General features: G+C 36.5%; 1 pseudogene; it reads right to left on the minus strand.

The window, feature by feature from the left end:
* Nucleotides 1-16399: 16399 nt before the first annotated feature.
* Nucleotides 16400-48234, minus strand: LOC149773017 (snake venom 5'-nucleotidase-like; annotated as a pseudogene).
* Between the last annotated feature and the right edge of the window lie 23855 nt (nt 48235-72089).

The raw sequence follows: 72089 nt of genomic DNA on the forward strand, positions 1-72089 counted from the left end.
GCCGCAATATCAGATAATTGATCCAAGGTTTTCATGCCTCTTATGGTCGCAATACTTTTTTGGGTAAATTTATTAATCACTTCAACTTTTTTTATTAGTTGCTTTGGTTCTGGTCCTAATTCAGCTTCTCGTATAGGATCCTTTCTATCACCTATTTCAGCACGAGCTTGGTCAATACCTTCAAGTATTTCTTTCATTGGTTGATTAGCAGCTATTTCACCTGGAATTCCTCTTAGAATCATTTCTGTCTGTTTAGTTCTTTTTGCTATTTTTCCAGTTTTGTTTCAGCGGTTCGCTCTAACGTGGGAAGAAGACCCACGGTAGCCTTTGAAACTCCTTCGAAAGCCTTTGTAACCAGTTTAAATAACTATTTTGTACCCTCTATAAATTCCACCTGAGACTTCTGACGCGCTTGTAGTTGTTGTTTGACAGAATCACATACGGTAAGATATTTCTTAATTGCCTCTAGTCGCTGTCGAGCTAGCTTAGCTGTGTGAGATTCCATAGTTAGCATTATTATTGATATAATACTGATTTTGTTAAGATACACACACATCAGGGAGGGTGACGACCAACAATAGGTGTCCGATGGATGAACAAACACACAAAAACACAAGCGTCAAAATTAACGTAACCCCAATTAGAAAAATCTCGGTCGGTTAGAAGCTTCGGTTTGGCGTTATTTACCTTGTATTTTCATTTTCGTAGGAAGCTTTTTTTGCGAAAGCACTCTTCAAAAATGTGGTCTGTTTACCCTCTCTTCTGCTCTTTTTCCTTGTATCTCTTTTGATACCACCGTTCCCCCTACAGCCTATACCGTTAGCTTTCCCTTTCACAACTATTACAAGACTTCCTAGACGGCGGTGGCTTAACGGTTTAATCAGGAGGTAATTTTACCGACTGAGTATATCTTACGGGATGAATCGAGAGTTGAATTTACCGACTGAGTAGAACATATGTGCATCCCTGGCACTTGAAAAGTGTCCTTTTGTCGGGATCCGTGGTAGACTGGGAGTACGGGTGCTGACTTTTAACCAAACTAACATGGAGAATTAGAAAACAATCAAATCAAACGAACTAAAACTTTATTGGACTCATATGACGAACCATTCAGTGTGGAATCATCTCCACACATCGTGGTGATACAATCAAAAGACCCTTTAAGACCGCTTGTGGCACTGTCTCCGTTTGTAATAGAAAATACCATTACGGAATCAATAGACACACCAAAAAAGTGTTAAAAATGTAGAAATCGGGATGCCTACTGGTTCAGTTTTGTGATTAAAAAAAATTTGTTTTATTTCAACACACTTTAACACCAATAATTAATCACTCTCTACTTGATTTTTCTTTTTCATGCCAATATATATTGGGCATGGTGACATGAATAGACTCATAAAAGAAACTTATTGGATTCATAAGTTAGATACTCTGTATCCTAATGGACTTAATGCCAATGCACTATATAAAATTGGATAATTTAAATTGATATACTGTATATCCTTTATAACAATATCATTATATGTATGACTGTTTGTCTCTATTTTATTTTATTATTTTACTGGTTCAATTTGACAGACGAGGACAATCAGAAAATATCTAGAAAGTGAAACCTTTCTTTGATATTCCAATAAACTCATTTGCTTAAGCAACACTCAATTTTGTTCAGCGGCACGATTCGCTGTCGTGACTTGGCTGGCATCAGCGACACAGAAATCATCGAAGGGACGAACAATAATTGAACCCCGTTCTTCCTCCAGTTAAACAGGTACATAGATTCCTGTCGCGTAATGTCTAACTTTATTATGTCATCCTTATTTTAAATTCATAATGAAGAACACGCTCATAGACTGGAACTGTCGAGGACTCAAAACCAACTACAATGATATTCATCTGCTTTCAAATGAACATGAACCTGCAGTACTATGCCTTCAGGAAACATTCTTAAAAGGCACGGACAATATCACACTTTAAAGCTACTCCCATTTCAACACTTACTCTAAAAGTGTTGACAGGGCATCTGGAAGAGTTGTGAACAATAGGACTCCTCATTTAAATGAGCATGATCCTGCAGTACTATGCATTCAGGAAACATTCTTAAAAGGCACGGACAATATCACACTTTAAAACTACCCCCTTTTCAACACTTACTCTAAAAGTGTTGACAGGGCATCTGGAAGAGTTGTGAACAATAGGACTCCTCATAACGTCATCACTCTAAACACAAAATTTGCAAACGATTGCTGTAAGCGTGACTACATCGAGTGATTACTTTTTGTTCTATTTATATACCACCAAACACCAAACTATTACCAAACGAATTAGATAATCTTGTTCAATAACTGCCTACGCCATTTGTTTTACTCGGCGGTTTTAATGCCCATAACATTTTATGGTGATCAAATCACATTAGTGACAGAGGCCAACGAGTAGAAGACTTTATTTCTTGAAACGATTTGTGTCTATGTAACACCAAATCTCCAATGTACTTACACCCAGGAATATTCAATATCTTTTCGACTAAATCTTCATTAACATGCATCATTTACATTCCCCGTTGATCGGAAGCTTTATATATTACCCTGAACATCTTATTGTTTTGCTTTAAACTGTTTGATATTTTATCGCTGGTCGATAAGAAACCTTTTAGCACTTTTAAATAATCCTACATATAACCTTTTGTATGGCGCTAAAAAGCCTAACATTGCTGATGCGAGGTAAAAATACAATCAATCAATCAATCAGTTTACGCCAACTTAAAAGAGAATTATGTGTCATTAATTAAATCATAACACAATATTATATGTTTTAATTATTTTATACACTCTTTCCACCGTTCATTTGCTTGTATCAATGAGATTATGTATAAGTCTTTATTCTAATGGTACGATTTGTTGTAATAAAAAGCCAAAGGACAACAGACTCGCCATAAATGCAGATGAAAAGGTTTGAAAAAAAGTATGCAAAATCCGCCATTCGTTAGGATTCAAAAGAGCTGCATGGCTCAAATGTGGCCTTCCGTTCAACTGAATATTTTTAAAATGTTTCTTTGAATTTTCCGATGCAAGTTGCTCTCCGGATCTACATATCGATCGATAACTATCTAGGAATCTGATTGCTATTTGTTACGAAACTTTATATTGTTTTTAAAACCTGTAGATTACAAATTACTACAAAGCAAAATAAAATTTTCATCATTATTTGGTAATAATTCAAGCTTTTGATACTCAAATGAGAATTGTAAACAAATAATGAAACAAATTGTGAACATATTTAGGGTCATTGTAATTTAATTTGCACCAAAAATGAGTCTGACCTCTGAAGGTTCTGGTTAAGTGACCAAAATGTGTCACTAACTTTTGTTGTCAATTTGTCCTTTGCTTAGATTTAGTTATCAATCGCTTTGTCACAAATATGATAATACTTCTTATTTTGATTAGTGAGGATCACTTTAGCAGTAATTCTGGGTCGAACTTCTTCGTAAATAGTATTTGTAAAATTATTTATGCAGCCTACTCCTCCGGAAACTGAAGTTTTGTTCATACCTCTCCTTGAATGAGTTAATATGAAGGCAAAATCAGCACGGCATGTGTCTTTTTATGGTGGTTAATGGTACAATAATACTTCCGAAATAACTGAATAGAGTAAACAGAACCTAAAGTTTGTGCCGTTGGCTATTAAATTTTAACGACAGAGAAGCTGTTTTGTGTATAATGAATACTTCATTGCAATCTTTGTTTTCAAATAATGAAATTTCAGGTTAAAAATAGAAAAACTTTTGCAAAAGTATTTTTGTGTTTTTGCTTCGATGAGATTACTTCACATAGTTTACAAATCCCTCATTCCACAATAATTAACTGTCTGCGTCAAAAAATAATATTGATATTTACGTGACTTTATCTTTCTCTTGTAATTGCTTGACTATTTTATTTACGATGTCTTACACAAAAACAAATCTTAAATTCAAGTTCAATTTGTATATATTATACTTGTTTTAGGAAATTAGTAGAAAAATGTTTATATTTGTCATTATTATATATTTTGGCTCTATCGATTAAATCTGGATGATGTCATCACATATTCTATTACACAAAAATAAATTTATTGTCCTTAATTTAAATATGGATGCAGGTATTTTTATTTCTATCCAGTTTGGTAAGTCAAAGTATGATTTTCCTTTACCGGTTGCAATATCATTACATGTAGCGCTAATGAATTTATTTTTATAAAATTAAACTTGAATCATGAATACATTCTGATTAATTTTTGTATCCAAGATGTCAACATCATTTGTACTTTTTATTTCACTTTGATTTATTATGTTTAGTACAAATGGTATGTGATTTGGATTATATATAATTATTTCTTCTATCACTACGAGTCTGATCGATAAATCTAGCTCGATATTTACTAGTCCTAAATCTCTAATCATTTTTACGCACATATTCCCACAAGCAAACAAAAACTAAAATTAAATCCTGGTTAATTTATATATCTCCTTTCTCATATCTAAACTCATTTAAACGCTAATAAAATGAGGTATGAAGTTTTCTAGTGATAATTCCATCGTTTTCATTAAAAAAATATATTTATTTCTCCTCTTGTTAGAAGGCGAGTTCTACAAGGCTGCCGTTTCAATTTTTGTGTATGTGCAGAGCAATTATTTTATTGATACAATACTTTCTTCTGTCTCCCACTAATCACATCCTTTCCATTTTCCAAGCACGTATATTTTATTTTTAAAATTTTTTGCTGTTCATTCTGTTTATCATTACAATTTTCTCAATAATGTACACATCATACTGTTTGTTGTATAAACACAAATCCACCTCAATAAATATCCCCTAAGTATGCTCTTCCCTAAAGTCTTCCAATTTATTCAGAATAAGGTTGCCTATAATTATTTTGATGATTTTTAAATCTTTTCCGCGACATCACAAAACAGACGTTTGAAAACATACACTTCTGTGTTGGGATTAAACTTTTTCAAGGTACTTTATTCTTAGGAATTACCTAGCTAATAATACCTTGATCAATACACTTTTAGAATCTGCTTTCGACCTTTCTGAATTCAACCGGAGTCGTATCCAATGACTGTTGATAGGTATTATTGTAACCATCAATAAGTGTTGACTATACACCAGCCAGCCTATGTTTATGCTTCATTTTCAGTAAAATACTTCCACAATCTGGTCTTGAGAGTTCAGTGAAAACTTTCCACTACTAAGTGACGAAGTATATATTCCAACTTTTCGTTTCCATTTCATTCCTAAACCATGCTTTTGTAACTTCGTTCTTTTCATCTGTTTATGGATTTTGCTCACTCTAGCTATCTCGAAAACTATCGTCTATGTCATCTCCCTTGTTTTGTTTTTGCATAGCCCATGAGTGTTTTGAGAAGACATTTAACACTGTAAAATGTATTAATATCCGTTTTTTATTTCAAATTCCTGCATGAAATCGATATGTGCATGAAACTGTTCATATACTTCACTAATATAAACGTATGAGAAGGGGAAATATGTTTGTTTCCGTATGCAAAGTTTATATTATTCCTTCAGTTAATCGCTCCTTTAATGCGGACCATTATCTACCAGGTCATGTGCAGGCATCGAGCGAAGAACATATTTCATCTCTTTGGTGAAAAGTATTTTCACTCGTGGCTTCCCATGGGTGAAAAGCGCTAGTATTTGAAAATACAGAATTTTCACCCACATTATTAAATATATATGTTATTCGCTCGAAATGTAAGAAGTGATTAAACGTACATACTAGATGTAGCGTATTTTAGTCACTATTGGTGAAACTTGAACGAAATATAATACTTATTCCCTTCGGTGAAGGCACTCAGCTGTCCTTTCCATGTGTGCCACTGACTATTGGACAGTCTGTGAAAGAGATCGCTGTTCACTTCTTAGATGAAGATATATATGGATGTAGCCGTGAATGACTGCATTTGTGAAAAGAAAACAGAATTCGTACCCAATAATTGATTACCGTTTTCTACCAGAAGAGCTAACGGTCGCTGGTGGCACTGTTTCATTTGTGGCAGAAAGAACGACGAATGATAATACGGTTTAAGTTGATGCAATTATTTAATAAGTAGCTGTTTTTATGTCCTGATATTTATACTACATTTTGGTGGAATTCCTTCATCATTTAGCTTCTGGATAAAGTGTTTCTAAATACATTAATATGTAAATGCTGGTGTAGCTTGCACTACAGTATTTTTTCTTTCTTACACAGTTTGATCTACGTACTTGCTGTGATACAGGTATACTGCATTGTTACTGTATTTTGTACCTTACTGGATTGCCTCATATCATGCCAATGTTTTGATGAGAATTTGAGGTTAGGTAATCTTTCTTGAATATTTTTAATTCAAGATGATTACTTCGATGAGATTGCTTCTGTTTAAATATTGTTAGAATTTGTGATCAATACGTATTTAGAATTTACATGTAAGGACATATACGCTTGTCATTGAGACCTGCATCAGTCATCGTGTCACTCATGATCCCATATAACTTTTTTATCCTCATGGGAGTATGTTTGAAGCACTACTGTTCTGGTTTTGGTGATTGCCACATTTATTGAGAAGATAAAAAGGGATCCCAGTGCCATTTATTCCTGTCAATCGCTAGTCTCTATAACGTTTGTTGAGACCTACAGACGGATTTCAAATGTGGCATATGATCTGTGTTTTGTTAGAGAAATAGAATAAGGGACTTTATCAAATTATATTTATTTGAAAATCAGAAGGATCAATCGTCCTAATGACAACTTGCAAACATTATTGATTTAAGTTTTTTAATTAAGACTGTGATGTAAAATTTTATTTTCAAATCTGTGTTCAACTTGTTTATCTTTTACAAGGATACGAAACTGAAACCTATGTATGCTAACTTAAGTTGTTGGTGTACTTTACTATTTGATTTAAAGTATACCATTAACTCAATAACCAGCTAAGTGCATCAGTTTCTGTGTTTTTACAATACTTTTTATACTGCAGAGACAGAAGAAAATGAAAGACGACTTTTTTCAAACTGGTGAACACTTTGCAAAACAAACTTACTTACTTTCTACATCAAATAAAAGTCCAGAAATGTATAACATTCTGTGTTACATCATGCACTTATTTACAATGGATCAGTGTTTTAAATATTACTACACTATTCAATGTGTTTGCAATGATTCAAAATATTCATTACCTTATGTTTCTTTCATTAACACGTTATTGTTTTGTCTTTATTTCAATATTATAAACAAGATACTCCTGGTTGTTTTCGTCTATTTGCAGGAAGATGTCAATCCACATCAGATTGTGTGTATCCTTTCCTGTCCGCATTCCACAGCGGGTTGTGTGTATCCTTTCCTATCCGCATTTAACAGCGGGTTGTGTGTATCCTTTCCTGTCGGCATTCCAAAGTACATGGTACAGATGATCCCCGTTGAATTACAAGAGCAACTGGATTGTCATCACCCAAAGTATTAGCTCCATAGATCCTGGTTAGGAATTGTGTCTGATGCCCTTGGTGTGTTGCCTTTTCCAGAATATTTTCCGATCCTTCAGCTTCATGTTTAGAACCGACCGACACTTATCAAATTTAATGTTATTTATTATTGAAACACTATATGGCCGTGCGTAAATAGCAATCGACTGATGAAATTATACCTCTTAGTAATGTTGGTTCCAATTCATCATCTCTCTTTTTCCTGACAGATAAAGATGAAATGGTCCATTCTTTGGTTTAGCCTTAATGGAGGAATAAACCATGGGAATCTTTGTTGCCCTGCACCCTAAAGAAAAACCATGCACAATTCCAAGTCGCCTTCAGCTTTTCTTTTTCTTCTTGATATTTGCCTGTTTTTCTAGTAAGGCATCGCCATCAGCAGAAATCACGTTCTAAAATATGTCACATTAAAATAATTGTTTAAGCTGGATCATTTAAAAATCAATTTCTTACAGGTTTTCATTATCATTTGTTAAATCTTACAGAGATATAGCTCTACTGCAATCTCATCAGTACTTAATTTTTCCATTTTAATTTTGGTTCCAGACGCCACATACATGACAGAGGCATGTAGACCATGAAGAAAAACAGACAATGAACGGGAATGTAAGTATATTCTGATATAAAAAGGAATTTCCACCCGTCAACAAATAGAAATGATAACTATAAAAATTATTTTTATCAGAAAATTCATTAATTCATCGTCTAACACAGAATAAATCTGAATATTCCCTTGCTTTGTTCTGATTCTTTTTCACGTTTACTTTGTTCCCACTACTGATATTGTGAAAACAACAGGTCTTTCGTGATCGCCAATAATATGTATTCTGTAGGGTTCCTTTCTGTTCACTACGAAGGTTTTGCCGTTATTTATTTTATGCTTCCGCACTTCTTATAAATTCTTGTAGCATTTAAATAATGGCAAAACCTTGTTGCATGAGCTAAATTATTTGCATTGATATTCGATAAATTGATGTGAATATTTTCCAACATTTTGTAACGCAAAAATGTAGGTTACTTGATTGTCTGAATTTTTTATGACTAGTGGTTTTTAATGCCGAAACTCGCAGTTCCACGTGTTAGGAAAGAATAGAACCAAGAGTTTGCAAGAGTCCAATGTATTAGCAAAGACTAAAACGAAGAGTATTTATGAATCCAATAAGAGAAGAGACTAGTACCAACAGTGTGTACAGGTAAAGTGCATAAGCTACTAATATCTTCAAAAGATCTCATGATCAGTAATATCTAATGACCTTTTAAATACATAAATCATGACGAGTGATTTTCTTTTGATATTATTCTGGAGCATTTCATCTATTTAGTCAAGGCAATTTAAAATGAGTAATTTGTTCTGAATCAAGCAGATCAATGTAGAATTTTTTATTCATTCGGATAGCCAAATAGGTGGTATGAGATCTGTTGCCCACCTTATTTTGGCAGGCAGGATTAACACAAATCGGCCTATATGTTGATGGTTCATCTTGTGTCCGCCATTATGCATCAAAAAATCTTTAGCTGCTTCAAGGCATGATGGAATGCAGCAGTTTCTAAGCAAATGTTTCAAGAGATCATCGAGAGAGTTAAATATAATATGAGAAGAAAGCCATATGGTTTCGTACTTATCCCATCGAGCCCACTAGCTCTTTTTGTATCAGTACGTAGAAACTTGGTCGTGTGTCTTGAAACAACATTTTATTTCATTCAGATCATTGCTGACAGATATGAAACACAAAGTCTTACTATTTAAGACTTTGTATTCGTTGTGTACATGTTCATAGCTGACTGTAGGTTCTTGGGGATAGAAAAAGAAATCGACGCGTTAATGTCTTTGAACTTCTTTCAAATGAGTTATACGTCTTTTTCCTACCAGAAATTAAATAAGAAAAAGACATTCCTTTAATTTCTCTGATTAAAGACGTTTCGACATTTTTAAAATTCCAATTATTGTTTGTATTCGTTGTTTACGTAACATAATTTACTAACCATTTTCATATGTCTTCTTTTTATTGGTGAGACTGTCGCTTATCCCTTCTGGATCTTAGTGGAGTTTGTTTATCAAGTAAGGATAAACAAAAACTATCAAACCAAACTTTAACTCAAAAACGAAAGAAACAAAAAAAAAATGTGTTATTGAAGGCTGAAGAAATTTCAGAAACTAAACAATCTGTGTTCAATTATTGAAAGATTTGTATGAGTGTTTTATACTTGCTATTCTTTCATAGATCCCTACAATAAGGACATTTAGGCGTCATTGATTAAATGAGAAACACAATGTATAAGTCTATTATTTTATATGCAAGCTTTACTGTGCGTTTGCTAATGTCAACGAGATTCCGTTTAAATCTATAAAGACGCATCTTTATTCTAACGGTAAGACTGTGGTAATAAAATAAAATCAACGACAACAAACTCAGGATAAATGCTAATGAGGAAGTTTTAAAAAATTATGTAAAATCCTCCTTTCATTAAAATTCAAAAGAGATCTTAGAAGTGATGAAAAGTTAGATCCGTACTCTCTAAAGCAGACTAAATACTGTACAGTTTTTTTCTAAACTGGAGGCGTGGCATTATTCGTCAAATACGACTGCAGTGACTTCGAGGTTTCGTTTAGCACAATTCATTGTTTTTCGTAACCACACATTAAAATGGGTGAAATGTATGAAAATTCTTGAAATAGTTGTACATCACTCTGGTCTCATACTTAAATGATGATGTGTCTTAGAAATAAACAAAACTACATACGTATTTTGTTCCGAGTGGGCAGAAAGAACGAGTGTGATAGGGCGTAGGAATATTCCGAGGCTGTCTGGCCGAGACTATGTTACTACCTTGTATCAAACGAGTTCTCTCCCCGACTCGAAACAAAGAACTTATATGTTTGGGGAAAAGAGCTCGTTTGATAAGGAGTAGGAATATTCGTATCGGTCAGACGCCCTGCACATATTTCTACGCCTTATCCAATTCGTTCTTTCCGCCCACTCCGAACAAAACATATGTAATTTTGTCTCTTGATATTTGTCTTATATCAGGCGTGTATGTGACCTTCAGAATAACAACAACCTTATTCTGGTTTAAATTGGTGAAGAATAAAAACACTAACAAAGCAATCCAACAGTATAAACCGGGAAAATAACACCGTTGACCTCAGCAAATGGAGAACCAGCAAGCTTAACTAATCCGTGTTGTTCTAGACGACATTAACCTGCAATCGGAACATGGTCACACCTTTCTCATATAATCGTATCTACGCCTTGGAAATAATTCAGTAGCGCCATTGCATATCTATGTACCCTGCTTACCAAACGAAATCAGATGCACATCACATAGCATGAAATTGATTATTACGGCAACCCGACAAAGATGTCTTTATTCATGGCAGAAAAAATCCCAATTTTTTTTTCAATCAAAAACTCACTTGAAATCTTTCTTTCTCTAAACATACCGAAAGATTCATAAGGAGTACTATAAGGCTGTTCTGTTTTGTCTAAAATAATTCAGCATACGAATGAATTATTCGGCATTTTCTGGGAATTCCTCTTTTATACACTGTTTCAATGTAGTATTTCCGATCTGAATTCTGTTATAAAATTACCAGGTGTTTTCATTGCATTACCCTACATTAATGAACTGACCAGTATTCAACCGTTTAATACAGTATTTGATTCGCTTGATATTGTTAATTACATGGTTGGTGATCCATGCAAATATCTACGTTATTCCCGGATAGAGGAAACAAAATAACCCCATAGTATAGACGCTCCTTCAAAAAGTGGCAAATTATAAATCTCAGCCACAGCTTGTAGGGATGTACATAAATAATTTCACAAATCGTGAGGTGGATTTTTTTATTCTTTCTTCATGATAACTTGTTCCAGTGAGCACGACAAATTTCTTTCAAGCTGAATAAGTTGATACAGGCAACACATGTTACACAGATAAGGGTAAATGTACTCGTAGTTTGGTGCACAGTTTTTGTTTTTCGGTCACACGCGTCTGATACACAAATAAATCAACGCGTGTATCAAACCCGTCAGGTTATTAGTGCAGTACAAATTAATCAGCTGATTACATTTCAACTCTTGGTCTGCATATTGCACTGCTGCCGAACAACTTGCAGCATTTCACTATCTATGGATTTGTCTGGTAGAATAATACCATTACTATCTTGAAGTGCGATCAAAAATTGATTTTCGTTAAGCAAATATATCCTGCGATACAGCATGCAAAGACACATTACTGAGAGTGAGAGAGATGGCTGCCGTTTTCACGAAAGAACGCTTTGGTTTTGGAAGTGGCAGAGTAGTGGTTGTTTCTATAGGATTACCCCTGAACTAAATCCCTTCACAAACTGTGTCTGACGCAGTCACAATACAGTCGTAAAAGGAAACTGACATTTAATGAACCAAGTTATTACAACGTTGAAAATACACATTAAAAGTTAATTTTAAAAGTAATTTGGATCTTTTGTGCTAAATAAATATTTACAAAACACTCGAAATTAAGTACAATTAAATTGTTAAATCCTTAGACAAGTGATTAAATATTTTACGCTTTGTAATTGCAATAATGTAATATATGTACTCGTATCAGTTAGAACTGATTACAATGTATAGTCTCTGCTGTGCTCGTTTGAAGTTATACGGCCAAAATACATACTGCAATAACTAAAAAGGTAAAATATGTCTTAAACAATGAGAAAAGAAAAAATATATATGTTGCTTTTGGATATTCAGGCCAAAATCAAGTTTCACCAAATATAAAAGTCACCTCAGTAACGTGTTAACTCTTTAGAATCTACAAATACTATTGCGTCCCTACCAATAGTCAATTCATTTGTTAATTCTGGTCCTTTGCACATATCTAAGTATACTCATGTTATGCATTCTCAATAACATTAAGTTAAGAAAGCAGCTAGAGCAGCTATTGTCAATATGATTATTTTGTTCCTTGCGAATGGCTAAAACTAATTCGCAATAAACATCAACAATTAGTTGCTTCATCTATCGCAATGTGTCATGTACACTTCCACATGGGTCTGCAAGGAACTACTTAGAAATGTTTTAAGAACTTTGACATAGAACGCACGATAGAATACAAGAAGGCGTAAAATAAGTCCCAAAAATACATAAATTGTCTATTAATTACATTTTCGTAAAGGGCATAATGCAAAATAGTTTGTATTGAAAAGATAAAATAATTTGAATGTTCCGGGCGTAAAATTTACCGACATTGTCACCACGTACATCGAATCAAACTGTTGGTGCATACATATTAGATCTAGGGACACTAGGAAAGAACCTGGAAGGACTGATGAGCGGCACGTGCAGCCTTGACAACTGGGCTGAACATTTTATATTTGTTTGTAATATCTTTACTAACATCTTTTAAAATATATCTGTAATTCAATATCTATAGAAAGAAGACTTCTTTCAGGTAATTAAATAGGTTTATAATTCTGATTTACAGGTAATCTCGTTTGTAGTCATGGATACATATGCTGGCTTGCTACATATTCAGACTCTCCTTGTGAAAATCACGAAAGCACAACATTTCTGTTCGGTTTACATACGACAGGTACAATTAGGTTAAATTTTTTATATCATCAAAGCAAACTGTCGTTAGTGCTCTTTACAAGTTTCGAACTACAACCAAGACCATATCCTTATATAATATCAGGTAATTAAATATGTTTTTATGTGATTCTGATTTAGAGGTAATATTGTCTGTTTTCAAGGCTAGCTTGTTTGCATTTTTCTTACTGTGAGTGTGTCTGCGTGACTTGATTTTTAACGCACAATCACGTAAGCACATTTCCATTCGGTTCAAATATGATGGGCAAAGTTAGATTAAATATTTCATATCATCGAAGCACTAAAGCGTTACCATACTGCACTTTACAATTACTACCTAGCACGTAACTTTTTATTTTATCAGGCACAGAAGGCCATTTCTTTTCAGCTTTCTTTGCAAAACGTTAATATAAGTCGTCAATAGCCCATTTATTAATTGTTCATTAAATTCAAATGACATTAGTATATATATATATATATATATATATATATATATATATATATATATAAACATCTTTAAACATGTTTTGTTTGAAACTGTAAGTGTGTGTGTTTCGGATTTTTACCATAGCTTTAACAATTTTCCAGTCATATCGCTACGATGTGTAAAGTGTGGCAGTTTACAGTGATGTTTAGCACTGGGGCATCATGTCGCAGACATCTAACATGATGTCCCACCCAGTCACATTATCCTGACACCAAGCCGACCAGTCCTAACAGTCTCTCGCATCCAAGGCAGACGCTCTAACCACTAGGCCACTAAAGCGGTCTAAAGTATTTGTTTTGCTTGAATCTTCTGATCATCTGTGAGCCGTGTGCTTATGAGGAGCATGTTAATATAAAGGTTCTGCTGAATTCTGTCCCGTCTGTCATACTACTGCCACTACTTGCCTGTCGTCTGTCAACCCCACCACCACTCTCCTACTGCTACTACAACCACAACTACCATGCTGATCTTCATCATTCTTGAAACTGATCCTTGTTAATGTTCTTCTTTTGGTTGCTAGCTGAAGAAACTACGCACACATTACCACCACAACTGTTCTTGTTCTACTGTTACTAGCCCAATTTGTTGTTTCACATGGCCTTGTTATTCGATACCTGTACGCATACTATCAGGTTAACTAGCCCCCAAGTACACAAATACTGATTATTACACAGCCACATGAACTGGAGATAAAGGGAGATATTTTATTCCTTCTCCTCCCCATCCCAAATCGATCTGAACTTGTTATAATAAGGTATATGCATTCCAACATTACTATAATTTTGCTTTGTCAAATTTTAGACAATGTTCACAATATATCACATCATTATCCACTTCTTCAAATCAACCTTCAACTGTATTTGTGTAGCCTAAGTCAAAGCAATCCGTATAGTACACAACTAATATCTTCTGTACACAACAAATATCTTCTGTACACAACGAATATCTTATGTACACAATGAATATCTTATGTACACAATGAATATCGTATGTACACAACGAATATATTATGTACACAATGAATATCTTATGTACACAATGAATATCTTCCGCACACAAAGAAAGTCTAGAAGTAGGATAAAATAAGCTTGAGTTGAATTACGCAATTAATTTGAATACAGATTTATTGTTCGTAGAATTAGCTTTGCAAAAGACATTATTTTTGATCTAGAGTGTGAAAGTTTTATTGTCTCTTATGTCAAGCAACACGAGAAAATTAGAACCGCCTCTATGACAAAAGTAAAATAGTTTATGTGTCTCAAGTAGAGTATCCTTTGTGTCCTACCTCAGCAATTTCCCTGTATGGTGATGCACTGTGTACATTACTTGCTATTAACCAATTTGAAATAATGTTTTTAAATGCCCTTAGTTTGCATAAACTGACTTCATGCCGCATATATTCTCATACTAAAAGTGAACAAGAGATCCTCACCGGAAATCTGTCCTATATATTTATGTTCCCTGTTTCATATGCATATGTAAAGTGTCGTTAGTAAAACAAAAGGAAATTCTGTTTGAATAACTTTAGCTTATATAGTACATTTAATCTCCAATTCACTTTGGGTATCATTGCACGATAGTCTAAATAAGATCATGTTTAACATGGTAAATAGATGGTTAACCAATGCATGGTCATTTAATGTTCCATTCATTTATTTGGTTTATCTATATGGAAACCTCCATATCCCCAGCAATGAGGACACTATCAGGCCTATGATGTGACCCAACCTCCACCCTAGTCTGAACGTTTAAAGGCTTGTATATCTATCTATTAGGAGAGAACTTTAAGTAAAAGTATTACGATTGAAATTTATTCTAAATTGTATTAAACGTAATTTTTCATTAATTTATATTAATAGTTTAGAAGTAGGTAAGCACGATGGGAAAGTGTAAGTTTATATGTATTTCTTGTATTTTAAATATAAGGCTTTATATATGTATCTTTAGAATTATATATATATATATATATATATATATATATATATATATATATATATATATATATATATATATATATATATATATATATAAAGCATGAGTTGCGCCAGTCAGAACAGCTGTCTTTTCCTTACAGCGATTCCGTACCTCATTCCCCAAAGATGTAGTCGTATCTTCACGGTTATTGGTGACACCCTTGTTAGAGAGTCTGAATTCCTTTTCTCCCCCCCCCCTCTCTCTGAACATGGGCAAAGACATTTCCTAACTTATGAGTATGATAAAACAAACGCATATCATAACATATCTATACGTGGTATCCAAACCCCATCCCCGGTTTGTACTACTTATGTTAGTATATTTTCAACAAGATAATATAATCTTGAAAAAAACTAATTCAAAGCTAGATTACAACTATTTTAGAAAGGGCGTATTAGTCTAGAACGTGTGTACTGATCCTGTTTCTGATCTCCATGTTTACCTTTTCCTTATCCCTCAAGCCTAAATTTTATTTAATCATGTTTCTTCTTCCCTCCACATGGTCTACTCTGGCTTACTGATTTCCGTACATTTTTAAACAAAGTATTCATTGACATAATTATATAAATAATCCTACCATTCCAGTGTGCAGTGATGTCTTAGTTCTACAGCCAACTTTTCAATAAATGAGTGAATATTTTCTTTCATTGTTCGGATCAACATAATTTCATATATATTCTATTACTCCATCCCCCGAAAACCTTTCATCTTTTGGACACATTGATTATTATTCAGTTACGAAGAAATAATAAAAATGAATACGTTACAGATTCCATTACAGTACAACGTTTGAAATTTGTTTATGAGTGTTGTCGTTAGGTAATAATACATAAATAAAAATATTTGACATATAGCTACGGAGAGTTGATAGCTACGGAGAGTTGATATTGATTCGAGTCTGAAGTCTATGTACTGGTGACAAACTTTATCCTTCCCTCGTTGGATGGGAAAACGGACCTAGAATGTCTCAGGTACTGCAAGATCACATCAATGTCCAGAGAATCTGAAAAAATGCGACGAACGAATATGAAAATTAAGAAGACAGGACATCAAACAGAGTATGAACATTTTCTCGAAGAAATAGTTGAAACTATGACACTTAGAGCTGACCACATCGAAAAGACAGTTACAAATGTAACACTTAGAGGTGGCCACATCAAAGGGACCGTTGAAACTATAACACTTAAGGCTGACCACTCAAAATGAACAGCTGAAATTATAACATTTATGGCTGACCACAACAGCTGGACAGTCCAAACTACGACATTTAGGGATGACCACATCCAATGGACAGCTGAAACTATGATAAGAAGGGCTGAAACATCAAAGTGATACTTTAAGACATAACACTTATGGATTACCACATCAAAAGGAACAGTTGAAACTATAACATTTAAGGTTGACCACATCAAAGGGACTCTTGGAAACATATTACCTAGGGTTGACAACATCACTGGGACAGTTGGAACTATTACTCTTAGGAATGACCATATCAAATGAACGAAACTATAATACATAGGGTTGACCACATTAAAACGGACAGTTGAAACTATGATGCTTAGGAATGACTACATCAGAGAGAAAAATAAAAACATAACACGCCGGGCTGACCACATCAAAGGGGCAGATGGAACTGTAAAACTTAGATTCACCATACCAAAGGGACACTTGAACTATAACACTTAGGGCTGACAGAAAGGTACAGTTGAACCAATAGCACTTAGGGTTGAACACATCACAGGGGCAGATGAAACTATACCACTTAGAGTTTGTAACATCAATGGGACAGTTTGGGCTGTCCCCATCAAAGGGGCACTTGAAACAATAACACTTTGGGCGGGCCACATTAATGATATAGTTGAAACAATGACACTTATGACTGAAAACAAACTGTAACTCACAGGGCTGACTAAATCAAAGCGATAGCTGAGACTATAACACTTAGGGTTGACCACACATATGGAACACTTCAACCTATAACACTTAAGGTTGACCACACATATGGAACACTTCAACCTATAACACTTAGGGTTGACCACACATATGGAACACTTCAACCTATAACACTTAGGGTTGACCACACATATGGAACACTTCAACCTATAACACTTAGGGTTTGATACACATATGGAACACTTCAACCTATAACACTTAGGGTTGACCACACATATGGAACACTTCAACCTATAACACTTAGGGTTGACCACACATATGGAACACTTCAACCTATAACACTTAGGGTTGACCACACATATGAAACACTTCAACCTATAACACTTAGGGTTGACCACACATATGGAACACTTCAACCTATAACACTTAGGGTTGACCACACATATGGAACACTTCAACCTATAACACTTAGGGTTGACCACACATATGGAACACTTCAACCTATAACACTTAGGGTTGACCACACATATGGAACACTTCAACCTATAACACTTAGGGTTTGATACACATATGAAACATTTCAACCTATAACACTTAGGGTTGACCACACATATGGTACACTTCAATAACACTTAGGGTTGACCACACATATGGAACACTTCAACCTATAACACTTAGTGTTGACCACACATATGGAACACTTCAACCTATAACACTTAGGGTTGACCACACATATGGTACACTTCAATAACACTTAGGGTTGACCACACATATGGAACACTTCAACCTATAACACTTAGGGTTGACCACACATATGGAACACTTCAACCTATAACACTTAGGGTTGACCACACATATGGAACACTTCAACCTATAACACTTAGGGTCGGATACATCAATGGGAAGATTGAAAGTAAAACATTTAGTCTAGACCACATCAGTGGGACATTTGATGTTGTAACAGTTAAATCTGACCAAATCATATTGACACTTAAAACTTAATACTTAATTTGACCACATTAATATGAAACTATAACTATAACGCATTGTTTGACAACATCAATGGGACACCTGAAAGTATAGCACTTGGGGCTGACCACGTCAATGAAACACTTTAAACTAAAACATTGCTGCTTACCAAATCAAGTGGACACTTGAAACTATAGCACATTGTGCTGACTAAATCACTGGGACACTTGAAACAATAAGACTTAGTATTGATATATTTACTGTACTTATGATAATGATCATATTTTCTATCTGGTTCATAAACCTAGTAGGACTGACAAGCAAATAAGTCTCAAAGTCTATTTATTTACATGTGACAATTAGCAAACTTTGAAAGGAGTTATTCCTTTATTACACGAGGATTGATTTTTTTAATGCGCTTACCAAAAGTGGGAATATGTATTTGTACATATATATCCCCACACATCTGATGTGGTGTGATACCCTTACGTTCTTTTATCTCCTAGTGCATCAGAGACAAAAAACACGACTCACTTAGAGGGATATGTTGAATCATTCTCTTCTTAATTATAGTGTATCCGTCGCCACCGTTGATCATGAAATCGGTCAGAAGTACGTTGTACACTGTGTTGTCATCCAGAAGACTGTACGTTGGCACTTTACAGACATGACACCTCACCTCTACAGACACCACTCTCTGACCTTTAGGAAATCCAAGATTGTAAGTAACCTTTAGACCTGGAAAGAATGGCATACTTTTAACAATATTTAACACCATTTACAGTTGCTTCCAAGAAGGATTAGCCCATACACATCTCAGAAACTAGAGGTATTGTTTTGAATTGTAATCATTCCGGTGAAATGCCTGGATAAAAATGAAACGGTTTGAATCAAAATATCAAACTCTGACTCCCTTCTATTAAATCTAGACTTCTTGACATAGAGGTTTTGGATGATATTTATATTCCTTCAACAACGAATGTGATCTCGTATATAAATTAATATATGGTTAAAAATGTGTATGAATGAAATTCTTCACTAAGATGACATGTGCACAAGTTTGTTTAAAAACATTTTCTTTGATATTCAACACCGAAATACTGTCACGCATTTCATTTACTAAATGTCGAAAGTGGCCTCATCAAAGACAATAGCAAATATGTTCAGGGGTACTTAATCAAGGAAAAATGTATTGCAGTCTTCGATACTAATAAACAGACCTTAAACTTTGAATGGGTCTGATTAGAGAATGACAGATTGCGTAAAACAGACAACAGTTTATATTCAACAGCTAATACAAACATTAGAGATCTCAAATCTTAACATCAAAGATGTTTATCAGATATATAAATATGAAATAGGTCTTGAAACTTACAATGATGATGTCATATGACAAATTAGGATTCCCTAGAAGTAAGTGTATTATAAGAAGACAAAAGAATACCTGACATCTGAAGAAAAGCTCCATGCCGGTTGTGTGGATCGTATTTTGCAACTGAATGCTCAAGCATTTTCAGCAGATGCATGCCCCGTATTTGGATCAAGTCGATGTTATTTCCAAAAGGAAATACCGTCAAGACATTACCCATGGTAATATTTCCTGCAAATTGGAGAACAGTCTAACATCCGTATTAAGGACACTGATTGGGTTACAAAAATCCCATCTGAATGGATGGTATCCTTCATGCAGAGGTTTATACTTATATGGCAGCATGAAAAGGACACAAATGTTTTCCTTTATGAATAAGTATTCTTTATATATCAATGTTTCTAGTGTCATTATTATATGCTCATTTTTGTCTCCGTTGACTTTACTTTGTCAGAATCGTGCAATATTTTACGATACTGAACACCTTCATATTGCGCGCACGCGCACGACACGTGTGCCTAAAGATAGTACAGTAAAAGTTAATGATGAGGACGAGTTCACTGAGTCAGAAACAAGACCTTCATTGAAGCAAACGAATGAATGTGATATTCGTAATGTCAACTACAAACGCGAAAGATGCAGTACTCGAAATACCGTTATGATCCCTGAAACAGTTATTTAGGAGAATATTCATTTCTTTTCGCACATAGTATGGTTAAGTCTATGACGCGTGCTCTATAGGATCTATAAAAAAAAATAGAAAAGCATATCGAGGCCAAGGAATATCGCATATCTATCAGAGACGTACCATTTTACAAGTCTGTCAAAATACTAGATTCGAGAAAAAAACAATTCAACTGGAGATTTTGGTAGGTAACAAAGTGACTCAGAGCCAATAATTCAAGGCCACTGAAATGTATTTTTTCCGCTGGATAAGTGGAGTGCAACATAACAGTTGCTTTTCAATTTTCCTCGTGTAACTATATGATACAATGTTAGGCTAGCGATATAAGACACACTGCATGATACAGGTCATACCTGGGGGCCTTGCAAAAGCGAAATGCAAGTGACAGAGCATAAGCATGTTTTCTTAAGCTAGTAATAAGAATGGCAATGAATATACTTAACATTTATGCATCTTAAATTTCCTCAGAATTATACTTCTTAGTTAGTTCTTCAAATCCGACTAACATGTCCTGCAACAACTTATACACACAGAAGCTGTACTGTAAATTTGAGTAGCCTACATTTCCAGCCGAAATCCGCTCACCATATTCCACTGAATTAAGCCAATTATGAGGGGTGAAACGATATGTCGACATATCGATATATCGATACTTTTGCTGTAACGAATCGATACAAGAGATGGAGAATTGATACAAAACGATACTTACCATGCGTATGTTATTTTAGTCTACAGCAGTCGTGACCGCTTATTAGTAGTTTGTCTTGGTATTCTTTAAATACAGAATTCGTCTGAAACAGCATTTGCAGTCCTCATGTATATAAGTAAAAACGAAAAAGACTATTGGGAATACTCGCTCGCAGTCTCCAAATTAAACAATGCTTCATAATCTGAGCCCCCCCCCCCCCCGCTAATTATCTTAACCCAGCAGCATGTTCAGCATATAAGATACATTCCAAAAGTGTTCCACATGTATAATGAAGTGCTTTACTCATCATTTAATAACAACCTTTGCTCTATTTGAGACCTACACTACCAGTGTGTTACAAGGTGAAATATGTTACATTGAAATCTCATTGGTGGTTATTGCTTGTTCCGTTCCAGGTTAAATAATAACTACCAGTCAGAAATTAGTGTAGCTTATTCCCTGCGTGACAAACAAGAAGTACGAGCAAAGCAACAGAGAAACTTCGTGCATAAGACAATAATATGCAAAGTACTTAAAAAGAGATGATGTCATGGTATGCGATTGCGCAAATTGTGCAAACTGTGTACGAATTCGCACACTTGGAGGACAGTGATGCACGAGAATTAACGCAAATTAGTTGATAGTCCCGCATATGAAAATGTGCATGGGAAGTTTTTATGTATATTTAATTTAATTGGGTTATTTGTGGGGGGAGGGGGTTGTTAGTTTAAAAATTATAGTTCATTACATGATATTGTAATGTAACATTGTTCGCTGGACTTGACCGTGTCCAAAATTGAGTTCGTTTCTGCTTTACCCGATTGGCTTGTTTTATTTCATTTTATGGAAACAAATAATACATAGCTCAATTATTCTCTATGTGTATGGGCTTTACATTAGGACCATTATTAATAGAAGAGGTAAATATGTTTATTCGGGTCAAATGTTTGGAGTTTCCTGAATGAATTATAGATAATCTAGGTTACTGTTTTGTAAACATCAAGATCATTCTAGAACGTTATTTTCCAGTAGTTAATGGCTTTTTCTTCTTCAGGAAATGCTAATTCTGACATGGGGTCAAGTAGAGAACTATATAATCTTGTGATTGTGATGATTGTGTCATTCGTGTTTTAACATCTAGCACTTTGAAGTTGTATTATGATGGGTGTAGTTGGGTGGAAATTCAATTTCATCGAATTATTGAATCCCATTGATTATTTTCTCTGGGAATACGAAAGTGTTCTGATGAAATTCTTGGATAAAGACATTCACTGGAATTTGGAGTGTATACAAACCTGGATTTATATTTATGTGATTCAGTAAAAGACTGCAGGCACATCAGCACACTAGGAGCTATAATAGACACGTCATCGCCTTCAGTTTTCTTTTCTTTTACTGGATTTTATTCAGGACATTAAATTACTAGGACTTGTGTTTATAATTCTTGTATTATTTTGGGATTTAATTCGAAATACCGTAACTTAGTTTTTCTCATTTTCACTTTGTATCCTAGGGAAATAAATTATTTATTAAATTGTACAAAGCTTCTTGTCTTTCACTCTTTTCTGTTACTCTTTCTAAGAGCATAGACTCGTAACGAAGTACACAATTTTTATTTAACCGCTCCTGTCACGACAACTGTTTTTCGGGTAGGCAACTGTTTACACATCTGGGTTCTTCAAGCATGACATGAATGGTTGTTTTTGATTGGTACATTGTTCACTGGAATATGCATTGTGGCGTAGTATAAACATTCCATGAAAGGAATTTTACAAATGCGTGTTTAAAATACGGGCTACCTAGAAAAGCCAAACTTTCTGATTCCTGGCATGGTTTTGTTCGGCAAATAATTTTTCGAGTTATGAAGTATATTGGTTTATTGAAGCTTGAAAATTGTTAATGGAGATACCAGTGAGTGAGTTTGAGCCCGAAAATTGTGTTTGATACGAGCCAGATGTACATGTTTGATGGACAAAAATAGACGGCATGAAGGTTAATCTTCATTTCAGGAATATTGTAGAAAGGGCGGAATACTGAACCTTTCAAAAAATACAGATGATTTGAAAGTTGAATGCAATTTTCATTTTTTATCAACTAATTCAGCCCTGCGGATAATATGCTAGAAAACCATATATCCATATCAGAGTTAAGATAAACTGAATAATAAGAATGAAGAAAATGAAATTAAGAAGTAAACAAATTTATTTGAATATCTCGATCTGCACAAGCAGACTATGGCTTTGATGGACTAAAAACCCTAATACAGCATTATGGAACAGTTAAGAATTCTAGCATGATAGTAAACTACTGATTCAAGAAAGGTCGTTTATGTTATTGACAAATCCTATTTTGGAGCAGATGTATCCATAAGATAATATCTGTGAGCTCTGAAAAATTGTACATAACAACCATAAAGATCAGTTCCCCAACATATTCAAGCCGACAAATCTAGCTATGCATATGCCCCTTCAGAAGGAAGCATAGAAATATATACAGATAAGGAATAGAGTATTCTCAGATATAATTAACAGATTAATACTTGTACAAGTAGAAGTGAAATCCTTTACAGATTTTGATGTCAATAGAGCTCTAAACAAGTAGGTCAGAAAAAATGAAAGATACATATTGAAGAGTTAGGTAAATATTGAACTATGGCCATTTTCTCCTTCCCCTCCTTCTTTTATAATCTCCCCTTCTTTCGGTGACAAAGGGTGAAGTCCCCTTAAAGCTAACATCTTGCAGCATATCTCCTTAAATTGCACATAGTGAGAAAAAAAATTTGAATTTCTCTTTCTATGCGGAGATATTTAACCCTTGAATGAAGGTGCTGATGGAATAAATAAAATTAGCACAGAATCAGACCACTCAAGTGTATCACCTTGTATAAAACTTTGTAAAACAAAATTATAGAATAGGACTGGTTGTTTCAGTAACTTTCCTTCTTCACTGCCAAATACAAGTACCTCTGGATGCAGCAGTCTTTTGCATCTGCAGGAAGTAAAATGTGATAGATTTTGTTGGTATTCATCCTCATTTCCATGCCCTAGTTCAAGATGCACGAGGAAATTACTTTTTCTTCTCTTTTGAAGATAACATCGTAATGTCTTCCAAGTTTAAGTGAGACATGACTTTGTTAATAAGATGTTTTCCAAGCATTCATGCCATACAGAACAAAGGGCCTGGTGGCTAAAGTGAGTTAAATGTAACCACAATTAAATGACCTGAAACGCTTGGGGTGGGGGGGTGGGGGTGCAATCACTGACAACTAACAGGTAGTCTGTTTTGAAAGTATTTTAGTTTTCATAGGTGAGAATTGCATATAAATATATGATAACTATATCTCTACTTTTATTCTGCATACTGGAAATACTACCAGTCTGTCAACGTACATAAAATGGCACCACCTACCTTCCAAAGATGGAAGGACTATCAGTAACATATGTGTATCGATATGTATCATATAGCAGGCTGTGTACCGTGAATCGTATCGATACGAGGCACAGGTGTATCGTTTCACCCCTACCAACTATCCAGCCCCTCATAATTAAAAAAGAAGAATTGAATTGGAGGAATATAGAAACAAAATCCTTGCGCATTCTTTCACAATATGATTCTAAATTTTGATTTTAAGTAGACCAAAACGACAATTCTTTTTTAACCTGATGTAGAGCGCGCGACTAAGTTAAAATGTCCCTTGGCGGAAATGTGTGCGCATGAATACTGTTATTGTGTAGTGCTGAATCTATAAATTCAGTTAATTATTTCTTGTTTTATCATTTATTATTAATCATTAGAAAGTTAAACAAAATGAGCATATAATAAAAAAAGTTTACTGCATTTGTATGGGAAAATATGAAGTTGTTTCTTCTGAAAAATACTTCACTCCTCAAGGTCGTGCAGTACTTTTCAGAAAAACAAATTCAGTAACCTGTAATTATGAGATGTGCCAAATAAAGGAAGTTTAAATAATACTCTCTGTTGCAAAACTGATTGATTATAAATTTTACAAACGGAAACACGTGAATTCAAATGTCTGACATGAGAAGTATAATCTTGCATCAATTATCTCCATTAAATATAGAAAACAAAATTACTGCTGCAAAGGTGTAACGAATAATTTTACAGTCACCTGTCAGGATTATTGATTTAGGTATATCATGGCAGGCTTCATTTCAAGCAGCAAATATTAGTATATGGTTATGTTCAGAGGTATACCTTTGATAAATTCTTCGCCAATCTGCCTTGTCATCGAAATGGAGATTAATTTTTTTTAAAAATACAAAGGCTGAATAACATTAAAAAGATATATTGATTGTATATTTATAATTAAATTTAAGCCAGTAAGTGACCATACTCTTTACCAGGTATTATGAGGGTACAATTTGCACGGAAAAAGTCAGTAAAAGTCTTTACCTGGTTCAATGGAGGCCCTAATTCCCCCAGATTGCACCAAAGCGATTGAGGCAGCCGCCCATGTATCATTGGCTTGCAGGTAGTCTAAATGATAGCTGATCATTGCATCTGTATACAGATTACCTGTGTGACAATTAAATTAGTACATATATTATTTTTATTTTATAGTTAGCAATTAATGATTCAATGTATTTTTTTGCGTTGCAATTGTTCCTTTAAATTTTTAAGAGACAGGGCTCCTTATAAGTCTAGAAAATACGGCTGCTTGATAGATCACAGATTAGCTGTGTGATAATTTAATTAGTACATTTGTTATTTTGTTTCATAAGTAACAATGGTTGAATTGCATTGCAGTCATTATTTAATTCTTTAAGAGTCAGGGTTCCATATAAGTGTAGAAATTACAACTGCTTGATAAATAAGTGTTGACTAGATGCATATGTTCACTTATATGCATACTCACGCGCACACACATACATTAGTGTTAATTTTATATTTAACAATATCGTATATATAGCCCTTCTCGCCACCCTTTTCCATTATAAGACATCTTTCAAGAGAGGTTAATCCCCGTTTAGAAGTCACCATATTCTGCAGCATGGTAGTGCATATTTACCGTTTCATTCATCTCACGAAGAACCAGAGGGCATGCCTTAAACATGGTATTGTTGTAGGACAAACTGTTGAAATGGTAAAATGGGACAAATGATATATATACCAACATATCAGTGTCAGCAAAATAAGAGCGGATACGTTGGGCGTTGGAATGGGTGTCTTTGTTATTTTTTTATATTTGTTGTTTGTTTGTTGTTTTGTTTGTTTGTTTTTATGTTATTGGCGTTTTCTTTATCTCTGCTGGCTAGGTTCCCAAAATAAATCCACTTGAAGTATAGAACATGTGAGTTAAATCAAAAGTCTGAAAAATTTGAGTTTTGCTCACAAACATTCTCATTGGTCAATATCGATTTTTATGATATTTTGTCACAAACATGGCGGATTTACAAACCCAAATACAAATTGTAGAATAAAATCATATTTTCATAAATTTTGGACAAATCACCAATTTCTTTGAAAATGCCCCCAAAATACTATTACAGATTTATTATCAACTTACTGCAAAAAAATGAAAAGGATATTATTTATAGTTTGTAATTCTATACGTTTTGTTTTTTTTCAGACCCTGATACAATCTTTTTGCCTAGTGCGCATCCAGTTAGTCCTTCAATTCTTCTCAAAAAATCTTTAAGCAAACCGCAGTCATTTTATTTATAAATCATGAAGATAAGTATGTTTTAAAATATTTTAAAATGTGACTTCACATAAAGAATGGTCATAAAAAGTCACCTAGACTATTGGCATAATTAGTTTAGCTCATTTGGTTGAGTGATCAGTGTATGTCCCCGATGTCTCAAGTTCGAATCCGATATTATTTTCCATTTTCACCGAATTTTTAACCTGTCGTTATCAAGTTAAGTCCTTTTCCTTTCTTTTAAATAAGCAAATCTTTTCTGGTTTGTTTCTGCATATTGTTTGTCTAGAGTTTAAATATACACAGAAAAATATAACTTCAATATTGTATCATTTTGTTTTGCCGTCTGTTGATACAGCAGAGCTAAGGATACGTGACTATTCAGGAAAAGCGCTTTATAGTGGACGCTTTCTGATCAAAACGTGTTCTGTACTTTCAAACATTGTTCACTTCTAAAGAGGTTTAGCCAGAAACCGGTAACATTTACAGAATTCACGAAAATATTTCCAAAGTATTTTATGGCAATTTATAAGTTTTTACTGTCTGCGGAAAATGCATACGAATGATGTAAAGAAAATCACGAATTGTAGGCAAATGCATCCTTGCAATATATGAAGAAGCTCCAAAGTGCTAAGGGGATGTAAATTTAGATAAGTACCTAGATTGCACTCCCGGATCCTGCACCAATACGTTTCACCCTCCAGAAGGACAGACGTATGACCAACAACTTCACGCTTTTGGGCTTCTAAGGGTTTCTGCAATTCCTTTACTTCAGCTAATATATCGTTGTCTGCAAACAGAAAAAGAACCCAAAAAAGCCTCATCAATTCAGAGAGTAAAGTATGCAAAATATATCAAGATAATTGCATCCCAATGTATATTGCAATAAATATCGACGACATTTCGAACTCCCCAGATATGTATAGTACTTTAGAACAACTGGTGTCTGAAATCAAAGCAGCATGCCATTTAATGTGTGAACGTGGACGATGAGCATCGTGTCAATGAGAATATAATGCAATCGTCCTTTCCGAATTCGATGTTTCATAATACAGTGAGTGGTGATAAAGATGGCAAATTTTATGACATGATTAAACATAACTTTGTAAAAATGTGGTATAATGAAGCCAAGAAAGTATGCCAACGGATGATAGGAGTTCAATGACAAGGAAGAATACAGTTATGAAGAAAATGGATTAGAATTAAAATTAAATATATCGGACCTTCATATATATGAAGTTCCGATATATTTCATTTTAATTCTATTCCATTTTCTTCATAACTGTATATAAATACACAACACACACACACACACACACACACACACACATATATATATATATATATATATATATATATATATATATATATATATATATATATATAGCTAAGAATTGTGTCGAAGAGAATATGAATAATACAGTGAGTAGTGATGAAGGTGGCAAATTTTATAACATGATTAAACATTCGTTATATAATACAATTCTTTGTGAGTTAGTCCCTAATATATATATATATATATATATATATATATATATATATATATATATATATATATATATATATATATATAACCAAAATTATTCTACGAACAACATCAACTTGATATGTATAAAATGTGGAATAATGAAGCCAAGAAAGTATGCCAACGGATGATATTATTCAGTTATGAAGAAAATGGATTAGAATTAAAATTAAATCGATGCAACTTTATATATATATATATATAAGCACTTTATTGAGATGATGAATTTGAATGGCGAGCGACACATAAAATATTACACCTGGAATTGGATTTAATATATTAAGCAACTTGTTCCCAATAGCCATTCAGAAGTTAAGGAAGTTATTCAATAGCTTAAAAGAAAACTATTTTTTATTTTAGAAAAAGAAAAGATAATTAGCTTTGCATATGTATACATATATACCATGGTTAATTCGGCTGCCTAAACAATTCCTGTAATGTGTAAGTCACAGTTCAATCGTTAACAAAGTGCAACAGGTTCTTTAAACCACGGTTTTTGCCAGCTGAACATTTTAATGTAATTGATAAGAGACTCTGAAACAAAACTGTAATAAAGTGTGTACTGTAGTCTCTAGTTTAAACTAATTGGATTGTTTTAGATATATGGATGGTATTTTATAAGCACCACATCAAGACGTTTATCCTGACTTGAAAAAGCTTAAAATCGCTTAGCGAAACTTTGTATGCGCTCTGTTATTCACTTGTTTTTCATCCATTGTTTCCAAAGTGATAGGAATAATCATTATACTGTTCCTGTTCCGATCACATACTTTACATGTATCGAATATGCTAACAATGATATTTGTTTTGTTTCTGGTTTTAACAACACTTTTGCACACATTATTGACTTCATGACTAGACATATATATATATCAGATGTGCGATACGTAAATGTTTAGGTCCGCAATAAAGGAATAGGGACCAACGTTCGAATCGAATGAAACAGCATATATAAGATTTCCAATTAAATAAGTATGCGACAACATGGCATATAAATTCGGGACATGTTGGTTTTTGTTTCTATAAGCTATAGATGCCAGGGTTATCCTCGACCAGATAGGACAATAAAAGGACATATATGTATGTAGGTATGTATTAGTATATGTACAGTTTCTTTCAATGTATGATTTAAAGCTAGACTGTGACCGTGATGTACTCGTGCATTAAGCGATGATTATGTATATTTCCTTTTGGGAGTATTACATTTTCACATGATTTGAAGATGCGGACTTTGCCTTTCAAGGTGCAAAATAGTAAGATAACGTGCAATGTAGTAATATAAGGTTCAGTTCAATCTAGCAAGTCATTAATTCTGTGCAGAGCAATAATATAATTTTTTAAAAATTTAATAGATGAACGTATTTCTTAAATATGTGTAACCTGTTCTTACTCTGACTGGAGAAGTTTTAGTACTAGAGCATGCATAAGTAATGGATAAATTTTAACTATATTTGTTATACTACTACATGACTGTCGATGAAATGCAGCCACTTGGTAGTTATATCGAGTCTTAAAACATATCTGATTAACGTGTATGACCACTGAGGAAACTGTATTGTCGTTACCTTGTGGGACAGTCTTGTCTAGTAATATCGGATTCCCGTTCCAACTGGACACTTCTCCACTGTCGTCAAACAGCACATTAAGGTACCCCAGATATTTGGACCAAGCATAAGCAGTGACCACCAAAACTCTCCGGCCATTGTTTGTAGTGACAATGGTCGGATATGGACCCTCGATTTCCTCATTGGACGGTTGTGGCCCTAAATTAGAAGTGTAAATAGAAAGATAATTGGCGCAATTAATCTAGACTCATTTTCATTCCACATCTCAAATAATAAAGGTTTTTTGTTTTATTTGGAAAATCTAAACGGATACTTGGAGTTATAATATAAAAAGTGTTATATATTTTAATAAAATAAAAAAGTGTTTCTTCATTACGTTTATCATTTTAATGAGACGTCATTACAGCAATTGGAGGGGCATGAAATGATTTGGCTTGCAGCAAAACTTAATTCAAGGGACCCTGACGGTGAAAAGACAAATGTGTATGGTGGTAATTTTGGGCCCCCACCAGGCTCGTGTCCGGCACCCATGCATCCCCACAGTTGCGGGGGTTGTATGGGTTGTTACTACGCCATTGATTATAGCTCTTGCATACCTTTTATTTAAAAACAAAATACGTTCATTTGGTGTACACGTTATTTCTTACGTATCAATACATTGGCTGGAATTAGTACTTTTTTATTTCTGCTCTCAATCGTCTTGTCATGCGAAATGTTAGTCGTAAACCCTCTCGTATTCTTATTGATATTAAAATTAATTATGTTAATGTCAGTTAAAACAATACTATGCTTAGCGCGTACCTGTATAGAGAAAGCTGTGAGTATGACCTCCAACTATAACGTCAAGGCCGTCAACCTTACGAGCAACTTTCTGATCGTTGCCATATCCGGCGTGGCTCAGTCCAATAATAATTGAAATGCCAGCCGCTTGCAGTTTTTGAACCTCTTTTTGAACGCTCTTAATCGGATCAAGAAACTTCACTGTGGGACCTGAGGCCAGGAAAAAAGAGAAACTCGTTTGTTTACATTAGTCAGTATTCATCGAAAAGTTTATTTTTAGGCGATGGTTGCATTTTCAAAAGATCAACAAACTTCACAGTGGGAGTGGAACCTGAGACCAGAAAATAAATCTATAATTTGTTTATTTTAAGTTAATATTAAATTGTATGATTTATATAATATACTTTTATCTATCTATCTATCTATCTATCTATCTATCTCTTTCTCTCTCTCTCTCTCTCTCTCTCTCTCTCTCTCTCTCTATATATATATATATATATATATATATATGTGTGTGTGTGTGTGTGTGTGTGTGTGTGTGTGTGTGTCTATCTGTCTGTGTATCTATCCATCCATCCATCCATCCATCCATCCATCTATCTATCTATCTATCTATCTATCTATCGTTGCATAAATGTATGTACGTACACCATGAACACTATAAGGTGCACAGTTCTCTTAGCGTTTATTCGTATTAACATACATATAAATCAAACAAAAATTATTTGTCTCTTTATTAAAGTTCTAAAATATTTCAAATAACTTCATCGCTTGCCTCATGGTTGGCCTCAAAATAGGAAAAGAACCAGTCTGGATGATTTCATTGTCAATGTGTATCATTGAATTATTTACATAAATGAAGACACTGTATATCATGCACATTACGTATGAAAGGGATGAAAGGTATCACCCAAATGGAAATTTCCTTTTTGTCCAATTCGACAACTTCAAAAAGTAGAATTACCTGCTTCGGAAAGAGAACCAGTTTCTTCAGTGATATATCCCACAATTCCTATCTTTGTGCCATTTACGTTCAGAATGATTGATTTCTTGAAAATGCCCTGTAAACGAGGTTCATTGCCCACGTCAATGTTACTACTGACAACGGGAATCGTTATGTTCTTCAGGAAATTGACCAGTCCGGGAACTTTAAGATCGAACTCGTGGTTACCAATGCACTGTACAACATAAAGTAATAAGTATTTTGTATTTTCTAAAATCGAAAATATCGGTGACGATTAAAACAGGTAGGAAAACTCCGATCCACGACTTGGACTCGAGTGTTTGTCCCGCCTGCAATGCGTATATGAGACATAGGTATTAATTGACATACGATGTTCCTAAAAGTGTTGTTAGTGTAGTAGTAGTAGTTGACGTTGTTGTGTTGATCCCTTAAGTGTCTCTTTGAAATTGCTGAGTATATAATCATGACATGTGATGGGTAGAAATCCATCTTCAAGTGTACTAATGAACACCTGCAGAATTAGGTCACAGATCAGTTGTGGGGATTTGCTTTTTTTTTTTATAAGAAGTGCAAAATAGTGATATGACTAAATACAAGGACTACGATGGAATCTTGCCAGGAGTACGAGTCCTGGACAAACGAAAATTGGCAACTTTCTTCTACAGGCATGGTTTCAAAGTAATCGCATGCATATATCACAGAAAATGTAACAAAAGCGTAAATACCGGCCTTGACCGAAGCATCTGTAAACAAAAATAAACGAGAACAAAAAACAGATTTTGGAAAGGAAGTCACAACAGCCAATAAAGGACTACACCGAAAATATAAGATGATGAAATACATATAGAAGAGATGGAAAGAATGACAGAAGAAAAATAAAGTATAGCAGGCAGAGAAAAAACAACAAGCAGAGAAGGAAAGAAAGCAAAAAGAGAGAAAATACGAACACAAACATAAAAAACAAAGAGAATGAAAGAATACAAGAAGAGAAGCAGAAACAGAATAATACAAGCAGCCAGCAGAGGAAAAAATACATGAAGAGAACGAAAGAATACAAAGAGAAAATAGGAAAGAAGGAATGAAAGAAAGAAGAAAGAAGAAAAAAAGAAAATAGAAACATAAAACTGAAACAAAACTGGAATATAACGAAAAAACAGGGAAAAATAAAAGATAAAAATTACTCCAGAACCAATAATAATGTCGGATCTGATAAAGAAACTCAAAGAATAAATGTCTGTGCGACAAACCCTTTAAGTGAAGATGCACTAATGGCTATTATAGCAAGCGGAGTCAAACCAGAATAGACGAAACCCTTTGCTGACTAAATGAAAAAGAACATGTATTGCAACCTAAAGGGATCTTTTCTTTAAAAGAAACTTTAAGCTATAGCTACATAGAAGTGAACGGAGATAAAGAAAGACTCTACTAAATACATAGCGGATTATTAATAAATAACCTGCAGAAGGTAAAGTTTTAAACACATTTATAAATTACAGATTTTAACTATATAATATTTGCAAAATGTAAAAACCAAATTTTCCGGACATCTCAGAATTACAGCAATATATGTCAAAATCTCCTGAACACCTACTGGATTCCATCTTCGCTAGCCAGGGTTTCGATAGGTTAACATAATCTACGCCTTGGCGGATAGAGAGCACATAAATAGAATGTACACATAAATAAGCAAATTCATATATAATGGCTTCTCTCTAGTACATAGTCATACTTTCGATGTTAAACGTTCAATATGTCCTTTTGAAGTAAATTGCCTCCAACATTTTCGGCTGATATACAATGTACCTATGTGGCACTCTGCTGGTTAGCTGGCATTACATATTAAAGAAAGCAAATCATGAAATCCAACAGATGTCGCTGGGACAAAGCATTGAAATATCTCTTCGATCCGCCAAGGTGTAAATAGGGTCAATATATCGGAAACCCTTGTTAGCGAAGATTACTGAGTTAAGAACGGAAATCTGACTCTAAATCTTCTTTACCTATCCACCATAAAACCAAAGCGTGACAATGTTTTCAACCATCCGAAAAACCCGATAAACCACTTTTCGCTACCAGGGCATCTATAAAACAACACACGTATCTTCACAGCAGAAACATAGCAAAAGCGAAGAGGCACACTCTCCCAACAGGTAGAGTTACCTTCACAGGAACCTTCCCCCTCCTGACTCCATGCATACAATTATTTTTAATACGTTTGCTACAAATAATTAACAAATGCGTATGCAATAGACATTTATGTATTTATTTTGCGAACAATTAAGTTCCATGACCTATTTTAGCGACTATTTATCGTAAACAACTATATAGATTAAAACATCAATACATAATACAACCATAGTAACTAATAAAGATTGCCTACGCTAAATCGTAGACAACTTCACAGATTAAAAACCCAATTTATAATACCCCTATAGGAAAATAACAAGAAGCCACTAAACAACGACACAAGCATGAAGACACCTTTTTTTTAAATTTCATCCTTTGAACATTATTGTATCTCTTCAAATAATTTACCGATAGAATAAAAGCTAAATTTGATCTTGCCAGTGTCAGTCTTCTTACAACGGGATTCACAAACAACGTTGCAAACTCTATATCGCCACAAAAGAGGACAAAAGGAAACTGACTTTGGCAACAGTTACTAAAAAACCATTTAACAAAAAGGGAACGCCGGACAAAGGAAACGGATTTGCTGGATTTTCAGTGCCTAATGAGATGGGAGTACGAAACCCATGGTCAATACAAACAAGGGATAAGATAACTATCAAATATGACAGGACAAAACAAAAAACAACCTCGACAAACATGTAATAAGGAAAAGCTATGATATGTATTTATTATTCTTTTATCACAACTATACATATATATATATATATATATATATATATATATATATATATAGAGAGAGAGAGAGAGAGAGAGAGAGAGAGAGAGAGAGAGAGAGAGAATGAGAGAGAGAGAGAGAGAGAGAGAGAGAGAGAGAGAGAGAAATAAAACATGATACCAAATCATAACTTCAGGAAGAACGATGTGTCATCTCTAAGTCCTAACAAGCAAGACATGTCAGGATGGGGCTATGGGGTGTCACCATAATATCCAATGATATTCAGGGCTTAATTCAGGTCAAAAGTAAAACTGAGTGTCCTCTATTCGGACCGGGAGCCACTTTCAACAGCGGCTATTTGTGTAAAATAAGTTACAAAAAATAACGATACGTCAAACACGATCAATTTGCTGTTCATATTACATGCAAAGAAATTTGACGATATCGTCTGCTTTGCTGTGAATTGTTAAATTCCGACGCAAAAAGGAAGGGAACCTTTGACAAAAGACTATTACAACGCAAAACTCTTATCAAGATCCTTATTTATCCCAATGTGACACGTGTTCAACCATCTTCACGTGTTGCTAAGTTATTTCTTCAAAAGAAACCAATTAACATTTAGTCCAGTACTAGTATGAGAAAGTCCGATGAGAGAGTACTGCTTTTAAAAATTACCTATAAATGACCTATGTAACAAGTCTATGCTCTTAAAATAAGTAACATAAAAGAGTGAAGACAACAAGCCTTGTAAAATTTAACAAATAATTTATTTCCCTAGAATGCAAAATGAAAAATGAGATAAACGAACGTACGGTATTGCGAATTAAATCCAATTTATAATCCAAAAATTAAAGATACAAGTCCTAGTAATAAAAGACCTGAATTTAACTGAATTTCAAGTCCCGATGATAACCAAATTTGAAGGAAAGACGTGTCTGTTATGGTCAGCGAAGTGCTAATGTGTCAACAGTCTCTTGTTGAATAACAGAAATATTATTCCAGGTTTGAATTCAGTATACATTCAAATGAATGTCTTTAAGAATTTTGTCAGAGCACTTTTGTATTTCCAGAGAAAATAATAACTTGAATTCAATACTTTTGAAGAAAATAAAATTCAGCCCAAACTGGACACAACATCATACAACTTATAGTGCTAGTTGTTAAAGCACAACTGGTAAAATGTTCAGTCACAAGATAATATACTTGTCTACTTGACTTCAGGTCACATTAGCATTTTCTAAAAACAACCATTACCTAATGGAAAAAACCTTCTTAGAATGATCTTAATGAGCCTTGTTTACTAACAACACAATAACCTATTAAATTCACATGGTCCCTGACCTTGATGAACATATTTACCACTTCTTGTTTACCTGAATAATGATTTGGCTAATAAGCTCATACACATAGAGTATAATGAAGCTATTTTTAGTTGTTTACATTAATGAAATTTAAAATAAAAAAGTCAATCAGGTCAAGCAGAAATAAACTAAATTATGACAAGGTCAAGTCCATTAAACAATGTTACATCACAATAACATGTGATGAAATAATTTTTAAAAATTCAAACTAACAGACAAGCACTTAAATTAAATATACATGACATCCATATACATATATACCTATGTGATCTAATCTGTATAAGGAAATACTATGAGAACATATATGCCTAGCAGAACATCGATACGGAGGAGGCAAATATTTATATGCAAGGGGTAGAATGAGGGGAAAGATCTAAAAGAGCAGAAGGAACAATGCGAAGATTTTATTAGAAGTACAGAGATAGAAGAAGAAAAAATAACCTCTCTCGCGAAAGGAAATTCGCAGAGGGATAGACAGACTAATTGTAGTTTGTATATAAAGTTAAATAGGGAACCAATACCAATATTGGAATCCCTATACAACTGCATTTGAGGAGGGGGGTGACGAAATCAGTGAGAAAGGATTTAATATCAATATTATATAAGAGAAAGGTGGATATGGATTAGTTGAAAATCTGGAGAGCCATCTCCTTGCTAAATGTGGACTAATAAATTCTCAGTAGAGTTATATCTAACTGGACAAACAAACCATTTAAACAATAATAAATGTTAACCAAAGTTGCGGGGAAAAAGGGAGGGCTATTCAAAACAACATCCCCAGTATACAGACCGTGATAGACTATTTAAAAATAACTGGTCATAAATGTGCTATGGTACTTTTTGACCCGGAAAAAGCCATTGACAGAATAGAACATAAGTACCTAGAAATGTTATTAGAGAAATTTGATTTCCGAATGTTTTTTTCCAAAATTGGACCAAATCTTGTATAATGAAATTTTTTCAAACGAACACGTGAATGGAGCGGTAACAAAGAAATTTGATATACAACGTTGAACAATCAGTAAGGCATGTATGCCGTCTGTCCTTGCTATTATACATAATAGCAATATAAAGTATATGCCAAAATATAAGAGGCATCCAAAACATCGCAGAAATACCCATACCATATTTGAAATATGAACTAAAAAGTTTGAAATGCTTAAACATGGTGATGACTTTACTGATTTCATATCTGATGTAAATTTCCTTTAAACACCTACAAATTGAATTTGAAACTTTCAGAAAGGCCTCGAGATATAGAATTAATCACGAAAAAAAACCCCGAAATCTTACTAATAGTAAACTCGAAGGGGAATCACACAGGACTCACTCTTCCCCACCTATCCTATTAAGGACAAGGTCAAGGTCCTAGGTATAATCTTAGGGCACAAGGCAGCTTAGAGAATTACATAAACATGGACAGAAAAAAGTGAACATGGACATCTGGGTGTATGCGCTGCTCAGCATAACGGATAGTGCCTAAGTGGCAGAAACATACGTGTATAGTAACGCTAACTATGAAATGAAATCAATTGATATCAAAAACAAACAAATTGAAGATTTGGATAAGCCAAGTATCCATTATTTATGGAACGGAGCATTACATTATTTACCAACAGAATACCTTTTCAGAGACAAAGAACAGAGAGGGATAAACATTTCAAATCTACTCTATACAAAATTCGTAATTATACTAAATAGAACAAAGCTAATAAAAGCAAACGAGCATTTGCATGGGAAGTTTATATATCTCTTGGTTTTGGATTTACGCTGAGAAACAATGCAGACATTCAGAGAAATGATAATTTAGTTAAACAACTAGAGGCACCCAAGATGTACAGATTTTTAAAAAAATATTATTATTAAAGTATAGGGACAAAAAACACGAGTGGGAAACTGAAGAAAAAGAAACGTACGAATTGGTTAGAGAAGACTCAACAAAGAATATGCTAATGAAAGTCGAACAAAAGAATGGGCAGATAAAATGGGTGGAAGTGTGAGGAGAGTAGTTGGGGGTTAAACCTCTAAAGAGCCAAAGTATGTTCTTGAAATACATGCACGACGCATTTCTTACGGGAGAAGTGGTGCTGAATCGACACATGATAAAAAAAAAGATCCGAAACTGCCCACAATGCAGGAGAGCAAATCTTACACACAAAAGTACATAATCACCCAGTGTGATGAAAATAGAGCAAAAAGGGAACGTTTAAAGAACTTAATCGGCCAGAACGTAAGGTACCATGATAATAATATATTGTATTTAGACCAAATTTCAGATAGAAATAAAATCCAAACATTTATAGATCATGTAATTACAACAATGTTGAAATGCAGGCAGGTTATCAGGATAAAGAGGTAGATTACTCAAGGAACAACAATTTCCTCCCAAACCCTGCAGGAAGAAGACCACTGTGGTACACCGCCCTGCCTAGGCTTTGGTTCCAGACTGTGCTCTGGCTGGTGTGCTCCTCTCTCCCATTTCCCGGGCTTCACAGGCTTGATGAAGGAAAACAAAGTGTATACGAATACCTAATATTCACCACATACATAAGGGAAACTCACTTTCAAGTAACACTACTTTAACAACTACAATCTAGGTACAAGAAGTCTTCCAGACGGGAACAAGGGTCCTGTGTGCCGAAATAAGTATTGAGCGTAGATACCACGGGGCTCTATCACATGGCGCTACGCGAAGCAGACAGACATGAGGAGGAGCCAGATAAAACACTGGTGCACAGCACATGGGTACTCAAACAGCCAGACAAGGGGAGACATGTACATACCACTAGCATGGCTTCCCCACACAATAACAGAACACGCGCAAACACGGACACACCGTCATATATGGAGAATAAAATCTTTATATATTATTTTTACTCTTTGTTTGCCGTTTGGCCTTTTATTTTTTTTAGAATAAATTTTTGGACGAAATGAGATAACATAATCAGCCTACATTAAAAAAGGACTAACATAAAACTTGACCAAGATATGAAATGAGTAGCGGAATCCGGAATGATAGCAAAAAACATACCGGAACATAGAATGGAAAATTAATACGAGAGGTGACTTGCAGATACTGCCTATGAGTCATATTAGTAGTGTATGGGTGCATTATAGTGTGAAGGGGACTTTAGTGTTAGATCGGCTGGATGTACCCTAGGGTCAAAGGGAATTTAACAGGGGAATTTTAACATAGGTGGCCGTATACAGCGTCAAGGGAATTTTAACAACGGATTGGGCCTGTTTAGCGTCATGGGAAACGGAACAGGATGATGTCATGGTAATGGACACTGGCAACAATGTTACAAGTAGCTGACCTCAATCCGGCGAAGCAGGACAGCGGAAAAATGCTATAACGCTTGGCGAGACATATAATTTTATATAACGCCTGGCGAGGCGGAACATATAACTTTATAAACATAGACAAACAAACAAACCAAAAAAAAACGAATACACTAATATGTCAATAAAAAAAAACTGTCTTTTCGAAGCATTGGAGTGGCCCTGAAAAAAGCATTTGGGATTTTATGTTAACACCATTCAGTTAACATAGAGGGCATCTCACGGATCTTCTTTTCTTCTTCAAACATCGTCTGGCCTCTGGTCTGTAGATTAAGACTCTCTTCAGACAGCCATGTCTCTTCACATAGATCCTTCTTTTTCAAAGGGCTATCTCTATGATTTGGGTGATAGCCCATGATGATTTGACAAACATGGGATAGTGCGAGTTGAACAGCATAGACGATACGAGGGTACACGATTCTAAGTTGTCGACATCTTGTGAAGAGAACATGTGAAGTGAATGAAGTGAACTGCGGTTATCTATTGTGGAAGAGCGGATCGAAACAGATTGAGTTCTTTCACCAATCCAAACAGACGGGTTAAAAAATTTAGTCAGAGTGCGGAGTCTGTCTTCCAATCCGAAGAGAGCTACCTGTGATATAACATTCCTTATATAGATGCGCTAGCGTCTGTCTACAGTGAATCAATGCGACAATGTTAGAACATGACGGAAACTAAGAAGATGATGAAATGGGATGTACCGGGTGTAACGACGAGAAGTGATGGCATAGCATTGGCTACCAAAGTAAACACGGTCCTACTTCCAGAAGAGACCGATTTTAATTGGGATTTAATGGATTTTTTCTCTACTTCACAAGAATTTGTTCCTGTAACAGCAACTTTGCCGCCTTCTCCCTCCGTACCACACGTCGAGGATTTTAAACAGAGGCAGAAAGAAGAATTTGGGAAATTTTTGCAACAGCAGAAAAAGCAGAACACGCTTTTTTCATTCAACCATGCTCCATATCCGGACAGCAACGAAGCGAAGAAGACAGTAGCAGAGATCCTTTGAAGAGCAATAAATACCGCCGAGAGACCAATGGAAATAATCATGCAAAGCTATCTCGGAATTTCGTTGCAGACAGCGAGTATGTTGCTATCGTATACGGCTTCACAGAGTGCGATCGAACGACGAAGAAAAAAAACCCATCTTCCATACGCCAACATAATTTCGTAAAACGATATTGCCATTCTATAATCTCTGCAAAAATCTGCAAGAGACACTCATTTGCTTCTGTAGGGTTCGGGTGCGGATGATGATATTCGCATTCTGATGTTCGGAACAACTGAAAAACTTATCCTTATACAGCAAAATGATCACTAATGTATCGATGGTACTTTTTAAGTTGCGCCGACATCATTTACTCAGCTATTCACTATCCATGCTTTAATTAGCAACTCGGCCTATCCTCTACGTGTTGCTGGAGGAGAAAACAGCATGACTATGAACGCGACATGCAGAAACTTCTCGAACTGTAGCCTGGTCTTAATCCTGCTAGCATTATGGCCGATTTCGATAAAGCTAGTCTAAACGCACGTGCAACCATTTTCGCAGGAGCACGGTTATCAGGATGCTTCTTCCATCAAGAACAATGTTTGTGGCGCAAAGTACAGGAATATCATTTAGCGGATGCTTACCGTGATGATGTACATGTTCACATGTATGTCGAAATGTTTTTAGCCTTCAGTTTTGTTCCAGTTGAAGATGTTCCAGACGCTCTTGATGAGTTGGTGGAAAGCAACCCTCCGGAACATACACCAATCAAAGATTACTGGGAAGACAACTATGTGGGAAGACAAAGAAGAAACCGTAGAGGAAATACGAGATTTCCTATTAATTTGTGGACATACGCAACCGTGTAAACGACAGGTTACCACGCACTAATAATTTGGTTGAGACATGGCATTGATCGTTTCAACAGACAGTAGACTGTCATCATCCGTCTGTCTACAAGCTGGTTGACCACTTTCGCAATAAGCAAGATCATGCTGAGATTACGATCGAAGGATATCGAGCAGGATTTAGACAGCCTGAGGCATCGAAATCAAAGTATGTCAGACATAACTGACGTCTGCTAGCTTTGGTTCCAAAATATGGTAACGTACCCTTGATCGAATATCTGCGCGGAATCGCACATAATGTTGCAATTTGAAAAATTATAGATATAAAAAATGAAAATTATATCAATTTTTATAATCATTTTGCCTTGTTTGTTTGTCTTGATTATGCGCATATCGTTGCATTTTGAAAAGTGACAGAAATAATACACTGAAACTCATATTAATAATATTAAACATTTTTTAAATAGCGAATATTTACTTATCTATTTGACATAATAACTTTTATAATGTATGCCTTGTGCGCTTTTGTCGGTGAACGCTTTTATCGGCGCGCATTGGTAGGCGTGCTTTTGACCTGCGCGCTAACGACATGACGGCCACTCGAGGACCAAAAGAAATACTTGGAACAGAAAGGCATCACTTTAGACCACGTAGAGAAAAACGAAGGTCGACGATCCTTTGCCAAAGTGATGTTGTACTGTTTGTGGGGAAAAATGTCACAACAACCGAGTTTACCCAAGACATAGTATTTGTCCGATCTTTCAGGCTACTTCCAGATGATTCACGACAAAACCAAATACATGAAACAAGTGGACGTTCTTCGTGAAACGTTGATCTTAGTCAATTACAAAGAAGAACTGGACTTTGTAGAGGATGACGAATTTGGAAATGTCATCATTGCGGCCAACGTGACAGCCCATGCTCGCTTAACCTTGCACGAAGCTTTAAAACTGTTAGAAGATCGTGTGCTTATTTTGACACGGACAGTTGCATCTACATCGATCGCTTGTGTCACCGTCACCCTAACATCGAAGGAGATAATTTAGTAGCCTGGAGAGACGAGCACCCCGACGACAAGATATTTGCTACTGGACGACACCGCTCCTGACGTCAGTCGCGATGGCATGACGTTGTGTGACCCTTCGAACCTAAGTTTGGCGAGAATAATTACTTGAGATCGTACTTGTTCCCGTACGAAGCTACATGTCAGTAACGGAAAAACAACAGGCACGGTATTTCTAACGACGATTATGCAGGAGACTACGCTTTATGAACTTTTGATTTCACTCCAGACCAAGGCAGCGACAAGGAACATTTCCACCCTATACAATCAGGCCAAAATCGTGTGGAACTTCAGTTTAAAGATCCTCTGCCCAAGACGGTGAACGTCATTTTGTATGCCAAATTTGACAATACGATACAACTCAACAGTATGAAAGAAGTCATTCTAGACGACTGGAAGCTATGGAAGACCTCTTTGAATGGTAGAGAATCTTTGGAAATGGAATGGAATAATATCGTTTAATCAAAACCCATCAACAAAGACGAAGACGGGACGGTCATATATAGATGGCTAGAACAACAACAACATTTAGTCCCCTGTTTCGCCAAAGACCTAGCAGAAACCATTACAGGCTGTATCAACAAAAATTGCTATGGATGTCACAAACGATCATCCCAGTCAAATTCAACACGATAAATGCATGGTGATGACTCAAGAATAAAAATTGGACGAGCATCTAGAGGACGATTCAGGTCTCATTTCGGAAGAACCAGTGTTGCATCAGTGGTATAAAGACTTACGTGATCATTCATCCCCTCCATTGACTGCTCTAGAGATCCATCGCATCCAAGCTCTCTTGGCCCAAAGTATGGAAACGAAGCGAAGAGACAATGACTTGACAGAGATTTTCAAGCTAAACGTCAGAACTGAATTGATGACTAATTATTACCTGTGAGACCAGCAACAAAACAAAAGAAAATGCATACCTGGGAACTTTTTTACCTTTTGAGCAACAGTTTATACACTGCTTCTTGAAATCCTGTTGTGTGCGCTAAAGATGAACCGCCTCGTCGCAAACCTAATGACCATCAAGCTTATGTCATCAATACGGACGACAGTTATCTCCCAGGAACCCACTGGGCAGTCGACTACCTTCCCCAACGATGCGTGTGTGGAGTATTTTGATTCGTATGGATTACCGCCTTTGGAAAACTACATCATCGTCTTTATGAGAAGAAATGCCCAGACGACAAGATTAAACAACGTGTAATTACAAATCACAGAATACATGGTGTGTGGACAATATTGTGTGTATTTTCTTCATCAACGCAGTTTTTAATATTCCTTTGAACAATTAATGACTTTTTTATCGTGGTTCTTCTAGAAACGATGAAAAAGTAGATCGATGGTTTTGTGACCATTATGGATATATCGTGTCTTTAAGTAGGACAAGTAGTGTACGTCAATGGCCCAATGACTTTCAATAGTCAAAGTCTAACTTAATTTCACAACTTTGTCAACCTTGTCAAAAGTAGTTTGTTATTTTGAAAACTTGTAATGATGTTATATGATGTGTTGGTTAATGATTTGTAGAATAAAAAATTTATGTTTGGAAAATTGTTGGTGATTTATTTTTAAATTTTTTTACTTCCATGCATGCTTATTGACTTCTCTCTATCCCTCACCATAAGATAAACTATAACGTTCAGACTCTAAAAACAGCAGGGATGTTTTCAATCGCTTTTGCGCTTCAACCATATAAATCAAGGCGATCTCCAGTCAGACCATCCTATGTTCACTCGTCCACCTATGAAGACGACTTCAAGACTAACCAAGTTGAACGAAGCCCACGTGAATTCACATCGTGTCAGGCAAAACCTGATACCCAAACCTTATGAGACAGAGAATGTCAGGATGTTGAATACGGCTCAAGACCTAATAGGAGAAGTGTTTGAAGAGGAAAGCAAGAAGGGACAAGAAGAATGGACGGAGAAGTATAGACTTCAGAAGCAGAGAGATCAGCAGCAGCAGCAGCAGTCGCAGGAACCAGACTGAAGTTTTGTGGACTGTCAAGTGGACACGAAAAGAGATCTCCTTCTCTTTCCGTTGAAGCAGACACTATCCTGTCGGAAAGCCTGCAGCCAAACGGGGACGCAGTCCTAGACGATAAGAGATTGTCATAACTCCCCAATAAAACATCCCTTTCAGGAATACCCCAGCACTGTAGAAAAGAGATAATAGTCAAATTACCACAAACTATTTGGCTGTCTTTGTGTTTGTCTGTGCTATGAAACCATAGAAGTGTGCCTATAAAAACTTCGTTTCTTTGACTATGTAAAATAGTGTGTGATTGTGTAGATAAAAAATAGAAGTGTATCTATAAACACTTCTTTTCTTTCACTTTGTAAGATAGTGTGTGTGTGTTTGTGTGTAGATACGAAAAGTGTGTCTATAAGCACTTCGTTTCTATGACTTATATGATAGTATGTGTTTGTCTTTAGGTAAAAACGTGAACATGAGTGTTTCTTTTAAGTCCGCACGTTCCATGTTATTGATGGTGGTATGGGCATTGTTAGTTTTTGCGTAAGGGGAATGTTTTTCACGTCTGCATTTCAGGAATATAAAGCAGAGCGTTAGTAAGTCTGGCTAACTATCGTCAACGAAACAACAGTGACAATATCAGCAGAATCAGTAAATTACTCAAACTCCAAATGCACATGGAGTGTGCCATGCACATACTTGACGATCTGGCCATGGAGGTCATAGAAGAATCAGCCAGGAGAGAAGAGTAGGAGAAGGAGGAGAGGAAAAAGAAAAAAATAGAAGAAAATGATCCTGCTTTACCTCATACTAAGGCCATTGTGTGAGGTTAATCCTGAGGTGAGGACACCTCCACAGCCACATCAGCAAGCAGGACAAAGGATAATAAGGGAGAGAGTCTTCAGGGTCCCGCAAACTGAAGCATAGGATGGTGAGGCCACTGAAGCTGCCTCTGCACTCCCAGCAGCTACAGTCAATTGGGACAATGACTTGAGCCGCCGTTATGTCTGTGGTGTCAGCCCAGGGAGATTTCACCATTAACCATGTTTATTTTGAGTTAGAGAAAAACAGCTTTTCTCAGGGCTAACGAGATCGCTAGAAAAGAGACTAATTCAAGTTGCCAAGCGATTTATCTGTCTTTGTGTGTTTGTTTGTAGGAATTGTAAAAAAATGGAAGTTTGTCTGTAAACACTTCATTGTATGCGTGTGGCTTTGTGTGTGTATGTGTGTGTGTGTGTTTGTTTTCCCCTAACAATAGACATTGTCTCTAAACTAAAGAATATTTGTGAAAGTGGAATAGTGTGACTATATACAGTAACTCCTTGGCTAGTCTGTGTTGATAGTAGATTTTTTTGGTTTTTTCTCTTCTCTGTGTTGATAATAGATAATGGATTGTCCCTTCTGTAAGTGTCCTAATTTTACAGCTGCTAATCTCACTCATAGATTGTTCGAAAATATAACACAGTGAGATGAACATTTACGCCAAGAAGATCACAAAAGCAGTCACGTCAGTAAGTTGTCCAATGAAAAATTCATTTAACGTATCGTGTTTTAAAATGCTAGAAAGGTGGGTAGAGCCATTTGTGAAGATATGTAACCACTATTTCCTCGTGATGTGAAGTCAGATCTGATGCATGTCACGTTGTCTGAGAAAATTTGTCAACAATTCAGCTTCATGTTTATAAATGTCTTCTGATAGAATTTGTAATTTTAAGTACTTTGGGTAATCTCAGTACGTGTTATATAATATTACAACTTTAGACCGATTCTGAAACAAAGAAACTACCTGTCCGTGAATTAGCCATTGCGGTACTGTCAAATTCTCGGTTATTACCTTTGAATAACCTTGCTGAGGTGGGAGAAACTAGGTTTGTTTGCAACTAGCAGTGATGTCATCGGTCGGGTTAGGCTTAGAGACCGGAAACCCAACATTTTAACACCTCAGTGATACCACCTTCACTTAGTATTATTCGATGCTTAGGCAATAGAAACTCGTCAATAAGTTTTGCTCTATTATTGAAAGAAACGTAGTTGGAACAAAAATCGATTTGTTTGAAACGAAACTGGTCTTTTCTCATAAATCAATTGACGTTATTAGCCCTACCATTAAAATCTCTCTTTAGAAACATTTATTCTAAATTAACATGACAGTAAAATTTGGAATGCATTTAGTCGTCAAACATGGAGTAAGCCAATGGTCATTCTGACAACAAAACCAGTGAGACTCTCCCACCCCTGTGGTTATCCCCAATAACGTCACGGCTATAATCGCGATATAATGGAACGGTGTATATGTAAACCCTGCGGTTATCGTAGCATTTCGTGGTTGTACAAGAGCTCCGCTTCGTTGGGTGTCAAAACTCACATGTAGACGTTGGAAGCTTTGTTCTAGAACAAAGGACCCTTGTTGCTGTGTAAATCTCTTCGCGTTGACAGATGGCCTGAGGCTCGTCTGTTAAACTAGACCGACTGGGGTAGAATTGATATCCAATCGGAACTGAAGTAGGGTGGGGCCATCAATTCTAACTAGAATGTAACGGTCATTTGGGCTGGGAACGGATTAGTTATTGTAAGCCATCGTATCGGTCAAGCAGCAATCTTTTCCGAGGAAGCCACTCGTGAACTGGCGGGAAAACCCTTAGTACATTCTAAGGACAGAAAGCTTCGTAAAGGAATCTTTTGGGGACAGAACTACCTGGTAGTTAAGTCCCGAGTCTCAGAGAGGAGAGACAGGATAGAACAAGGCAGTAGGCAGAGAACAAGCCTAGTAGCTAGATAGAGAGAGAGAGAGAAGGAGGAGGAGGAGAAAAGTAGACAATAAGGGGTAGAGTATAGGAAGAATCGTAGTACGGAGAACGCCGGAAGGAGCAAAGGAATTGGCAGAGTAGAACACAGATGAGCAGAAACCAAGTACAGGGGAAAGCAATCTCACACTATAATCACGTGATGAAATAGGTTGTTACATGGTCGAGAGGAAGAAGATTGGTTGAGAAATTAATATCGTTTAAATTGTATTAAATTGTTATTCTTTTGAATTTCACCTTTGTGTTCTCAATAATTTAATTGTCGGCATTGCTGACTGGGGGCTCGGAGCTTTACCTCTCTCTATCACTAATTTCACTTCCTACAAAAACGAGCCAGAGTGGGAGTTCCATAGTAATTTTAAAAAATATTGGGAGCACCCCACCCCAACTCATAGCAGACGTCTTAGAACGCCATATATATTTATTACTAAATGGAGATAAACAGTTGTATCAATATTTGTATTACGTATAATGCACACTTAAATAAGTCGTTCTATTGCTAATTCGTGGATCATATGTTGATGCCATGGTGTTGTCAAGGTTTTCTTGATAAATTATAAAATAAAGATACAAGTGATATTGAATTCAATTTGATTTCAGTCTGATGAAGCATTAATGCGAAATCGGTCACACATTCTACATGTTGGTGTTGTTTATTTTATAATTTTTATATATATAGTTCATCTTGCAACACAAAATCCCATATAGTTTGACTGGTATCTTCGATATTCGTGAAAATGCAATGTTTTTGTACCATAATATAAATCAGTTGCGTAGCAAACAATCATTAAATGGGAGGGAGGTTGAAGCAGAATTAGTGTCCTCGTATTTTATTCTTTTAAATTAACAATACCATTTTCTACTATTGTATAGGTCAATGTCATTTGGGATTACGAGTTTTAATTTATGAATTTACGAGTGTTCTACGTATAAACTTTTAATGCGGCCATAATGTAAGTATGCTCCCCTCTTTAAATACGTTATTATTATTATTAGTAGTAGTAGTAACTTACCATGGCATCATACTGTAATGTTTTCATAAAGTACGCAGATGCGAAGCCCTTGTACTTCAAGAACCAGAGGGTTCCAGTAAACCGATCTCCGGCGTCAAGGAGAATCACATTTTGATGTGTGTATCGGATTTCTTTAACTTTTGTCGCCTCTCGTGCAATGCCACCGAAACACTCTCCCTTCTGGGCCTGTTCCACTGTACAGTCGCTAGAATACTTGTTGATCTGTTCAAAATGAGCATGAAAATCGTTTGTATGAAGTATAGTCAGATTAAAACAGCGTACGGACACTAGATCGACGACAGCAATAAAGAACAACAAGTGTGTCTTTGAAACGCCCATGATTTACCAGTAATCGCCAAGATACACCGTGAGTACGGTATCTAGTACAGGAATACTTCACCTCATCCGATCAAACATGATGTTTTATACTTGCCCCTGTTTACACTCTGATGCCTTAACTTTTAAACTTGCCCCTGTTTACGCTCTGTTACCTTAATTTGACCTTTGACCGGTTGGCAGACCTGAATCCTGTATAGTATATGCATCTGGAGTTCAACTGTTCATTCAACCTCATTAGAACACCGTCTCCTCTGCTATGTTAGTCGAGACTAATTCATAATCAGATACAGTAAATATTTGTCCTAGAAATCAGCGTCGCTGTCGCTTATTAGGTCTATTTTGAATCACGTATATTTTTCTTTCGTTATTTGTCTTCATTTCATTAAATTGTTCCCTATTTAGAACTTGTGGGACTGGACTCGTGGGTGTTAGACTCATACAACTATGCAAAACATGCACTTAAAGTTTCATATTTTTTTTTGATAAACAAAACATGTTTTATATAGAATAATTTCATACATTTTACGACTTTTGACACACACCCCCCCCCATGTGATTTATAGGGCAATACCAATGCTAACTTCTGACAGAGGTTCCTTCTTACAGTCCCAATGTGGTTATTTGATCTGTTTTTAAAATAATTTTCAAATTCTTTCTTTAAAAAATTAACTCTTTTCATAATGTTGTGTTCAAACAACCAATATGCATCAGGCGTCATCTGCTTTACTTCTTGTCGTTTTGCATACACATCAAGTTCTACTGTATCTAATAGTACCTGGCATTCGCTACTAGATTCCGCAATAATAGACCACAAAACCTTAACTATAATTTGAATGGTTGTGGGATTGGACTCGAGGGTGTTGGACTCGTAGAGGCCTACATTAAAAATACATGTACTTTTAATTTTTTTTTTTGGGGGGGGGTGCACCAGACAGATCCCCCCCCCCAATCTAGCCAAAAAGTTGTAAAGGGTTTATGTGTTTATGTTTCCCCCGAAGGTGTGTTGTTTGGTTGCTGTTTTTTTTTTAAATTTAGAATTTAAGATTATTTAGTAATTTCGAAAGGGGTATTTCAAAATTTTCCCTAGCGTGTCTATAGGGTTGTTCATCCGAGAGTGATTTCCATTACCCTCTCCGAGTTCCTTCCCTTGTATTTTTGTCGACCTTGTTAGGGTCGCCTATGTCCCATGTTTGCTATATGAGTGTGCTATGTGTTATGATTGCTATTTTTTGTTTTCTTGTGGGGACAGCATATTGGGTCAAATCTATTCCCAGTTGTCTTATTTTCTCCCGTGTTTACATTACACCGGGAGTGTTCTTTTAATTTGGAATTTTCTGCGAGTAGCGTTATACTGTATATAACTTTAAAACCCTACTGGTTTATGTGTGCGCTATATGTCGCTCTCGTATATTGAGAAAGATTGAACTGTGCTCGAGGTGGGGTCTGTACTTTCTTTATTTTATGTATGTCTCCCATCTCGAGCAGGTTCTCTTTTATTTAAGTTTATGCCAAAGTTTCAAAATATTTTTAATTATATTTTGTCTTTTTAGTACAGTATGGAGCTGTACTATGGTTAGTATTTTTTATATAAAAAGGGGGGGGGGACCTAGTGTGATGTATTTATATTGTTAAAAGTGTCACTTATTTCTATATTTTTGTTATCCCTTCCATAAGGGTTCCTTTTCCAGACTCTTCCATGGGCCTGTTCACTTCGCGTAGCGCCATGTGGCATAGCCCCATGGCGTCCTTATCTGTACTTTCCTCATAGGGGATATTATCATCTGTTATCTATTGTTATCATCTGTCCACATGCTTTCATAGTTGTAATTTGTTATTTTGTATAGTGTATTTTTGTTAAAGTTCCCATCAAGGTACAAAAGGTTTTGTGGTTTGTATGTCTCATTTTTTTGTATTTCTATTATAACTTGTTCTCTATTGTTTTTGGTTTGCATGCATTGTAATATTGTGTGTGTTTTACTAAAAGGGCCTTTCTTACACAGTGGACACTTTGGGGGGTACTCTGACATTATGCCGTCTCACTGCAGCCTCTCCCGTCAACCATGCATCATGCATGTGTTTGAAGCAGAAGAGTTGGGCGAGGTTTCATTTTCTGTTATCATTGTATGATTTGTTTCTTGTAGTGTGCTATCTGGTTCGCTTGTTATTACAGTCTCTCTTGTTCCTTCTTTGCTGTCATATTCCGTTTCTGTTTCTGCTTCAATTTCTGTCTCTATTTTTGTTATTTCTTATTCTTCATTAGTCACGTCTTTTTCCTTTTCGCTCTCATTTTCGGTTCCCATTTCATCCTCATCTGTGTCTTCATCTTCCTTTATCTTTTTGGGTGTGCTTTTTCTTATCTCGGTTGGTTCTTTCATGGGTGTTGTATTTTTCTCTTGTGGTGATACGAAGTCCGCTTGTCTCTTTTGTAGGTTTCTTCTGGATAGGGGTGTCGACGTCAATGGTTTAATTCCCATCATTTCATTTTCTGCTTCTTCTTATGTTGTTTCTATTTCCAGTCCTTCAAATCTATTTTTGAAGAGTATATTACTCTCCCTTGCAGGTGTGTGGCTTTTTCCAGTTCTGTTCGGGCTCAAGATTTCTTCCCATTCCGAGTTTTTTTTGGCCATCTCCAATATTTGTAATGTCAATTTCCGGGAGTGAGTGTATGGTATCTTCTTCCGCTGCTTGCTTTTCTTCTGTTATCTGCCGGATTAAGCTGAGTATTTGTTCTTGATGTTCTTTTTGTTGTTGTTGTTGTTGCTGATCGATCTGTTTATTTGCGGTAACTTTGCTTACATAAGTTGTTTCATTTGCATTTATCTCTGTTGTTGCTCTTGTTCCTGGGCATTCTCTGGGGCCATGCCCTGTTTGATGGCATAAGGGGCACGCTCTGTCTTTTTCACAGCCCTTATACCAGCCTTTTAGTCTAAAACCTAATACATGGAAATATATAGGTATCCTCTTTGCCTCTTCTCTGTTCACGAAGATAAAGCGTATCCCGGATTTGATAGGGGCAAAGCCCCACACAGTAGCCATCTTGTGTGTGATGACTTTGGTCCCGAACTTTATTCAATCTTCTGCACCAGTTCCGTGTTATCAACTTCAAGTGGGAGACCCATAATATGTATTTCGGTTGCTTTGGGTTCGATTTCTCTTATAAATGGTGGTGTTTTGGTGACCGTAACCAGCATTCCTTTGATCTGTAGGGTATCCGTCTCTATTAGGGGGGTTCTCTGTTTAGGGTATAACACTAGTTTATTGAGCCCTCCATTTTACAGTGCGTCTATTTTTCCTATGTCGATTCCTAGGGTGTTTAGTGCTTTAAGTATCTCACTTTGCCTCGGCATGGTTTGTGTTATCCCGAAGTCCAGTGTCTGTACTCTCTCGGGGTGGCAAACAATGAGTCTCGTGTCCTCAACCATGGTTTGGAAATATTACTCAAGTCTAGAGCCCCGCGGCGCTGACCTGGCTGGCATTGTACCTCGTTCTATGTTTTCCGGGTAGGCGTTTGAGCTGAAGTCAAGGCTGAAAGGTCGCACACTACTATAATTATGCTATGCTAAGAACAATCTTGTTTTTGGGGAAATTAAGGCGGTCAATGTGTCTCAAAAATAGGTTTTTGTAAATCTCTTTAAGCCAATGTTTGTTGTTTCTTTGGTATTATGTTGGTAGCTTAAGGCAAAAGATTTAAAACAAAAGGTTTAAACTGAGGTAAGTATATATCTCAGTCCTGCCGGCTGCATGCTAATCCCAGCCGGGATTAATACATGCAGTAAATAAAGTCGAGATAGAATGTATGGTTAAATACAATATCAAATATACAAAAGGTGTTTGTGTGTATAAACGTCTCACCAAAATTCTCACTTAAACTTGCTTTGTCCTTGCTTGGTACGCGCCATTGCCAAATACAAACTGTACTTCTCAACAAGGAGTGTAAGAATAACCACCAGCAAACCGGTTATAACGCACTTTTCTATCAGTACGTGTCAGGTAACATTTTCCAGTACAGTAAAAACTGGAAGGCGTTGTATTCAGATGTCAGGAGGTAGTGGTGGCATGATGTGAAAGATTTCGCACTCCGTATGGTGCTACGGTTATCGTTATCTAGGAGATGATCGACCACGGTGTTATTACACGGTTCTAGTAAATAATACTATAAAATATGACATCAATGAATGAATAAAGAAGATCTGACCCGAGATATAGAAAAGAACAAAATGAGCCTTTGTATGTAGAATATAACAATTAAATCAATCATATAAATAAAATGAAATTGAACATGACATTTGAATTATTCACTTTTTCTTAGAAATAGAGTTTACAATTTTTTATGCAAAATACAATTGACCATTCTCTGATGCTTAGAAGAAATTTCATCATACAATTGAGTGACTTTTCGAACTCAAATTGCCGGCATCTAGACATCACTTGGTGCCTCCGTTCCTATCCAAATCAGTGTTGGCAAGGGGTGGGCAGTAATAAATAAATGCATTTTGGTAAGTCTCTCCAAATATCACCCACCCACCCACCCACCTCTCTCTCTCTCTCTCTCTCTCTCTCTCTCTCTCTCTCTCTCTCTCTCTCTCTTCGGGTCGCTAACGGTCCAATGTGCAGAACAGTTAGAAGCTACTATTTCGTCAAAAATAAAAATATAATACCCAACCTAATACGTGTCAGATTTTCTTCTCTGGGATAGAACAATATTCACATTCAATATTACGTCAGATAACGTTTATCGAAAAGCAATACAATAAGGTATGGTCATCTCGCCACTTAATACGCAGTCATAACCATTTTAAAGTGAATTTGTGCCTTTTCTAGCGGATATTTGCATCCTACTGGAATATCATATAATTATACCTCCTAGGTAAACTATTACATCCCACTTTCATGTTGACCACTAGACCAGGTTACAATGTTGCCACACAGGGGTAAATATGAGAGAAAATGTTAAGATTGTTTGTATTGCTCTTTCAATCCACTTGTGCGTTGTTGTTGTTTTCTCCTATTTTTAGAATCTCGTCCGGCCATTAATGGGCGAGATATACCACCTGAGCCAAATGTGAAAAGAGCAGAAAAGAAACTTTATTAGATAATAATAATAATAATGAGGACTTTGTATAGAGCCTAATCTTTAGAAGCTCTAAGCGCTTTACAACATTAGACAACACCTATAAGATAAAACATTTATATAATAATATGATTCCAAAAGCAAAAAGCACCATGAAATTCGAAAACATAAAAATATGCTGAGAATATTTAAGGTAGGAAACATTATTAGGTCTTTAAGTTTGTTCTTGCAGTCGAAATAAGTGAGTTTTAAGAGCACTCTTGAATGTGATCGCTGTATATTTGTGTCTAAGTTCAGTGGGCAATTCATTCCACGTTGCTGGACCCTAGTATGCAAAAGAACTCTGTCCATATGACTTTGTTTTCATAGTTGGAATAATGAGTATACTATTGTCAGAAGAGGAGCGTAAGTATCTTGCTGGTGTGTACACATGGGTGAGGTCGGATATGTATGTTGGACAAGAGTCCGTCAGTGAAACGTAGCACAGAGAACAAATTTTGTGTTTGATTCTGGATCAAATGGATAGCCAGTGGAGGGTAAAGAGCAGCGAGGAGGTGTGCTCTGATTGTGGTACTCTATGTATGATCCGAGCAGCTGTATTTTGAACTTTTTAAGTTTCTGGAGTAAATATTGAGATGAACCAGACAGAATTGAGTTACAATAGTCCAGTCTTGAAAGTACTAATGAACACACAAGTGTTTTAGTGGCATCAACGGAAAGGGATTTGCGAATGAAACTGATGCGTCTCAGCTCAAGATACGCGGCACCGCATATGTTCATGACATGTTGGTGCAATATGAGTGTACTTTCCAGGGTAACACCTAGGTTTAGTACTGACTGTATGAATTTAATGTTGGTGTTGCTGATATTTATTGTTTGAAGTTAAGGATGTGAATGAGAAAGTCTTTGTGTTGTGATCAGAATGGCCTCAGTTTTATCATCATTCATCTGCAGCTTGTTACATGTCAACCATGATATCACATCAGCAATGCACCTCTCTACACCTTGGATGGTAGCATCAACTTCAGTTGGGTGGCTAGATTTGTATATTTGGGTGTCATCAGCGTACACTTGGTGAGACACTGGATGATGATCTCTGACACTTGAGAGCGGCTGAGTGTATAGAATGAAGAGAACAGGTCCAAGAACAGTCCCCTGTGGAACACCACAACAGAGATTAACTGGGCTGGAGTGTATTCCATTTGCAGACACAATTTGTGTCCTGTTGACCAAGTAGGACTTGAACCAGAGTAAGGCTGTATCATGAATGACACACACATGCTGGAGACGGTGAAGTAATATATCATGGTCTATTGTGTAAAATGCTGCAGACAAATCAAGGAGGGTGAGGACTGTAATCTTTCCGCTATCCAAAGCAGAGTGAATGTCATTAACTACTTTTAGAAGAGTAGTTTCAATACTGTGGAAACGGCAATATGCAGAGTGTACATTGCTAAAGATAACTGTTTGAATGTAGATGAGATACAAGCTGGGTTAGAAAAACCTTTCTAAGATTTTTAAAAGAATGGAAGATTAGAAACTGGGTGCAGTTCTTTAAAACGTTATGGTCTAGTGATGATTTCTTCAGCAGTTTTGAAAAATGATGGGAATTCCCCGGATGAGAGAGGGGTATTAATAACATCAGTTAGCGAAGGCAATACTGGATCTAAGCACTCAAGCAGCAGTGATGTTGGAATTGGATCAAGTTCATATGACTTTGGTGAACTCTTCATCAGGATTGTACGTACGAAATCCATAGACAGGTTCAAATGCTGCTAATGGTTGCCGCTGAAATTCTGTATCCCAACTGTATGGTGACGAAGAGTCAGTTGAAATTGTGGTGTCAAGCTTATCTCTAATGGTTTGTACTTTGTCACGGAAGAAATTTGCAAACAGGTCCGGAAGGTCGTCTGGAGAGAAGGTAGTTGGAAGGGGTGTAGATTTGTTCCTTGACATTAGCTTGTTAGTAATCTCGAAGAGCTCTTTGCAGCTGGAACTTTCCATGATCTTAGTACTGTAGTGGGCTGATTTCGCTGCATGGACTATATTTGTGACATTCTTCTTAGCGGCTTCATAGATTTGGTATGAATAGTGAGTCTGGTGGAAAGCCAAAGCCTCTCAGCTTTACGGCGGTCTCTTTTAGCGGGGTGAAGCTGGTCCCTAACACTGCTATAACATGGAGAACACATTTTTAATTGATAGCTGGTAGCTGGGGCATGTTTGTCGAACAAGGAACGCGGGCAGTTATTGAGACACGTGTAAGGTAGTCATTATATGGCAGGATGTGCTATTTGTGACTTTGAGTTCCTTATGAACATTTTCACAATTGTAAGTTCTTGACAGATATGCTTAAAAATCCGATGCGATAATGTCTTTGAAATCCTTTCTGTTGCGTTCTGTGTTCTTATACCGGAAATTAAAGTAGAAAAATATTTTCCATCAATTCCTCTCATGAAAGGTTTTACCTTATTTCGAAATGTGTTAAAATTCTACCAATTTTTCTAGATGTGGTAGAACTTGCACATCTTGCTAGCCATATTTATATAATCGGCGTGCCGTTCTGGTTCAGCCTGTCACGTAACTCTTCTGGATCTTGGTGGAGTTTGCTTATTACGTCAGGATAATCAAAAGCTTTCAAACCAAACTTTAACGCAAAACGAAAGACAAAAATCATGTGTTATTCAAGGGTGAAGATATTTCAGAGAATAATAAATATGTGCCTAATTTTTGAATGATTTGTACGAGTGTTCTACATTTGCTATTCTTTCATAGATGCCAGTTTTAGAGAGAAACAGGTGTCATTATTTTATCGGAAACACGATAAATAATTTTAAATTATTTTATATACAAGCTCCACTGTGCATATGCTTGTTCTGTTGAAATCTATAAAGCCTCTTCTTTATGATAAATGTACGATTGTGGTAATAAACCAAAACAAAACAAAATACAATGGACTCTGGATAAGCACTAAAAAATGAAAACCTATTTAGAAATTCATTTATGTAAAATCTGCAATTAAAAAGAGTTCTTTTGATGTCATGAAAGGTTAATACTTGTTTTTTCTCTATCAAAGTAGATATCGTACAGTTTATTATACGTCAAAAAGGAGACTGCCATGACTTCAAAGATTCGTTTAGCACAAATCATTGTTTTTGTAACTATGCATTAAAATCGATGAAATGGGTAAAAGTTCTTAAAAAGTTGTACATCACTCTACTTTTATATTAGAGTGACCATTTCTTCGAGAATATTATTGATATTTGCCTTGTATCAGACATCTCTCTCTCTCTCTCTCTCTCTCTCTCTCTCTCTCACGGCGGGTCCGGATTTGTAATATAAGCCCGATGAGTAATCGCTGCGTGTTGTAAGAAGCGATTGAGTGGAAGCAACCTGTTGGCCCTGGGTTGCGACCCATGTCGAGGGAGAAAAGGATCATTAATTGTTGAGGAAACTGGAGACTCAAAAGCAGCACCCCGATGCAACACTGTACTTTAGCCTCTGGGGCCCCGAGTAGCCGAATGGTCTAAAGTGCTCATCGTTACAGAACACTGCCATCTCACCGCTGGCTGCGTGGGTTCGAGTCTCGGGCTCGGCCAATGTGGGTATGTGAGAAAGCTTGCCGGTAGCTTCTCGTGGGTCGGTGGTTATTTCCGGATTATTACGGGTTCTTCCTCCACCATTAGTACTAGCCATCATGTATCTTGTGTTGAAAAATGGCGTTAAAACCTATAACAACAATTTTGGCCTCTACTTGTTCCTACAGGAATGGTCGAGATGGGCTGAAGGACTTGTATGCAGAGGAGACTGCTCCATGTGATCAAGGCAGATCAAGATTTTATGCACACTTATATTATGTAACTCCTGGTACATGGTTTTATTATTTTTGTACTTTTTATTTATTTTTTACCTATAATTATTACCAGCCGATCAGATACATTCCTTCCTTTACATACAGTATTCATTATATCACCACATATAGGCTGGCTCTATAACTCATACAAAATTATTGCAAGTTCCTATATGTTACACGAATGTTAGATCCAGACCATAAAACATAATCATTTAAAAACAGCAAAGGCGGCAGCGAACTATGCCACAGTCACTGAGGGCTTTAGTATTCATTTTAAAACATTCGTGTACCAAGTCACAGCACTCGAACAATATTATCTGAGAAAATTACCTATACTCATACTGAACCTCTGAAATGGGATTGGGCAAAACGTAATCCAATTATTATGGATACAATATATATTATTATCACGAAAATTATTCTCGTTAAGTCTCCCCCGTGTGCATTTGTTCAGATATCACCAAGTATATGTTAAATTAGTCTAATCACATTCGAAGGGGTTTCTTAAACTGAGAGATGTTTGTATGCATTGGATAAATCGCTTTTTCATCTGAATTCATAAACTCTCACCTGAATAGCCTGGAGATATGGAACAATTCATGAGCGGCATGTTTGGCCTTAAAATTAGTACACTTACTGAACTTAAGGTTTATCTCCCCTTTTTGGTCATCATACATCACTACATATGAGCACAGTAAAAGCTAAATGTTTTACATCTAACTGATATTAGATTACCATACTTTAAATGCAGTTTCCAAAACTTCACCAAACACTGGCCAGGTCCAAAACATTTCAAAACTGTTGTGAAACAGCCCGTATAAAATATACAGAAGAGCGCAAGCACGGATTTATTCACACCGCAGTACTCATATATTCAAGCCATAGTGTATGATGATACAGGTAAGTTAAATTAACTTTGCAATTTCATGTTTACGGGTAAATTTAAACATTAATTTGGATGTTTATGACTAAGTCTGATATTGGAAATGACTGGAAACTAAGAACAGCTAAATTGTTAGTTCCAGTGACAAGTGATGAAATATTGTACCTATACGTAATTGAATAATCTAGGCACTTCTGTTAATTAGAATTAATTAAAATGTATAGCTTCTGCTGCGCTTATTTGAAGTTGGATGCCCAAAATACATAGTGCAATGCCCAAAAAGGGAAAATGCACCTTAACCAATGAGAAAAGATTTTTTTGGAAAAAAAAAACATTGTTGACTTTGGATATTCAGGCGAAAATCAAGTTTCAGGAAAGATGAAAGTCAGGGTAGCAACGTGTTGACTCTTAATGGTATACAAACAACAAAATCTTCCCATAGTCAAGTCATTTGATAATTCTGTTTTTTTTAAACATATTTAATTCTGCTCATATGATGTATTCATTAAAGGTTCATAAAAGAACTACCGCAGGATTTGCAAATTTGATCATTTTGTTTTATACGAATGGCTAAGAATGTAATTCGCTATAGATATCAATAATTAGTTACTTCATCTGTCACAGAGTGTCATGTACGCTTCCATAAGGGTCTCATGAAAGGGACTATTTAAATATTTTTGAAGGTCTTTGACACAAAAAGCTCGAAAAAAACAACAAGTTAGCTTTAGGTCCGCTAAAGATATGAATTTTATATTAATGACAAATTCGTAACGTGAAACTTAGCAAAGATTTTGTATTAAAAAGACGAAAGGGTGTACATATTCAGGACGAAAAAGTTACCGACTTGTTCTCCACTTAAGTCGAGTTAAATTGCAGATGTATGGATACTAAATCAGGCGGCACTCGGAAAGAAAGTTGCATTCCAGATGAGCATCAGGTGTAGCTTTGAGAGCTACGGGGTTGAGCATTTATCTGTATGATGCACGCGATTTGTGGTTGTATTATCTTCATTACCAGCGCTTGAAACCTACATGATGATTATATTTTGTATACCTGTGGTTTAATATTCACAGAAATTACTTTATTTCGGGTAATTTAATCCTTATATGCTTCTGTTTTCCAGGTAATATTATTTGTGACTAAGGTGCCTGTCGAATTCCAAGGAATCAACATATATACAACTTATTAACAAATATATAACAAAAATGCCTGGTTTCTGCAAACATTCGCACACAGTGACACTTGTTAACCGAAATTTGAAATAGTATCATTACAGACCCCTACATTGCACAAACAGACTTGCCGCCATTTACCCTAATGCTAAAAGTCTACTAGTAACCCTCACCGGAAACCTGTCACATGTATTTATGTATATTCCCTGTTTCCACTGCATATGTAAAGCGTCGTTAATTAAAATAACAGGACAATTTGTTTGAATGACTTTAGCTTTTTTTGTTAGATAAAACCTGTCACGTATTCTCTGGGTCTCCTTGCGAGGGAGTCCAATTAATATCCCTCATTTAAATGATTACCGTATGGGTAATTAGTGCAGGTTCATCTGATTTTCCATTCAATTATTTCTTTTATTTGTATGGAAACTTCAATATCCCCAGCTAAGTGGACGCCAACAGGCCTATGAGGTGACACCACCTCCTTCCCAGCCTGCAACATAAAGACCTTTATATCTTTATGTGGTCCCCAACCCCATCCCTATTTTCTACTATCTGAGAGAGTATATCTTGAACAAATATAATAGAATTTGGAACACGCTGTTCTGCATTAGGTTCAACTATTTTAGAAAGGGTGTATTAGTCTAGGTTCTTATTGCCATGATTCCATTTGTTCTATCCCTCAAGCCTAAATATTTATTTAATCAGGCTTGTGCTTCCCTCTTTCTCCATTACTTCGGTTGTCACGTTTGCCTGCCCGCGATTGCGTAAGTCAGGAACAAAGGAATGGGCATTGCATTATTGGATTAAAGTCGCGTCCACCATTTGGTATGTGCGACTGGTTAGTTTGTACACGTTTGTGTACTTTTTGATTTTTGCGTTTAACCGCTATTAAGACAGCTATTACAACAATGCCTCCCATACAAGCAACCGAGATAAGGGCGCCAAAATGACTCCTTCCGCTACCGAGGCTGCAACCTTATATTTACAATTATATCGAATCCATGCCAGGTTTCCCATCTATCGGGTTGTCCCTAACCTAATGCCAAATATGTGAGAGTCACATCCGAATCAAATATTCCCGAGTTGTGAATTTACCTATTGTAGAGTTTTATAATTTTCGTGTACAATGCGTACTTTTATTTTTTGCAAAACATTAAACCAATCGATCTGGCTAGGAGTAGCCATAACATTTTTGTGATCTCCATTAGTGTCACATTTCGTAAGTTATTTAGCAGCTTGTCAATCTGCATCTTTTCAGGGACAGAGTTTTCGCCTTAAAGGCTTTCGGGGCTCAAAATGAAAGCCAAATATTATAGGCAATATTTAGAGCCCTACAAAGGGCTGTTTTTTAGTACTGAAAGGTGCCACGCCGCTCGTCCGGCCTCACGATTTGTTCCGCAGTCCTTTTTTCTTGTTTGATGATATCAGGGAATGCGTATCCATGATGTGTAACGATGTAGGAGGCGGCTTCTGTCACTTGGCTGAGGGGGTATCCAGAGAGGGCACGTTTGTAGAATTGGCGGTGGACTCTGGTCCCAAATGCCCATTGATATGATCTTGGTTGATAAGTGTCCAGGGACCGGAATGCGACATATTGTACAGCTCTGGTGAACTGACCTGCAATTTTTATGTCATGTAGTGGCAGATCCAGCCCCATTTCAGTGTACTTCTCCACTAGGGGGTCAATATCCTCCTCTCTTTCTTCTGCTACCTCCGTCGCCCACTCTTTAACCGCTGATACTTGTTCTTCTTTTTCAGTTGAAGTCGACACCTCTAAGTCAGCTGCCAGGACGTTGGCCATTGTGGTGGTTTGCCTTTCAGGTTCGACTGCCCGGGACATCGGAGAGGGAGCGTTGCGTTTTCCAATCTCCGCTAACATATCCGATATCCGTGATATTACTTGTTCTACAGCTAAGTTTGGTTCCTGGGCCCCTTGTTCCAGAACCACACTTTCCGGCGTGGGTTCTGTATTCAGGACTGTCGGCTGCAGGCAAGTTGTGTTTGTTGTTCTCGTTGTGGTGGGGCTGCTAGCATACTGGGTCTGCTTAATTGGCTCCCGCTGTTGTTGCATTTTTTTCTTCCCGCCACGTCGAGTGCTAGGCCTAATTCTTTTTTCCTCCTTTTCTTCCCAAATCAATAAGAGCGTAGTTCTTTTGTGTTGTGCCCTTAAGCTCCAGCCGGAGGCTATCGTTAGGCCAAGCCCTTTGATTGAGTTCAACGCCTGGTTAGGGATTAGTGTCTTCGCCATTGTTACGTGTTGTTTCTTCTGTGTTCGCTGCAGACTGAGGAAGAAATGGGTTAGCAGACATGTGTAAATGTAGATCCTGCGGTTATCGTAGTAATTCGTGTTTGTATAAGAGCCCTGCTTCGTTGGGTGTCAAAACTCACATGTAGACGTTGGAAGCTTTGTACTAGAATAAAGGACCCTTGTTGTTGTTGTAAATCTCCCCGCGTTGACAGATGGCCTGAGGCTCGTCTGTTAATCTGGACCGACTGGGGTAGACTTGATATACAATCGGAACTGAGGAAGGGTGGGGTCATTAATTCGAACCAGAATTTAACAGTCATTTGGGCTGGGAACGGATTGTAAGCCATCGTATCGGTCAAGCAGCAATCTAATCCGAGGAAGCCACTCGTGAACTGGCCGAAAACCCTTAGTTCATTCTAAGGACAGAAAGCTTCGTAAAGGTCATTGAGTTATTTGCTCGATTGTTGCAACGTCGTATGATCAGGATAATGCCGAAATGCCCTTTATGTAAAACAGCGAACTTCACCAAATTACATACGATTCCCAATGTGATAAAAGTAAACATAATAGGATAATGTTAATAATGGAAATTTGCAAAAATATAAGTATAACAAAAATAACATTTTTTTCTTAGATGTAGACTACGAAAACAAAATCATTCTAAAAATAACAGACTATATAGTAACTACGATGATATCCTGTGGACAGGTGATAAAGATTTTTAAATAAGATAGGTGGTACAAATAAGAATATTAACCACAATACGAACTCAATACGTCGTACGACGAACGGATACTTACCGTCAGGCTGATATAACGCAATTTATGTTGGAATTCGGGGAGAGAGGGGGAGAGAGGAATTGGTATTACATACCGAAGGGTCGAGTAGCGCTATTGCGAGCCGATGCCATACCCAAACCCCCACCTCTCAACCCACAACAGCCATATATCAAAGAACATTTGAAATTATATTTCAAATATTTCACAAAAAAAAACATATGACCTTTTTGAAAAAAAGAACAAAAAAGAAAAAAAAAATTCTGAAAGAAAATTCTAAAGACATATATAGTAAGGGATACAGGGAAACTATATGGGGGAAGTAAAAGGCGATGGCATTATGGGGCTAAGTCACATGGCTACGCGAAGTGGACAGGCCCATGAAAGAGTCCTTGAAAACACCCCATGTAGAACATAAACAGACAAAACAGAGACACAAATACATACTGGATAATACTTAGTTTAAAACCCTGCTAACTTCTTCTATATCTTCAAAACCACACAGCTCCCGCACTGTATGGTTGACCACTACACAATAATGTGGTCTCATAAACAATTTTGGATCTTTCAATAAAGAATACTCAGATAAATAAAGAAGGCCTAACTCGACCCAGGAGAAACACATAGAGAATAAAGAAGTGTGGACCTTGGATCGAGCGTAACCTACATATCAACATTTTTAAAAACTATTACGAGGAACGACACATATTATCACTCGAATAATACAATATGATTTTTTTTAAAACAATGTCTAAATAGTATACCGTTCCATCGTCAAAATTCGAAAACCATAAAACAAATTAAAAGATAAAATATAACATCATAACGGGTCTTAAATCCAAATTTGGAAGAAATACAACTGGGAAGTCACATGGCGCTAGGCGAAGTGGACATATATATATATATATATATATATATATATATATATATATATATATATATATATATATATATATATATATATATATATATATATGACGCAATTTAGTGATGTCTGTTTAATAAGTATGATACCGCTCTTTATTGCAACGTTGTTTTCTAAAAGAACGTGTGGGTTTTTCGATGTGCACGAATGCGTGACCGATGATGTAGATAGCCTTTATCTGTTGATTCATTGTTGATTTAGTGTGAGGCGAGATTGCTAACGAAACATGCTAACGTCTTTGTGCTTTTCGCAGGAAGCTTTTCGGGACAGAACTACCGGATAGTTAAGTCCCGAGTCTCAGAGAGGGGAGACAGGATAGAACAAAGCAGTAGGCAGAGAACAAGCCTAGTCCCGAGAGAGAGAGAGAGAGAGAGAGAGAGAGAGAGATAGAGAAGGAGGAGGAGAAAAAGAGACAAGAAGTGGTAGAGTATATGAGGAATCGTAATACGGAGAACGCCGGAAGGAGCAAAGGAATTGGCAGAGTAGAACACAGATGAGTAGAAACCAAGTACAAGGGAAAGCCATCTCACACTGTAGTCACATGATGAAATAGGTTGTTACATGGTCGAGAGGAAGAAGATTGGTTGAGAAATTAATATCGTTTAAATTGTATTAAATTGTTATTCTTTTGAAATTCACCTCTGTGTTCTCAATAACTTAATTGGCGGCATTACTGACTGGGGGCTCGCAGCTTTACCTCTCTCTCTATCACTAATTTCTCTTCCTACAAACGAGCCAGGGTGGGAGTTCCATAGTAATTTAAATAAAATATTGGGAGCACCCCACCCCAACTCATAGCAGAACGATATAGAACGCCACAATCAGCTTGCTGATTTACATACATTTTAGGAAAATTAATAATACTTATTGTTATGATTCTGTGAATATTCGCACTTTCCTGTATGCATATTATGTGATGTGTACGTTCTGCCGCCAACATTCCAATAAGCGAATATACATATTCTTTCAGTATTCGAATCAACGTTATTTTATATGGGTTTATCTGCCCCGCCCCCATTTCCATTTTTGGTCCCATATATCAACATATCGATCAACATTTATCAAGAACGAAATGGTAAAAATGCGAATTCACAAATTCCATTATAGTATTACGTTTAAGACTAGTTTAAGAGCGTTGTCATTAGATAATAATATAAAAAACAATAGTATTTGAAATATAGGCACGGAGAGTTTTAATTGAATGGAGTCTAAAATCGGTGTTCTGTTGACAAACTGTATCCTTCCCTCGTTGGATGGGAAAACGGGTCCAGAATGTCTTGGGTACTTACTCTCAAGGTTGACTTGTCATTGAAACAATTTAAACCATAATCCTTAGGGCTGATCATCTCAATGGAACGTTTGAATCCATAAAACTTAGGTCTGACCACATCAATGGAACATTTGAATCTATAAAACCTAGGGCTGTCCACATCAATGGAACATTTGAATCTATAAAACCTAGGGCTGTCCACATCAATGGAACAGTTGAATCCATAAATCCTAGGGCTGTCCACATCAATTGAACATTTGAATCTATAAAACCTAGACCATCTCAATGGAACATTTGAATCTATAAAACCTAAGGTTGACCATATCAATGGAACATTTGAATCTATAAAACCTAGGGCTGTCCACATCAATGGAACATTTGAATCTATACAACCTAGGGCTGTCCACATCAATGGAACATTTGAATCTATAAAACCTAGGGCTGACCATTTCAATGAAACATTTGAATCTATAAAACCCAGGGCTGACCATCTCAATGGAACATTTGAAACTATAAAACTCATGGTTGGCCATATCAATTGGACACTTGAAACTATGACACTGGTACAAAAATGGCATTATCAGCTGCCTCGCTTGGCGCGCCGCATTAAGAGCATAGTGTTTGGACTAGTTGGTCTAGTGTCAGGATAATATGACTGGGTGGGACATGATGTCACATGTCTGCGGCATGACATTTCAGTGCTAGACATCACTATAAACTGCCACACTGCAGACATGACATCGAAGCGATGTGATTTAAATTGTTAAAGCTAAAATAAAATCTAAAAGCACACATATAACACTTGACACGATAAGACTTTGGGCTGATACTATTAATGAGACACTTGAAGCTATGACACTTTGGGCTGACGACATCAAGGGAACACTTGACACGAGAAGATTTTGGGCTGATAATATCAATTAGACACTTGAAGATATGACACTTTGGACTGACCACATCAATGGAACACTTCAACTACACGACGGAGAGTTGACCACAGCAGTGGGACATTTTTTGAAATGATAAAACTTTGCCCTGACCATATCAATGACAAACTTGAAGCTATACCACTTTGGGCTAACCACATCACTGGAACATTTGAAACTATAATACTTTGGGCCGACCACAAATATGGAACGCTCGAAACTATACCATTTCGCATTAACACATGAAGAGGACAATTGTAATCATAACCCTTTGGCTGACCACATCAATACAACACTTGAAACTACAACATTTCGGTTTACGACATCAAGGGAAGCAGCAGAGGGGGCGAATCCCACAAAATATTTCGAGGACATTTTAGATAGAGATATTATTTTTCAGAAAATAAACACTTCAAGTCAGAAAAACATGACAAAATGGGCTTTCTCTGCTGACTTGAAGGGTTATCTCATGAAAATATCTACCTATACAACTATTTCTTGATACAAGGGTCTATCTTGCGAAAACGCTCGGGGATGTTTGCCCCCTCTGCTGCTCTGGACAATATCCTGGCAGAGTTTGCCTGTAGTCGCCTGTCTAGTTAAAAATTTTATCTAACCCAACTCGATACCGCGTTCGAGGATCATGTAAATTTACTGTTACAAATCCGTGTGGTTTTGCCTGAGCACGACTAAAGAAATTTCTGAATTTATTTATGTCCATGTCGCCGCTGCACCAAGTCTGATGTATATTTCGTAACGTGTGTGCGTAAACGCTGCTGAATATCGCAAGAATGTTACAGTTGTCCCTGATCACTTTTGGGATTTGTGTATATCGCTGGGTTACATAAATCACATCAGTGTTTTTATGTATGCCGCGTGAAAATATCCTTGCGGGGTTTGATTGCTTGTCCAACATCACATCATCGTACACGACTAAATTGTTAATTCTCCCATCAATATCATCAATACTTGGTGCTTCATCGATGATCGATGTCAGTGATAAATTCAATAACATCATCACCGTCGTTTAGCGACTTTACACTTTCATTAAAATCTTTTAACACGCTGTAGCATCGCTGATCGTCCACAGACGGAGCTATCAAATACAGTTTATCCCACGCCATCCATTTCATGATCAGGTTAAGTAACAACTGCGTCTTACCGCTCCCAGATGGGCCTATAATTATCATTCGAATTGAATTTGGTAGCACTGAGTTATGTTTGATTGGCTCTCGTCGTTTTGTAGCAGAAAAGTCAGTGATCTCCATTAGATATATTATAAAATAATATGGATTTATATTGTGTGAAATGTAGAGCACGTACCCCAACTGCAGACATAACAACCACTACAACAAAAAATAATCGACAAGCGCTTACAGGCAGGTGTGAACGATGTGGCACAAGCAAGTTTAGATTTATTCCGTCGAGTAAAAAAAAAAGGAGGTGATATCGCAGCCAAGTTAGGAAAATTACCAGGGGCTCCGTGGGCTAAATACCCAGGAGAAAAACATCTTCCGGGATATAATTACTGTGGTCCTGGAACCCGACTTGATATCAGACTTAATGACCAGAATCAGCCCAATCTAGGTGAGTATCCGATAAATGCTATCGATAGCGCATGTCATGCGCATGATGTAGCTTACCGAAGCAAGGATTTTCAACAGCGCCATCTCGCGGATGTGAAATTAATTCACGCGTTAAATGCCATCACTGATAAATCTTTCAAGGAGAGGTTAGCATCCTGGTTAATAAAATCTGCAATGAAAGGTATATTAGCGCTAGGTGCTGGTATATAATGAAGTCGATTTATTATTCCCCAAGCGGATACTGGAGAGGTAGCGCAGCAATTAGTAAACTCGCTGAAGCGGCAAAAGTTACGCGAGTTACTGCTAAAAATTGGTTATCCAAGCAGGCAATATGGAAATTTATCTACCGCGTCCTAAACAAATTCACTTTGCACATTTTAATGTTAGTGTGCCAAATGAAGTTCATCAGGCTGATATATTATTTCTGCCACATGATACTATTAAAATCCGAAGACGTCAAAACACATTTAGGTACGCGTTAACTGTAGTTGATGTTGCAAGTCGATATAAAGATGCGGAACCGTTAGCGACTAAAACAGCGTCTGAGGTTGCTTCTGCGTTTGAACAAATTTATCAACGAGGACCTCTACGATGGCCACAGCTGCTACAAGTTGATCCTGGCAAAGAATTTCAAGGTGCAGTATCGTCGCTGATGAAGCAACATAACGTTACCATCAAACGAGGGCATACTGAAATTCATCGTGATCAGGCAATTGTTGAGCGATTTAATCGAACACTTGCTGAGCGGTTATTTGGATATCAATACGCAAAGGAATTTATTCAGGATACGAGATCGCGTGAATGGGTTGCAAGATTACCAGGTGTGATAGCTGCGCTAAATAATGAAATAACTCGAACAACCAACATGAAACCTGCCATCGCGAGCACAAAAAAATATATACCCGTGCAACGTGATTCTTCAGCGCAGCCAATACTGGGTGATGTCACTGTAAGATATTTATATGAACCAGGTGAACTTGAAGGTGGTAAAAAAAGAGCAACTGATCCTATCTGGTGTGTTACCACACACAAGATATCTAACATAACTAGATCTACTGGCAGACCAGCAATCTACAGGTTGGATTCAACTGCTCCTCAACATGGATTCACACGTGAGCAGTTACAAGTAATTCCCGAGGACACCCGATTACCACCGCGATCACTTAACTAGCGCCAAGGGTGCCAGCACCCCGACGTCGATTACACTCAAGACAGGTCAACATCACATTATCACGTGTATGACCGCGACTGTTATCTTTTCTATCTACGGTGGATTGTCTTGGATTATTACTCGAATACTGCCATAGCATTATACAAATACAGCTCGCACAGTGATTATTCTGCTGTTGTTTCAGCGCGCTGATAAATTCAACATCAAGATCAAAATCGCGATTATTTTGTTTTTGTCACTCTGTTTGTAACCGGCTAATTTTCTTTTTATAATGTCGCTGTTGTTTTCATCGCTATCAGTTATTAACTCTTCCAAGACAATTCTTCGCAGTTGAGATATTCTTCTGACTCTGGATACAGCTAAGTAAACTAAATTTGACCATTCGATTCGATCATCAACGATCCAGACAGTTGTATCACTGATAGTTAGTCCTTGAGATGAATGTATCGTCATTGCGTATCCTAGCGTCCACGGGGATTTATTCATTTTTAGTGCATCTTTGACAGCGTTGATATCAACTAGCACAATATCATTTAATACTAAATTCTGTTTCCTTGACTCTGTCAAGTTCCCAGGAATATCAACATCTATATTCTGTAACCGCGTATCAGCTGGTCTATAACATAACGGCACTGGCAACAATTAAAACTTTTCTTGTTGTAATTGAAATAGCTGTTGCTGAAGTGTGTCTCTGACTATCTTTCTACTTACCACTATCAAATCGTCTGGTTTCCACGAGCTCCAAAAGTCTCTCATTGAAGTTTCAGGAATCATCTCGCGCATAATTTCGCATTGAATTTTATTCGGTTGTAATCTAATTAATGTTTTAAATTCCTTCAATGTTGCATCAAGTGCTCTATGATCATCAGACACTTCTTCATAATAATCAACACAATCTTTTAACCAATCATGTGGGGATGCGCCGACAAACGGAGGTGGCTGGCCGTGATCGCCGCACATTATCACTGCAGTATTCGTTGTTAGCAGCCAATCAAGAAACGTTTTTAATGTATCTAACGGTACTGTACATATCTCATCCCAAATTATTTTCCCAGGAATATATTTTGTTCCCATTCGATCTGACGTCCACACACCGCCGCTGTATTTGAAAAAGCTGTGCCAAGTACAAGAATTGACTCCTCGTTGTTTCATCTCCCTGGCAAGCCTGTGTGTAGGTGTTAGCACAATCATATCCGAATTTCGAAATAATTCAATCGCTTGAGTTGTCTTGCCAGACCCACCCGGTCCGTTCAAATAAAAAGTTTTGTGTCTAGTGATTGGATCATACACAGATGGTGCGTTTGACATTTCTTGTAATTCTGATTTACAATAATCATCCTTAATTGTAACATCAGCGGATTCACAATATCCATGTAACATCTCCGCTTTTATTCTCCACGAACTCCATGATTCATCGCTGCTTGTAAAACGAGCCAGTGATTCTAAGTATCTGCTACTGATATAAAATGAATCCGTTGCAACTCTAACTGCAGTGTCAGGAAATCGATTTATCATTGATAGCAAATTTATAGAAACATAAGCTAGCATCAAAGATCTTAAATGTGTGTATTGAGGTGACTCTCCGTCGATATAACTTACAATTGTGCCCAACTTTTCCCCGTTGGACAAGTAAGCATCCTCCCGATTACAAAATATATTTCTCGCAACGGCGTCAGCAATTATAAAATCCAATTCAGCATCATCGATAATCAGTCGCGAGTGATGTAGTTTATGATCATATACGCCACCTTGAGTAAATTTACCGATTATTTTTCGTCCGAGATCTTTTGCTATTTTTTCACTATTGCTGAGTTTGATCTTGAGAACTTTAGGAGCCTCACCGATAATGACATCCATGGGAGTATTTGGACTCTCTCGTGCATACTCGCTAATAATATCATCTACACTGACACGCTCCGGTGTTGGTAACCAAACTGAGGTCTGCGGTCGATATGATATGATTGCTTCACTGACAGTCAACGATACCAGTATTCGGCTGTCAAGCATATATCGCAATAACACCATTGGTGCCCAGCGTTTTTCACTGAAGTGTCTGCCAAACCAAACATAACAGCACGGATGTAGCTCTTTAGCAAATTCAAACGAAGTTACACGAGCAAATCCTGTCAAATCAAAATCGGGTAAAGGACCGTTTATAGCAACTCGTGTCATCGAGTTCGTGGGATGTTCAAATCGCTTAAAGTATTCGCTGCACTCACCCATCCCGAGACAGCTTCCCGGATAACACGCAATCATATCCACGGAAATCATATCCCAGTGGTCATACCGGGTATTCCATAGTCCGCCATGTCCATACTTGATACAACTCAATTGTATATCCGAAAGAAACTGACTTCGGGTTGGTCTCCACGAATTTCTTTCTCTGGCGGCGTGAGCGGCAACACTCGGAACCGTAAAACAATTAGTTAACAACTGCTCAGTGTCACAGGATAAGCTCTCGCGTAATATGGTTTATCAATCCCGGTCAGCATTCCTGGTCTACAACCACTACTTAACAGAATGGTCTTTCCGCTAGCAAGAACAGGATCATGTTTATCACGGATAATCCACGTATCAGAATCTGCTTGCACAATAAATTTTATTCTGAAAAAATATTTCCGACCACCTTGATGTTCATCAGCGTTGAGATAATCAATAATTGTTTTCGCTCGTGCATCATTCATTGTAGCATCAATGACTTCGGTGTCGCGTATAATTTTAAATGACGACCACACGTGAGATGCACCGTCATCGCGGAATTCTTTTTTGGCATTCCTGATAATATCAAACAGATCAGTCAGGGCTTGTCTCCTTTCATCAGGGGTTAGTCTGTCAAGATCGAATCTCCCGGTACCAATGGTAGATAACCTCGAAAACTCCTCCATATTATATTTAAGACAAATATTTAAATAAGAAAATTATATATATGAATCATTGTAAGTGGCTTGGTACAAAATCATCAAACCCTTGTAATAAATCCTGCAGAGGTGAATTCTGTGGACAACATTCCCAAAGCGTACGAAGGGGGAGTTTAGGGCCAATACCATGCCTGCGATGTGGTATTGGGGTCAGGGGTAAAACACAGTTATGTGCAAAAATGCGGAGGAAAACGATACTGTGAACTTAAACGATATTACAACAAAAAATCCAGCGACATATCCGAGCGCGATTATTTAATTAAGTTTCCAGACAAATTATAAATTAGACAAATATATTATTATATAAATGAGCCAAGAATTTGTCCCACATCCAACCATTAGGGAATAGTCAGAAATAGTAAGTTGAAAAAACCAGTTGGTGTTGTTAATAATTCTGGTTATCTTAAATTTAAGGTTGCTGGGGGTAAAGCCCACTATAATCAAAGGTTTGTGTTCGAGTGTTTCCATGGAGAGATCAAAGACGGTCTTGTAATTGATCACATTGATGGACAAAGACTTAATAATAATTTATCCAATCTACAAGCCATCACACAGAGCGAGAATTCTGCACGAGGTGGCACTGGTAAATTTGTAAAAATTCCCAGAGCAGTTAAATCTTTCAACATAAGTGCCAGTGAAGAAATAATATTCCCATCTATGAACTCAGCGGGCAAGTATTTTGATATTTGTATATCCTCGGTACGAAAAGTCGCAGAAAAAATATATAAATCAGCTCTGTCAAAAACTCAGCAGAAGATTATTTTTAATTATCACTAAAATCCGAGGATTTTCCAAACGGAGATAACTCCGTTAGGCATATCTCATACACTTAGTTCCCTCCCTTTGTGCAGTACTCCTTGAGATGTCATTACAGGTAAATTTATCCAGCGCGACTTAGCGGTATACAATTATTATTTATAACACTTCCGCGTTCACGTATTTTTCAATTTAAATTCAATTTAAAATTTGTTAACTGTCTGTTACCACTACAGAGGTAACACAACGAGCAGACGGTTTTCTGTGTACAAGGAAGTAAATAACTTCCCCTTATTCCTTAAC

Source organism: Sinohyriopsis cumingii, unplaced genomic scaffold, assembly GCF_028554795.1.
Source record: "Sinohyriopsis cumingii isolate HCF-2022 unplaced genomic scaffold, ASM2855479v2 utg000913l, whole genome shotgun sequence".
Lineage (NCBI taxonomy): Eukaryota > Metazoa > Mollusca > Bivalvia > Unionida > Unionidae > Sinohyriopsis > Sinohyriopsis cumingii.